This window comes from Ambystoma mexicanum, chromosome 8 (genome assembly GCF_040938575.1).
Source record: "Ambystoma mexicanum isolate Mex_15411 chromosome 8, UKY_AmexF1_1, whole genome shotgun sequence".
Taxonomy (NCBI): Eukaryota; Metazoa; Chordata; class Amphibia; order Caudata; family Ambystomatidae; genus Ambystoma; species Ambystoma mexicanum.
In genome coordinates, this window is record NC_090929.1 from 201,517,917 (window position 1) to 201,590,005 (window position 72,089).

Sequence of the window (72,089 nt, forward strand, 5' to 3'; positions counted from 1 at the left end):
AGCAGCCAATACTGGGACAGCAGATGCCACCAGACATCAGACTCCAGCATTACAACCAGCAGCCAACACTGGACCAGCAGATGCCACCAGACATGCAAACAGTACCAGAACAGCAGCCACCAGCAGAGTAGCTGACCGGCAGCAGCAGTCAAGGTCAGACAGGGGCATACAATCATCAGGGACCAAAGAAAAAGTGGCCCACAATCATACATTACAATTCATTACTATCCAGAACAGACTGTTTGAGTAATATCCAAAAGGATGATTTTGATACAATATGTTGCAAATATTGCATATGAAAACATTTTTTCTTAGTAACATTGTTTAAACTAGTATGGCAATTTATGAAACTGGCCCACTCTGGCCAAAAAGCAGGCCTTGCTTTAAAAACAAACTAGCCTGTCCTAGCATCATACGCAGGCACTTCAGGAAATGTCTTATACTCAACGTAGCAGAGGCCGCCTCCGAGTCAGAAAGCCGATTAGCCATTAGAAATGTCTTATTGCCCTATAGGCCAGTTCCAACCTGCCAGCAGTACAAGCATCCACCATTGGACTAGTAGTCACCGCTATATCTGCAGCTTCTGCCACTGCCAGATAACCCAGTTCTGTTGAACCAGCAGCCACCACTTGTCCAGCAGCCGCCACCACTACCGGATTAACTGCTGCTGAACCTGCAGTTACAGAAACCACCAAACCAGCATCCACTGTAATCCAACAGAGATCACCGGACCAGCAGCATTTAATGCCGGACGAACAGGAGTTGCCACTGCTGTGCCAGCAGCTGTCAACCTACCCTCAGCCACTGTTGGACCAACAGACACTATCTGACCAGTAGTCACCAAGGATGGATGAGCAGCAGCTGCTGCAACCAGCCCAGCGGTCACTGTCAGACCAGCAGCCACCAACAGACCAGCAGCCATCAGGCAATCATGGACCTGAGGCAACTTTAGCCTTTCACATACGGACAAGGACATTACCTAGACTGGGGAGTCACTTCTGTCCTCCTGTGAGTCCTGTTCTTTGGTTTCTTGCTTCTCTGGTCATTCCCCTGGCACAGTTTCCATCTTGGTCACAAAGTTGGTGTGGGACCAGCAGTTGTGCAAGTCGCCATTCACTCAGGAAGCCTTCTCTGACTGAACACAAACATGGCCGCACATATGTTTAGCTCCTCAAGTGAGTCAGAGGCTTTTTTGGTCCTGAGTTTTATGGCCACATTTGACTGGTAAAGTGAGAACCTGGAGGATTGTGTATTCCCGGATGGTGTTTAAAGGCTCCTTATGGATGGCCCATTACTAACCATTGAGGCCTGAGAAATTGTGAAAATTGTATGTGGTCATTCTCAGAAGTGTACCGAAAAAAGTATTGGAACTTCGGTCTCGACAGGGAAGAGAGTAGGGGAAGCCTAGTGCAACATGTGACAAGGTGTTGTGGCAGGGGGCATTGTAATAATTTAAGTAACTAAGGCTCCTTTTACAACTTTACACTTGCACAAGGACATGAATGGACAAATGCTCTATATAGAATGGTGAATATGGTCGTAAAAAGTAGAGGAATGATAAACAGGAAAAATAAAAGTAGTGGAACCGTGCTCCCGAACAGCACTCCCGACTGTTCCCACTCACTTCCATCACTGTATGTGGTACTCCGTTGTTAACCAAAATCAGCGAATCATGCGGTGCGTACATTTAGATTTCACGGAATCGCGATGGCGGGCAAAATGACAAGTACAAGGTTTGGGATTCGGGAAGGCAGAGCGTTCACGTGAAATTATGGTTTTCCTACAATGAGTGCACAAGCATTGCCTGTTCCGTTTCACAGGCAAACATTTCGCCCACCCGTAAACCAAGTTCTTATGATATTAGTTCTCTTAGTAGACACCTCACCTCCCTCCCACTGTAAAACTCGGCTCACGTGTAGAGTTATAGCGCCTTCAACTGCCCATATAGGGTGAACAAGACTCCATTGAATAATGAACAGTACGATTTTAGACAATGTTTACACCAACCTAAACGTAGACGCACATACCACACAGATACAAAACATGGATTGGAATGTTTGATTTCCAACTCTTTTGTCCATGAACAGATCCATGGCCCTTATTCACAGAGTGTTTTCCAGTGGGGTTTTCCCATTATAAAAGGCTTTGTTGAAGTAGGCCCTTTACGTTTTGCTGAATTTCCTCACTTTCCTCCTGCTTCAATAACATCATCAATTCAGATTCTTATCACGCACAACCAGTGCTTAATCAGCACTCTTTTTTCGGCACCAGCATTTTTTTGGGAAAGTTCTGACTGCTCCCAGCAATGCTGCGCTGTGGGGCAGGTCTTCAAAACAGTAAGGCGGCCTGCGGCCAAACAGTGCACCAAGGCCTCTGTGGCAGCTGCCCTGCTATGCACCCCACAGTGTTTAAAAGCAAGTCAGCGGGTGCGGACACTTTATTGTTGCCATTTATTTGGGGGGAAGAACATGTAATGTGAAAATCTTGACTTTATTACAAGTAAAAGGCCAACAACGGTGCGTGTGGTGCCTGTGTGGCGGCAGCTGCCGTGTTGGCATTTTCTTGGGGGAGAAGGAGTGGTTGGAAAAGATTGTTAGGCAGAATCATATGCCGTACCCTTTGGGAACACAACACACAATTAAGACTGCAAGTGTAAGTACAAATTCACCTTTGGTACAAGCCTGTACTGCACAGTAAAGTGGCAGCGATGGCTGAGCAGCCAGACTTATCTCAAGAGTAAAGTGAGCAGTATCAGAAGTTACACAAAGGACAGCAATTACTATGGTTCAAACAAACACTGACTCAAGGTTTCTGAGTAAAAGAATATACATTTATTTACACCATCAGTTATAAAGCAGTTCACTATTATAAAGCAGCAGAAAATCACAATCTTAATACACTACAATAACCCCCCAATCAATTCTGGACAAGTTAAGCTCAAAATGAAGTGTGAGCAAAATGGCACTAAAGCAATTTAAAAGGGAGAAAAAGACAAGGTTATCGACAATCAATCAGCACCAACAAGTGATAGGCAGGGCAATCTAGAAAAGGCTTACTACAACTAGGATTCAAGTCTATAGGCCTAGGCCAATGTTAATGGTTCAGAGTCTTTGAAGATGATCACACAGTTCAGAATAGTTTGCGGTTAAGTCTTTGCCAAGAGTTCAAAACGAAGTTGGTCGGAAGAAACGTTACTCAACGGAGAAGAGCAGGACAAGCCTTCGGAGAGGCGAAAGATTTCAAACACTTTCACTGCGGTTGGATGAAATGAACGACCGAATTTGCACAGTACCTTAAATGAAGAGGAATGCTGTAGCTGGGGTGGTTGTTCCTGGCAGTTCCTGCAGGCTCACGGTTCCTGAAGCGACTGTCGTGGAGACAAGAAGGAGGAAGACTGGAGGGTCCTGCACTGCAGAGGGATGAAGCCAGCAGCAGAGAAAAGTGTCGAATAAAAGGGGTGCTCCTTAAAACAGAAACAGGTCCCGTTCCTCCTGGCTATCTGGTTCACTGCAGCGATGCACAGCAATTTCGACCAGGAGAGGGAGGACGGCATTTGGTGTTTGGCGAGATTGTTGGTCCCACCAACCTCAAGGGAAGAAGATTCCTTGCAGATCTTCTCTGTCGTCGGAGTTGCGGATGATTCGGACCTGCAGCAGGGCTTCACCGGGAGGTCCAGTAGTTGCAGCAGTCGTCTTCCTTCAGCTCTTCCTTGATTCTCTTGTTCTAGTGGTGACTCTGCCTTCCAAGTCCCAGAGACCTGCTTTTAAGCAGTTTTCCCCCATTTACACACCCTGGCTGTCAATCATACAGCAGGGTGGCTGTCCTGGCAGAACAGTCACCTAGCCACTCAAACTAGAGTGCAACTTGGGTCTCCAAGGGGACCCTGTGCAGGGGGCCTGAAACCTTTCCCTCACATCCTGTCCACCCAGACACTCAGGTGCCTAAGGAGGGCTTCTGTGTAGAAGCCTGCCAAAGGACGGCGAACAAAGGAACCAAACCGGGTTTGGCGCGCAGAGTAAAACACGAGAAAGACCTTTACAAAAAGAAATGGCGAATAAAACCAACCGGAACCAAAATAAAATGAACGGGGTCCAGTGGTTGGAGTTTGAGGCTACCACCATACCCTCTAACGTTACAGAGGCTATATTCATAGCTCGCGGTACAGTAAAAATGGAAGATACCACTGCCACCAGCCAACCCTTAGAGAAAGGGGAACAAAATCATGTTCCATGAGAATCAGACAAAAAGGGATAACTATTAAACCTTCCAGTGCTCTATTGGAAGATAGGTTGTAGGGTCTGTAAATTTAAAAGAGTGGTAAAGTCAATGGCAACTTTACATGTTCTGGGAGACAGTAGTCAGTCCCAGAAAATGGAGGTTAAAGTGGGAAGGCTGAAAAAGACAACCCTGTGTCACTGCACTAAAAGTGCTGTGTGACACACAGTAGAAAGATGATGCCTATGGAGTGGGTGAGACTCCATAGTCCATGAGCAAAAAAATGTACAACACACAGCAAAAACACATGTAAGAGTGGGAAAAAAAGGCTCACACTCTTACCAGGTGAAAAAATAAATCCTAGAAATCCAGCAAAGCTGCTGAGGGACTCAACAGGTAAGGGAAATTAGCCATTCTGCAGAATTCTCCCTAACAAAAATCACCTGGCTGGACCACTCCCTTGGCGGCACCGCACGGGCCCAGTGGCAGCCCAGCAATGAAATGCTCATTTCCATCACCTTGAATATGTAGCAAATTGCTTGCCTTTAGGCCAAGGGACCGGGCCCATGGATGCAGCATTGGGTCGGGTTCTGGTCCAGGCCAGTTGACTAACTTGTGACAAGTTAGTCAACTGGCCTGGAGCAGGACCCGACTCGACCCGTTTTCCATAATATATATAAATGTTTACTTTACTTAATTAAGTAATGTTGGTTGCCCTGGGAGACGCAGCAGTGCCGTGTGGGTTAGGGGAGACAGGTCACTGCGTTTCTGAACCTCTGTGCCATGGCCCGTGACTGTCTGGGATGTGCAGACTCCCTGGCTTGTGCGCACGGGGAGACAGTGGCACAGCAGAGGCAGCTGGCCGCAAAACAGCCTTTTTTCGGTTCCTACAACCGTCCCCTTGGCTTGAAGCAGTGTGGTTGGGCATCGGGACCAGTGTAGTCCTATCCTCTGGAGTCAAGTCTCGGTGGGCTCAAAGGTGAGTAAGTTAAATTAATTCAGCCGACCAGGCAACAAGCAACACTTCCATGCACGCACAGTGAGATTGAACGAGTTGCTGTAACTCGTTCAATCTCACTGTGTGTGTGTGGAAGTGGAAAACAGGAACTCATGGTACTGGCTGCCAACAAAGGAGGGAGTGGAGTGGTCAGACAGATGGCTGGGATGGCGGAGAGGGATGTCAGAAGTGTGAGGGGGACGTCTCACCGGGATCACAAACCTTGGCTCAAACAGTTGGATTTCAAGGTGTACAGTAATAATGTGTCATAGTTTACTTACATAAAACACAAATTGCATAATAAATAAGCATGACAATCTGTACATCCTTTACATGGTGAGCCAAAAACATATCATTGTTGCTTTAATTTTCACACCCTGAATGGTAAACTATAAGTCCCAGAATACAAGATAATGCCAACCTGAAATATCTGGTTAACCCCGCCCCTTAAAGTGATTTAAGATATGTAATAAAATAAGTTGTGTAATAAACAATGATAGATATGCAGATTCTTTGTCACAAACTTCCAGCACATTGTTATTCATGATGTTCAAAACATTTGATTAGTGACTTATGATATGATATGGCATTTATAACAGCCTATACACAAGTCTTTCAAGGCGTGATAAGGCAAGGGAACAAAGGGAGGACAAAAACAATGATCTTACTAGGCCTAGTGACAATGAGATCACGCAAGTGCAGGGAAGAGGGGAGGGGAGAAGTGCCTGTGGAGGGGAGATGGGAGGATGGACAAGTGCAGGACAAGGAATCAACATAACAAGAAGTGCAGCCAACAGGTGGCATGTGCAGGTGTTGGAAGTGCAGACAACAAGTGTTTAATAAGTGCAGGAAGGGGACTGTAGGGTTACAGATACAGATCACAAGTGCAGGGGTGCCAGGAGGCAGTGCTGGTATGCAGCTGGATGGGCAGGGACCTGGGCCCAAATTCAGAGGGTAGCTCAGACAGGAGATCAGCAGTGGGGTTGGGGGGGAGAGAAGGCAGAAGCAAAGAGGAAGGTCTTGAGGTGCTCCCGGAACCAGAGATGGTTCTGCTCAAATTTCAGAGATGCAGGGAGTCTGTTCCAGAGGGAGGCACCAGCCAAAGAAAGAGATCTTCACCCATCTTGTTTACTTGGAGAAGCGACTGACCGTCAATGAGTTGGAGGTGGAGGAGCGAAGGGTTCGAGTAGGACGATATTTCCGTAGAGAGAGTTCGAGGTATTGCAGTCCCAGGCCCCAGAAAGCCTTGTGGACAATTCAGAGGGTCTTGCACTTGATCCTTGCTGCCACTGGGAGCCAATAGAGAGATTTCAGAGCTGGAGAGATAGAATCCCTCTGCTTGAGGACAAGGACAACTCTTGCAACTTTCTGGATGATTTGTAGAGTACGGAGAGTAGAGGCAGGTAGATTTAGAAAGAGGATGTTGCAGTAGTCCAGCCCAGAGAGAGCCAGAGCTCTAGAGACAGTAAGCTTCTTTCTGGGGGGAGGTGAGGAAAGGAAGAATACCTCTGAGGAAGTCCAGCTGGTAGTTTGACTTATTAGAGACGTCAGAGATGTGAGAGAATAAGGAGAGTGTGGAGTCGAAGATGACCCTGAGGTTCTTTGCCTCACAGGTGGGAGCAGGAAGAGGGCCCAGAGTGGGAGGCCAGAGAGTGACAGGAAAGGAAGGTAATGGTGAGCCCATGAGGAGGATCTCTGTCTTACTGGCATGAAGGCAGAGATCAAAAGCAACTAAGGAAGAAAGATAGGGTGCGGTAAGCCATGAACACACTTTAAAACACTACAAACAAAATCAAAAAGGGATCTATGAGAAAATATCGAAACCATTGCTGCACAGCCGACAATGCCAATTTGTTTTTTCTTTACTCCATTTCTCTGCATATATATGTGGGGCAGACCCCCCGCAGCCGCCCCACACTTTCCACATTTGTTATTCACTTAACCCATCCCCCCACACATATATGCAGTGGAATGGGGCTGTTAAAATCAGTGCTTTGCAGTGATGGTCTGTGATATTTTATATTAATTCCATGAAAAAGTAGATGGGATTGAGAGGAGAGCCACGAAAGTGAGGTGAGTGAGGAAGGAAGAGAGAAGTGGGGGGAAAGACCCAACCTATACATGGCAGATCTCAGAGACATCACTTCAGAATTTAAGAATTTCCCCATCAAAACTAGGTCGGCCCCACGTTTCGTGACTAGCTTATGCCGACGATGTGGAACTCTTATAAAGAAAAAAGACAGGATGAAAAAAATGTGCAAGATACAATGTCCGATTTTTCAGACCAGAACCCTCTTACTATCAATATCTCAAAATAAAAAATGATCAGTTGTATCTCTGTGAAGGAAACAACAAAATATGTAAATGGCAATTTTATCAAAGTCATTACAGGTGGTGAATGAATATTGCTATCTATGCTATTTTTAGATAACAGACTAAATTGGAAAAGCATTCAGAACACCAAAGCAATTGTACATATGGCAACATTACAGAGATTTGATGATATGTGGGGGGCGGGACTTGTTCTCTCCATCCCATTATTTAAGCCTACACAAAAATGTGTCTGTTTATTTTACATGTTGCAGAGATCTGGTGTGATCAAACAGATTGGCTGAACAAAATAGAGGGCCATTTATGGGAATCTGGTCCAATGCATAAGAACTGGATTGATCTAATGGTGTTGTACGTCTTAGCTAGATCTCAAAGGTGTTTTTATTGTAAAGTAAGGCACCCAACAGATCATTAAATGAGATTTTGCAGGGGAAGAGTACTATCATGAACTAAGTGAAACAATGAGAAGTACTCTGACAAACTACCAACATCAACTAAATTCTGTCTGATCTGTAGAAGGTCACATAATTGAAATAAAAATATAACAAAACAAGGCAATTGGCAAAAACAGTGCATTGATTTAAAGATAACAAAATAGCAACTGAATATTTAAAGGTTCTCCTCAATAATATAGAGCCTCAATGAGTATTATAAGCAATTTCCAAGCAGAGAATTGAGGAGTACATTACACAGTTAAGGTGGAACTTTTTAGATAATGGAGGTAACAGGAGCAACAAAAGGTAACCACCCGAGGAGCAATCACTTGAAAGTAGAATATATTGCCATAAAAGATCAAAGACAATTGTTGTTTGGCAGGTATGAAGTTGCAAACAGCATGGACGATTCTGATGGCTTTTGGTGCAGATGTCTGTTATATCCTGTGATATATCCTTAATAAGACACAAATATATGCCGGACTCCTTGTTATGTCTTCAACCCTTTTTATTTCTCCAACAACAAACTGCTTCCCAGGCCCCAACATTCCTTCAGCACCCATCATTCCATGTTTCACATTCCAATATATTAGAAATAGTAATATATAACACTGTGACACTCAACGTAACCTATTATTATACCCAGAACAACCCCCCCTTACTTATCCTTTCAGTTGAACTTCCACAATTTACCAAGTAAATTTGTACTTAGAGTATAGAAGGTCTATACTACATTTGTTCAATTAGGCGAGCCGGCCTTCGACTCATTCTACAAGACCAACTCCTTGGAACCAGGCCATGTAGATCAGAACTTACACCACTTTCTGACTCCACCAACCCAGAACTCTTGAGAACATCATCCAACCCTATAGAAATGGCATCACAGAAAGTAAAATCCATTTCTTTAGGCATCTCTTCTCCATGTTCATCTTCATCTTCTTGCAAACCATCCTGGAATATTCTTCTAAAAAATGAAGCATTTTGAGTTAATTCACAGTCATCGCCCACAGCAGTCACCATAGGACCTTTAATCTTCTTGATTTTCAATGGCAACGGCCTGTATCTTGAGTCCAATTTCTTACGCTGCCTTGGTTGAACCAGAACAGATTCTCCCACCTTCAATTTCTTTTCACTTGACCTCCTTTTGCCATCAGTCCATTCTGTAATCCTTTTCCTTGTCAATTTATCTCTTTCCCTGATTTCTGCATCCTCCATGGGTGTAAAATCCTCCATCTGTGGAAGCCTGGTTTGGGGTTTATATCGAATCATCAACTCAGACGGTGAATATCCAGTCATCTCATGAGGGGTATTGCAATAGTTTCACAACATCTGAGATATTGCCTGAGGCATTGACATATTATCCGCAATTCATTGTAATCTTAATGCAAATTGTACAATGGACTCATTCAAACCTTGGGTGCATTAATTACATATTTCTCATAATCCTTATTAGGTCGAATTACCAATCTACTACTGATTGCTGTCACCAGAAGTTGATATGTAGTTTTCTCTCCTGGAGGTACTGTTTTGATAATACTGTTTAGCTCTTAACCAACTAATTTCATAAATATATCCAACTTATTTATGGCATTTTGATTCCCAACTCCTCATAAGAACTGCTTAAATTCTTCTAGCCACTCTTGCCATCGTTGACCTTGATCTTCTTGAGGCTCTAGACTGAAAGGTCTCATGGGTAGTGATGTCCCAGACACACTTTGAGATGAAATTGTGCTTGAATCCCCATTCGCATTGTCAAATGACATTGTGTTCAATATTTTTGATTATCCCTCCTTATTTGACTTTGCTGATCAATCAATATTTTGTTTTGTGTTCACTCTACTCGTTGTTATATGCAGTTATATACTCTCATGTGTTTGCTCATTTTGCTTATCAGTTCATTTGTCTTGTCTGTTTATTATTCATGAATCACATCTGTTTGAGAATAACTTCTGCTTAATTCTATTATTCCCGTTTATTTCCGTGTATTTCTAATATTACGGCAACACTTGCTGTTTATTTTGCCTGATAGCCGTTTTTATGATGAGTTTCATTTCTTTTTTCTTGTCTTTATGAACTCCGCTTCACTTTGTTGCACCTTTTTAATTTCACTCTGCTGCCCCGTTCCGTTTCATTTGTTATTATGTTGCTATGGCAGACTTCTTAATTATGTTTGTATTGAAAGATGGTGTCGCGTTTTCCAACGCCCTTAGGTCCTTTCCTCTAATGCATGTGCATCTTCACACACACTCGTCACTCCGCTTCCGTGCTTGGCACTCTCGTGCCGTGACCTCTGAGTAAGTTTGTTAGCCCTTTGTTTATATTCAAAAGATACAGTGTCCTTTGTCCTTATATCAGCCCTTTCATATCCATGTTTATATATACGTTGTTAATAAATCCATTTAAACAAATAATCCATTCAGCAGGCCACCTCAAGCAGGCGTATGTTACCGTGCTTTGTTCCCGTTCCTTTTCCAATACACCAGATTTCAGTGACTGTTCCGTTCAACGTTATTGTTATCTAAGCTGTATTTTTTTTCTTTCTTTTACTTGTTTCGGTCACGTCTCCCTTCGCTTTTGTGGGTTACGTTTTCTCCTCATCGCCAAATGTTATATCCTGTGATATATCCTTAATAAGACACAAATATATGCCGGACTCCTTGTTATGTCTTCAACCCTTTTTATTCTTCCAACAACTATCTGCTTCCCCAGCCCCAACATTCCTTCAGCCCCCATCGTTCCATGTTCGTCATTCCAATGTTTTAGAAATAGTAATACATAACACTGTGACACTCTATGTAACATATTATTATACCCACAACAATGTCTTTAGGGATAAGAGATGTAGCTGTCAGACACCGGATTGCATTTCTGGTTAGGACCCAAAAAAATGGTTGATGGAAGAAAGGGATGAAATTAGTTCAATGCATAAGAGGAAAACATGCGTGATACACCGTGTATGAATACGGAAGACTCTTTTTAGTTTTCTCGTCTCTTTTTTTATTTGATATGTTTTATAGTATTTTATGTGATAGTTATGATGGTTTATTTTAAACCGTGTTGTACTTATACATTAATAAAAAATAAAATACATAGAAAATGTCAAAATCTTTCACGTTGTAAACTGCAAATATCATAGAATATGATGCCAATACCTGAGAAAGGATGTCATTATGTGGCATATATGATGGGCATACCTGGCAAATGGTGCAAGTACCCTGTCACATGAAGAAGTAGCTAGCAAATGTGCATAGGATGCTATTATCGTGTAAATGGTTGAGCATGTGGGCACATGATGGAAATTCTTAACAAATGATGGAAATGGGCATGTAACCATAATCTAATATATAAAGCTGAATGTTTTTATGTATGTGTTTGTATGTTTGTCCGGCTATACAAGTCTACACCACGACCATTACATTTTGCATGGATTCCTCTTTAGTCTGGGGCAAGATCGTAGTCTATGCTTCGATGCAAAAATCTTATATGCAAAAAATGTTTTGGTTGTGTGTGTGTATGTTTGTCCGGCTATAAAAATCCAGCCCGTTGAACCCATTGCTATCAAATTTTGCATGGATTCCTCATTTGTCTGGGGAAACATGGTAGTCTGTTTGAATGCAAAAAATGCACTTGGTAGACACCCTCATTTACTGATGCTCACCCAGATTCACTACAGTACAGTATAATACAGTAGGTACGAGAAGGAGGCAACATTTGGAAAAGTGCCTGAAGCAAAATGTTCAATGTGTTGGTTATTCCTTGAAAGGTATTACTATTGGATACAGTTCAAAACTGTTTATTAAAGCATTTTTATAGGGAATAAAAAAAAAATTTTGAATTTTTTTTATCACACCGCTCCAAATATGGGAAATGGCAAGAGTACAGTTTACTTAAGTTAATTCACGAGAAAAGAGCACAATCAATCTTTCTTGGACACTTTCTCAAATGTGCTAAAGCTATTGAGTGACTGAAACATGCCACACAAAAAACGAACATCACTTGGAAAAGCTCCATCTGATGCAAAGTGAAAATCGATATCCAGAGCTTCTGAAACACAACAACAAACAGCAGCACGACTTGCTGATCAGAGGACAAAAGCAACTTTCTCCAGGGCAAATGAGATGCCAGAGCAAACTGAAGCAATACTTGCTGACATGAGGACAAGAGCAACATCCTCCAGTGCACATGAGACACCAGAGAAAACTGAAGCAAGACTTAACAACAAAGAGGACAAGTGCAACATCCTCCAGGGCACATGAGACACCACTCGATCAGGACACAAGCAACGCTGGGTACCCCAGCTAGTAGATGATAAATGACCGGAGAAACTGGCAGCAGTGGCTGGCATTTTATGTGAGGGTCTGTGCAAAGATTTGACATATCTCGTAAACGGTATGATCAGCTTGGCATCTGATTGCAAAAAAAGATGAAATGGCCAATATAACATCAATATCCTGCAATGAGGTCTATACCTTGTCATGTGATTGATTGTAACACCTGGTTAATTGTAACAATACCTGTCATATGATGTGGGTATAACAAGAAAACATGAAAATACTTGTAACATGATGGCAGTAGAGAAAGAGACAAACAGAAGGCCTCATCACGAGTCTGGCAGTATCCCTGCAGTAATACTGCCAGGATATCACCAGCGCAAATAGCGCTACCGTTACTCGGTCTGGCACTATTAGCACTGGATCAAGAGTAGCAGTTGGGCAGTTATGGACCGAATGGGGTTGGTGAGCGCTATTACCACTGACGGTAATAGCACCGAAGATTGCAGAACACGGGCAGAACGTAGGATTTTTACCTCCAGCAAAAAGCTGGAGGTAACACTCCTAACTTTCTGCTCAACTCATAATAGGGCCAGCCCTTAAATGCGGTGGTAAGGGCTACTGTCCAACTCGTGATGAGACCCAGAAAGAGGGGGAATTCCAGTGGTAAAGTGGGAAAGTGAGCTGCCTCTAGATGTCTGTGGGAGACGGGAGACAGGGTGGATACCCAGTATTTCTGCCTTGTTAGGCATTGTACATGCTTTGCTACCATCTCTAATACTTTATATGTTTCCTGCCATGCCTTGCCTTTCCATGCCTTGGTATTCCATGCTATGATTTGCTTTATATGATTTCCAGACTGTCGGCCCCCCACACCAACCTGCCCATCGACATATCAAATGAGCCCTCCCTGCTCAAATTCTACCTTCCAAAACAAAATATGCATACCACTTGTGCAATGATAAACTCCTTCCAAAAGACAACAATCAACAGAACTCGTCACATCTACAACCAACTTACGTACAACTCAGGTCTACACATCCCAGAGCACAGGAGGCTCTCCTCTGGGCACAAATGCATCATCTATCCTCTCAACACAGGAGACCTACAAACAGACGTCACACAAATCTCAGGCTAGTTCTACTACAACAGCAAATATATCTTGCATTTTTTTTTGTATCTCTCCCCATCAACCTAACCCTCCCCTCTCTTTTTCAGATCAGCCGGAGCTCCCGGCGACTGTGCAAATGGCAGCAGAGTGAGATATAAATGTAATTTACTGTAATGTAAAGTGGTATTAGATAGCACACTTTTGCCAATAATGTTGGCCTCTCTGTTCATGGCTCTGTAAGAAAGGAGGGCACGGTGTGTTAGTCAGATAGCAGGAAGGCAGATGCAGAAACCTTTGGTGTTGATGGATGGAGGCCAGAGAGGCACCCGTTACTTTTGTGTCTGTATGAAAATCTCTATGTTGTTTGTGGTTGGTACCGACTGGGCATCTTAGCCATATGGGCAGCCCCCGGATTGTGGAGTGCAAAAATTGACAGGATAAATAACATAATATAAACAAACATAATATTCAATGGAAAAAATGAATTGCTTTTTAAATATTTGTCAGTTTTAGCTCAAAGAAGAAATGATTGCCACAGAAAGTACATGCGCCCTTGACAATTTTTGCTGGCAGGGGGTATATGTGCACACAGGTACCATGAGCAGTAGGAACACTGTGTTATTTAAATTGTTGTAATATTTAGGTGATTTTAAACCGTTGGTTATGCCTGTAAAAATGAACAATGGTTTAATTTCAGCTTTTAAGAAGCTTCAGATGTAATACACTGTCTTAACCAAGTGTGCTTTCAGGGCCTCATTTTCTCATTTTTCATATGGAGAATCAAACGTCAAGTAGTAACATGTTAGGTTTGTTTTGTAAATAAATGGCAAAGAACAGTCATACTACGGCGTTCGTTTTCTGGTACCATTTGTGGAAAATGTATATATATGAATAGGAGGAACGTGTCTGCCTGTACAAAAGATACAACTGTAAGCTTTGCCAATGCTTTTATTTTTTATTGCTACGTTTTTTTACTTAGAAAGAAGCAAGGTCACATGGGCATCGCAGTTAGGTAAATTCCTGTGGGAATATTTGAGAAATAGAAGAAACAAGAGACGATTCATGACAGTTGCATACAGAAGTTGAACCTGAGAACTCATTATCATCTGTTTTATTGATACATGATAATTGAAGAATATAGACTTAGTAGTGTTATTTTTGGTGAAATCATACTATGGCAGGCTGAGCCTAGGTAGCGAGGGATGTGGGCTGTTAACGGCTATGTCTGTCCCCCGATAAGGGGGTGATAGCCATTAGCACCCCGGGTCTATCCGGGATGCAAATGGTTCATTTATTGTTTTAAAGGAGATGGGCTGCGCATGTAATGCACAAGCCCAATCTCCTTTAAAAATAAATTGCTGCCATAGTAAAAGAGATACAGTCAATTTTGCATTTCTATGGTGGCTGCAGGCGGTAAAAGCACCGGGACCGGAGAACAAATCTTCGGTCCAGCAGGTAAGTGTGGAGGTAGGAGAGGTGGCGAAGGATAGGGTTCTTTTTTGATGGGGGATAGGGGGGGGCAACCGGGAGAGGCTGCTGGTTGACTTCCCACAATCAAGATGGCATCAACCGGGGAAGGGCCTCGGGTGGCTGGATGCAGTGGGCAGCATACAGTGTCTTCTTGCCGGCTGTTCCAGCCACCGGATTGGCTGAGCGCTGTTCCACAGGTGTGAATACTTTTGAATTCTTTCCCTTTTCTCCTTTTTTGTGATGTAATAAGCTAGATTGACAATACAGATATTCTCTCTTCATCCAGGTTAATTCTACATTTATGCAAAACAGCCAAATACATGTATACATAACACTGAAGGGAGCAACACATTGTCCAGTCCCTACAATAGTACTGACATCTAAGGCCAGTTTGATCATTAACACCAGGTCCAATACCTTTGGTTTCCTCATTAGATTTAGTATGCAGATTTATTAGAACTTGACGTGCAGAACGGCCAAGCGAGAGAACATGGTTTTCCTTCATAGGTTGTAAGACAATGTAAGTCATAAGAAAAAGAATAACATTAGTTTTTAATCAAGGTGTTACCTTCATTTAGTCGCTGCCGCAGAACAGCAAAGGTACTGCTGGCCAGGGACCGGTGGAGAGGCAGGTATATAATAACATTTTAGTTTGAAAGTGTAGACACTGGAACTGACAGCAGCTCATTTCACGCAGGCTCTAGAATGGAAGTAGAAAGATCGCAGGATATGTTTGCATTAAACCGACTTTTTTAACACCTGCAGGTCGCGCAGAGAGGCCCAGCATGGCAGACCACAGGGCACTGTATGCAAATAATATTAAGGGAGGCTTATGAGTGGGTGGGTAGGGTCAACAGATGAAGAAAGCAAAGCTTTTATTTTTAATGTATTAAAAAATATCTTTATAGTGTGCCTCAGACTCTAAGGGGTATCTGGCCCTGATATAAAGGCTAGATACGAAAGTGAGAAGGTTACAAATATGAACAAAACCAAGCACGCATAGACACGCTTGGAAGCAAGACAACGCTACGCAAACACAGGTTCGAATCCCGGAAAAAATTGAAAAAAATAGTTAAAAAATAAAGTGCGTTATAAATAACCTGAAATGAAACTAGTGCCTAGATACCTACGGGTTATGTGCGTTGTAAATAATTGCTAATATAAATAAATAAATAAATCAATAAATAAATATGCATATTACAATAGACAAAAAAGACAATGCATACATGAACAGCTGCAATCCCCACTAAACACACAACCCATAACAAAAGGTGCGTCTTACATCTAGATACATGTTCTCATGCTTTCAGTTTCCTACTCAGTAAACAGTCGTCAAATGGCGTTTGTGAGTCAGGTGGGAAACCCCTTTCCCGGAACGGGAGGCATACACCTGTACAGACACATCTATCTACCTCTAGGGTCATGAATGTGCCCTAGTGAGCGCTCTTGAAAGGCCGATACTAGGTCTGGGGGAAGAATGAAAGTGTATGGTAATGGTATGGCAATGTTTATTTATAAAGTGCCTATAGACAGACAAGTGTTTCAAAGAGCTCAAGGAGGGTGGGAACATGGGGAGAAACAAGAGTCGCTCAGAGCCCTTGAGAGGATGATAGTCTGCACAGGAAGAGTATGTGAAAAAGATACATTTTACAGGTGAGATTCAGCAAAGAGGCCTGACAGCGATTCTGCGTTTTTTTACAAGTGCTCATTAGGGGGGAAGACAAGGGAGAACAGACAGACGATCGTAGGCAAGGTGCATTCGGATCGTGCAAGTGCGTAGAACGGTCAAGGGAAGGGATGGGTGATCCAAGTGAACCCAGTCGGTGGAGGCGGGGGTAAGTGCAGAGAGAGCAGCTCTCTTGGGTTAATTCTCAAGTGAAATCAGGGAGTGGGGTGCAGGACAGAGAGGCAACTGCATTGAGGACTGGCGAGGGTGCCTAGTACCTGTGAGACTCTGAGCAACACAAGGCTTCTAGTCAGCAAGCTGTTTGGGGGGGAGGGAGAGAGGAAAAAGCAGAGAGCTATGTCAGCAGCGTAGGGGGGAGAGGGAAGGAGGAGGAGAAGAGGATGGTCTTGAGGAGTTTCCTATTTAAGTTGAAACCTGTGACCTGCAGGTTACAGTCAAGTCTATTCGGCAAGTTGATTTACCTACTCATATATGTTATGCAACGTCTAAAGTGCTGTCTTGGCTAGAGAGCAATGTAAGGAGCCTTGAAGCAGCTCGTACAGTGGTTCATCTTGCACTCTACATCATCATTTAAGCTTTTTGTAGATCATTATAATCCCTAAATCTAACACAATTATCACAATTCTGAATCCCAAAGGACAACCTGAACAATACAACCAGAATCATAAAACATCACTAAAAGTTACTTAGCATTCTATCAATATCGTGTACGGTAACACAAATACATTTGCGACTTGTTTATAATTTAAAAAGCCGCCCCCACTCCCCTGTCCTCCCTCAGAGGCAAATGTCTCTGCTGGGCTTTTTGTAAAAACATGCAAGAGCAAAAGTAACCATATACATTGACAAGGTTAGCAGAAACATGAATGCTGGGCGATGGAGACCTTATCCCAATTTGTTTCAGGGTACATTCATTAAAGAATTCACCCGTATATCATGATACAGTGGGCAGAATAATAGAAAGTGGGAGTAACGTCTCAACACCCCTACACTTGAATATGTAATCTTTTCCACCCTCATTCCTTTTGGACCAAGCCTTTAGTACTGCCCCAAATGGCAGTATGTTGAATCTGGTCTTTGTTAGCAAGGCTGTGTGCAGGGGAACATACACCAAATGGAGCTAATTTGCAGGACCATATGAAGGTGCTGTTTTCATCATTTCTTCTTCCCACAGTGAGGCCAGATATTGCATAGCCCTAATTTATGTTGCCCATCCAGCATTAATATACTCACAATTTGGTATTTTGTCAAGGGGCTGTGTTCACCGTACCATAACAAAGCCCAAGTTAACAAAGGTTTCACATATTTGTGTCTGTGAAATACATGATAGCCATTTCCAAATCTGAGGAATATACTGGTGTAGAAAGGGGAACCATTAACAAGCTTCTTAAGAAGTAGTTTTCTATCTTTTGAAGGCAATCAGCCCTTGCATACTCTCATATCTCACACCAAAGATAATCATTGGAAGCACCTTACCCTTATAAACCTTAGTCAAGTGAACCACCAAAGAATGTTTCAAGATCTTTGATAATCTTTGCTAAAGTCTTTGCCTATCGTTATGCTCATCCTCACACCTAACTTGGAGATGTGATCATCCCACTTCAATCTGTTATTAAATCAGGTGGCTAAATAATCAAAAGAGGTACAACATTCCAATATTTTGCGTTCGAAAAACACCTGCGGGCAATGCTTTGACTTACGAGATACAAACATTGTATAACACTTAGCAATATTGACCTGTGAACCCTGGTCTCTCATATATTTGGTCTACTGTATTATCAAGGCATGCAGAGATCTAGGGGCCTTTGACAAGAGAACAGCAACATCAACGCAGCTGAGCAATGGCCGTCTCCTGACATCACACCAGGGAACGTCAATATTACCATGTGATTCTACACAGGTAGCATGAGAGTTGACATATACATTAAAAAGTAGAGGAACAAGGACACAACCTTGGCAAACCCCTTTCTAAATTGACATGCCTTCAGCCAATTCTCCATCTAAACCATTACACACAGTGTCTTTTCAGTTCTCATCGAATAACTCCAACATCTGTATCTAGGGGGGAGGAGCACCTAGATCAGATAGAGTTTTCCAAATAAGTTTACTATTCATGTGGTCAAATGCCGAGCTGAGGTCCACAAAGGCCATATAGATAGAGGAGTCAAGGAGATGTACATGTTTTGCAAAAAATGAAGTAGAGATTTAAACACTGATGCACCATCCGAGTACTTGGTCGAAAAGCTGATTGTGCATCCGAGAGGATGCTGTTATCCATCAACCAGTCCCCCAAACGTTTCAGAATAATGTCAGAAAACAGCTTGAAGTCCCATCTAATAGGGTGGCCGGCCTGTATGAAGAAGGCAAGGATTTGCTTCCCTGTTTATATATTGGCATGATCATTCCAGTTTTCTATCTGTCAGGGGATATTTTCTGCCTGGATGCTGGCCTTAAACACCTGTAATATAATAATAATAATAATAATAATAATAATAATAATAATAATAATAATAATAATAATAATCAATACATAGAAAGGCAGGACACTGGTTATTTGTCAACAGGTATTAACTCATCAAAAACTACATAAGCTCAGAAAATACGGTCAATTTTAATATTATCTTATAAAAAACAAGAACAATTATGCATGTAAAATACATTATCAGACACTCTAAAATGGTACACATATGTAACAAAACACAAAACATATAACAATTTCTAAAAGATAGAGATATCAATCATATCAATCTATGTTCAAACCTATGCTGTGATTCCTTGTCAAAATAGGGGTTATGATCCTAGTGGATCACTCAAAGTTTCTCACTCAATCTTATATTTAATTTAGATTGGGGCACCCCCTGAGTGGGATATTAGATACTACCGTAAAAATTTAGTATTATTTCTAAATTGGGAACTCGACATGTTTCAGTCCTCCTTATAATTGTAGGGACTTTCTTCAGGAGTAGTCAGGAAAATAGTATTTAGAGTAGAGGCAATTGGTCTGGAATCTTCTTGTTTTGAAAATGTATTCTGTAGAAGAGCATTAGCTGTTGACAAAACCATAAAAAAGAATCGGTAATATCAATTGTATTCTTAGGACACAGTTCGATGTGTCAAGAGGAGTTCAGGATAAATCAAGCTACCTGGACTTCTTTGTGTAGGTACTCTCTTGTTAGTCAGTAGAAAAAATCCACAAATGTTGGACATGTTTTCTTAATGAAAGAGAAAATCTTCCTCTTTAACCTGAAACACATTTGTATATGTTTACAAGAGAGTCTTAATATCAGCCTTTCATCTTGTGGGTGGAGCTAGACAGGTTTGTTAAGTCAGGAGGGAGTACGCTGTAAATGTTCTATATGGATGTTTTTAACGTTCCCTTTTTGACGAATGTAATAATCAGTGCATTTTGTAAACCATTTCTGCACTATTATAGAGTTACACTCACACTAATAAGCAAATTAGTGGCTTACCTCATGTGAAGTCAGAGGTGATTTTTCTATGAAGCCGTGGTCAGGTTAGTGTGTTGAATAGCATCTGTGAGTTGCTTCTTAGCTGCATGATGTTATAACGTTGCATACGGAAGAAGCAGGTAGCCGGAAAATAAGCCGGAAAATAAAGTCCAAACTGCTGTAGGAATAAATAAAGAAGCAGTTTGAATGAGGCTAGTATTATTTACAATGATGAGCTTGTTCTCAATCTTTAGCGGCACTTTGAATAAAGAAATGGAGTTCCTATTCTGCTAGTGACATCTGTGGTTCTCTGCTTGTAGATTTTGAACACTCGTCTATGATTAGCAATTATTCATGTTCCTCCCCGTAGGGAAGCGGTAGTTATTGCACCCGCGTTCAGATATTTACTCTATTTGGCAATAAGTCTACCTGTTGATTCAGCTATACTTTGTGAAGAGTATCCTTCATGTAGGTCCTCATCTGATTTCTTATTCCTGTTTAGTTGATCCGCTCTGGTCTGGGCCTCAAGAGGTGAAAGCACCATTAGCCTTCCGTGAAAACACAGAAAAAACGCCAAAAACGACCGCCATGTTGGGAAGGCCTAATATAGATAACTGCTAGTCCTTTTTCAGTGTTTGTGGTAGTTAAAGCAACATTAGCCTGATATACCGCAGTACAGGTGCTATTCAGGTCTTAAGTGAAAAAAGGGGGTATAACAGAATTGATTTCCTAGAATGAAAGCTAGAATCTATAAATGAGACTTTTAGCCATCCTATGGATTAATTGAGGCACTTTTTATCACTTTGAGTTAGATAAATCAGTCTCTGTTCTTTTTCTAGGAGTATTTTGCTCTTGATATTGTGATACTTACCTTGGATCATTAGTAATATTGTCCAGCGAAAATCTTCGAAGCCATGTTTGGCTTCTGTAAAGTGTTTCACTAGAGGTGCTTTAGGGACTTTGTTTTTTAGGCAGCTTTTGTGTTCTAACATTCTTACTTTCACTTTTCTGTTCGTTTTTCCTATGTAGTGCTTATTAAATGGGCAAGTTATCATGTATACACATAGTCTGAGTTCCAGTTCATCATTTTTTTCTGTTGCCATGGTGTTGGAAGCCCAATGTCAATTTCCTTAGTTTTTTGAGTTAATTTACACACTGCACAGTTACTGCACGGGTAATGTCCGACTACTGGTTTAAGTCCCCATGTTTCTGTTTATTTTTGTTGGTTTTTCTTTGTGTTTGCTACTGCTAACTCTATTACCTATTGTGGTGGACTTTTTATAGGCAAACATAGGTGACGGAATTTCGACATTTCCACTTTCTAAGATTTTCCATTGTTTCTTTACAATTTGGTTAATCTTCAGACTTAGGTTAGAACAAGTATTGACACATACAAACCAATCTGTTGTCGGTTGTTTAATCTTATCCTCAAGGAGTGCATCCCTGTTATTATTGGATGCTCTTTTGGTGGATGTTTTGACTATTTTTTTAGGGTAGCCTCTGTGTTTCAATTTGGCAGTTAGATTTTTTACTTCTGATTCAAATGCTGGTTTTTGGCTACTGTTCCTGTTGAGTCGCAGAAACTGGCCGTACGGAAGATTGTCTCTAAGGTGTTTTACATGGTGGCTATCATAGTTAACAGGGAGTTCTTCTCTGTTTTTTTTTATGGTATGGTTTTACTAGTAGATGACCGTTTTCATGAAAAATGGTTAGGTCAAGAAAGTCTTCTGCTCCAATGGAAATCAAGTACTGCACCAGCCACAACAGACTCTAAAAAGAGATGGTGGAACCAATTTTTGGGCACCTACTATCTGGAACTCTCTCCCCCCTGACCTTAACAATTGTGTGTCTACTAATATCTTTAAAAAACAACTAAAGACATGGTTGTTTGACGGAGGGACAACCTAGCCATCCAACTTTAACACTTCTCTAGAATGCTAGTATCACTCTGCTTTATGTTTTATGTGTCTGTCCCTGTCCATGTGAGCACCCTGAGGACTACAGGCAAACGGCGCTATACAAAATAAAATATAGATAGATAGATAGATAGATAGATAGATAGATAGATAGATAGATAGATAGATAGATAGATAGATAGATAGATAGATAGATTATATCTTTTTTGCAATCAACACAATCAAGTGAGTAGCTCCTACACCTAGTACTGTATTGGTTGGTGACCCTGTGCCTTGCAGCATGGGGCATGTTTTCGGTGCACTATGAAGTGACATTTTAATTCTCCAACACAAATGTGTGTGTGTTCACAGATAATATTTTAATTTGAGAATTTTGGATGGTCTTCCTGTGAACATATGATGAGATATTTACCACAGTCCCACAGAGGTAATTTTATTAAGTTGAACTACAGCTTTGGGGGTCGATGAGGGGTTATATCTTCTCCCTTTCTTTTCCTAAACACGTATAGCACTAGCGGCTATTCATTTGTCTGTTTGGTATCTTGCAGTATGGAAAACTCCAAGTGTTGCAAGCAAATCTAGCTCTGACTATTCTGTAGAGAGTACATAGGGCATCTAATTTAAGATCCCCACAACAAAGAGTGACTTTACTGAGAAGCACCTGAGGAATGTTCACAATTTTTTTGGACTGATGAACGGAAACATGTCGAGCGAGGGCCATTGCTAATAGCAAGGGCACATGTATAAACCTTCAATATTACATTGAGTAATAATAACCCTTTGTTATCTGACATTAAATTACTGACTGTGCTAATTTATTCAGGTTTTGTATTAAACAGCCAGTCCTAACTTTGTTAGCATGTGAGTCAAAATACCAGTTTATGAACATGTTGTTGTTTATTTGTCTTAACTATGAACTACTGATATTTTGAGTCTCTGTGACTGTATTTATTCTTGTGTGTTTTATTACTTTAGCCAATGAATGTATATATATATATATATATATATATATATATATATACATATATATATATATATATATGTATATATATATATATATATATATATATATTAAAGACTTTATGTATGTTCTATTTGCCTGCATTTTCCCATTTATCCTAGTTTTTGTACACCTATCCCCCTGTGGTTTCCCACTCCTGCAGATACCTAGTTCCTTCCTGACCACTGCGTTTTATTTATAGTAACTTTTGATTTTGGAGCAGGGGGTCAGGACCACACGTTTAAAACTACACAGGTACGTCCCTGATTTCCCTATGTTTTCCTTTATATCACTGTGATTACTTTAACCTTCTGTCCAAGTTCCACTATTACCTAAATACATGTTGTTTTTTTCTTTGTACAGCATACCATACTATAAAAGCAGTTTCACCCAGGGAGTTGTGTAATGCAGTCACTTACAAATGACAAAAGTCCAGCTCTTGAATGAATGCATCAGGATCACAGAAGTTCAACAGCCATGGGCAGCAAGGTTAATTTTTTTGGAAATTGTCTGGAATAAAGCACCTGGGATGACCTAGGCAATGGTAAGCATTAACCAGGCTGATATTGGTCCTAGCCCTGCCTGTCCATCTTCCGTCACATGAGGTCTGCTGGGCTCATCATCTCCAGGGAACCATGGTCGAGATCGCAATTAGGTACAATGCAAGACCATGCTATTCAATCATTATGGCGTGCGCCTTGCAGGCTCAGGGACTGGCACAAGGGAAGGCTGAAGATCAAGCTGACCCACACATTCCTCACTCATTCAGTATCGCATAATCCATACCCAAGGCTTCCCCCCTCGCTTTGGACTATAATTTATTCCACTCTGTACCTCGCATTACAAAGTTTGCCATTATGAAATAAAGTGGAATGGTTGTATTCTTTTTGATCTTTTATGGCCAGTGGGTTTATGGTTATTGGCCTGCGGTCACCTATTATCGTGGAATTCAGGGGTCTTGGACTGGGACAAATGTGGGTTTTATAACTCATGGTTGGCTGGGTGGTCGTCGGGGCCTGCTTTGGCCTGGCTGTGATAAATGTACACTGTGTATCGCCTAGTAATGTCTTGTGGCCTTGCAGGGCACATTCCTTCTTGGGAAAATGCCTATTAACAACAGTTATGGAACAAAAGAAAGTTCCTATGGGAGCTGGCAGCGTGAGTCCCTCTATCATCAGCACTCGGGCCTATTCAGGTTTCTTCGTTGGGTCTGTGTTTACCGCACAGCCATGCAGGGCCAAATGTTCCTATCATAGTTACAAAAATGGTGCCTACTTATATGTATACCCTAAGTGTAAGCATCTACATTTTGCATAATATTGTGTCCATGCAGGGTCTATTAGCACACCCTGCCTCCCGCCTGGTACATCGCAAGTTTATTTATGGGATTCAACTTACTCTAAAGAACCTAGGGGGGGTAGCGAAAGCTTCATTTCCTTTCCAACATTCCCCCTTTCGTTACTTCTACAGTAACAAATTCCTCCGCACACTTATGCTCATTTTCTCTTCTCACCGCGGCTTTATAGGGTGGAGTTCTTTTTATTGGCATCCAGGCTCTACATACTGATCGCAAACATTATCCCGCTTGCGTGTATTGTTCAGGTGTGCATGTCATATAAATACATCCCCCCATCTCCAGATAAATCTACCCAAACGTAATTGTAATTTTCAGGGTCAGAGTGTGGGACAATGATGGTGTGGTATAATCGGTCTACTACATCTCCAAAGTGAATAGTGAGACTTTGGGGAATGGCATGGTCAGTTTGTATTTGACTTTCTTTTGCATTGCAAACTTCTATTGAAACACCAATTGATACCATAATCATTGCGCTATTAGGCAATGTTTTGGCACACCACCGGAGTACCATTTGGCATGTGCAGAAGATGACCAGGATGCACATGATTACAGGTGCCAGCATCTTCATGATGGCTCCTAACCAGGATGGGCCCAGTCGAAGGCCAAATCAAAACAGTGCCCCCCTTGTATTCCTCCTTCTTTCTTCATGCAAACTACTAGTTTATGTACAGCTGTGATGATATGAGCTAGTGACCCATTTTCTGTGTCTTCTGGGGGCAAGAATGTGCAGCAAGAATCCCCAATATTGTGGCAAACACCTCCTTCCTTTGACGTCAGCATGTCGAGCACATACTGGTTCTGCATTGTCATCAGTTTTAGTGCCCTGAGCTCGACCTTTATGAGATTGAAGCTGTGTTCAGTGTCATTTACCAGTCTACCAGTATCCAGTATACAATTTGAAGCCACTTGGTGTTGGTTAAAGCTTGTACCCTGGGGAGCAGGAGTGACACAAAGAAAGTCTCTGCTGAACTGAAAATTGGTTATTCATCTGCGATCTAGGCGGGCAGTGCATATGAGTTTTTGGATAGTTTGATCTCCTTCTTCTTTTCAGTTTCTCGTGCTGCCCCTTTCCAGATAGAATGCGGAACGCAGGAGATGAGAGTGGGTTCTGTTCTTCCGATGTTGGGGGGATGGTTGGGGTGGTATCTGTGATCGGCCCCCTTTCGGGTTTTCTTCTTGAACCACCAATAGCACTGAGTGCAACGTGGCCAGCGAACAGTAGCCGTGGAAGCATAGTTCATAACTCTCCTCTCAGTGCACTGTCTCTGGATTTTCCACTGTCACAATCGATTTCAATTTTGTGATGTGCTCTATCCATATTTGTGCAGAGGTTCTTTCCACTAATCCCACAACTTCTTCTTAGTACCACAGGAGGACTTCAGCTAGGCAACTGAGTGTTGTTTCTTACCACTTGCTGTTTACATACTTTAGTCTATCAATTACTAAATATGGTTGAGGTTTTTGTGTTGTTGTTGCATTGCATGGGGTCTGGATCCACAAGGTCTAGTTGCATGGTGTATGCCTGGAATTTGCCTTTTTTTTCTGCATAGTGCAAGGTAAACCAGGCATTGTACCTCTATAATTGGAACTTCCCGTGGTACTAAAAGCTTGGGTGCACCCAATGCGTGTGGTTTTAATGCGCATACATGGCAGCTGCCGTTGGTTGTTTGGCTGCCTATGGCACTCATGTCGGTGTACCAGCTGTTGGAATGCTCAGGATGTCTAATATCTTCAATAGCATCCAGGTCAAGGCTGTGGTATGCATCATATTTGGCACTACACGCTTGCCTTCGAATTCTATCATACCGTTATATATACCTCTTCATTATTTTACTACTGCTAACATTGCTACTGGTATTCATGTTGCAAAAATATGTTTCTAAATATGGTAAGAAATACGTTTTCTAACACTTTGCTCTTGCTCACACTCATTCAGCCAGGTATATTTGCTTGTGTGTTGACACTGTTATTGCTCATATGGGAAATATTATAATTATGTACAGTGGGGTTACTGGTTCTGTTTAGCAGTACATATATGTTCTCCCCTCTTTTAGATGACTTGCCCAGATAAAAGATCTACCCCAGTAAATTCGTAACACAAACATCATTATAGTAAATAAAAGGGTGCTAAGGTGCAATCTGCAGTTGTAGTAATATAACCATCTAGAATTAACATTACATTTAGTGAAATACACAAGGAATCATTTGACATTGAGTGTTCCATTTTTCACACCTGTAGGGAAAACTAAAATGATGGGGTGGGAGAGAGAAAGAGATAGAGCGTGAGAGAGAGGGAGGGAGAGATAAGAGAAAGAGAGCGAGATAGAGCGAAAGAGAAAGAGAGAGAGAGAGAGAGAGGGAGAGAGAGAGAGATTTTTCTTTTTATAAAGTGCTTATGCCTTTAGCAGCAATGCATGTTTATTATCTGGGACATATAGTCACATTATCATTTTGAGGTAGTTGTTCTGAGGTAAAAGGGTAGTCTCTTTTAGGGTAGTTGTGAGTTATTTTGGGGTGCCCTTCGAACATCAGAGAGGTAAATCCAATACCAAAGCCCCTTTACCTTTACTGCAAGAGGGGAGGAAAACGGTACTTCATAGGTGTGATGCTGGAAATGCATCGGAGGGACAGGGCCTCCGTATCCTTGTCCTTTACTGCTTTTTATTGTGAGTTCTGTCGTATTCTCCGCACAGGAGTTCATGTGGGACTCCTGGCGGTGCAGCTCTCTCTTTTGGTTTTGTTTACAGACCCATGGGATACCCTTATGGCACCCATGGGTGGGGGTACAACCCTGTGGCCCTAGTGTATGTTTTTGGGCACCTGTGTGTGGCCCACAGAGCAGGGTATGGGCTGGTGGCAGCTCCATGCTGAATTTGACAGGTGCCTTGAGTATCCTCCATTTTGGGATACCCAGGCCCTGCCTGTATAATCCAATCTTCCTGTGCGTATTCTGCAATGTGCAGTTTGGAGCTATAGGACTGGTGGTGCAGCTGATCGAATGCTGTGTAGGGTGTGTTTTGTTGAGCATGTGATGGAGTAGCTATGCTGTACTCTAATATTATTGTGACAGGTAGATAGGCCGCCATTTTGGCAACAGCCTCCGCCGTGGCGTTTCATAATTATATTTCGGCATTGTTGCCAGTGTGGCAGCGCATGTCACAACCCTCTATTAGAGAGGGTTGTGACAGTGTAGAAATCAGTATATCTAATATTGCAGCGTGTTGTACAGGGCAGCTGTCTGCTCTGCAGAAACATCTTTGCTTTCATTGTGACAACCCGTCATGTACCATTGTAGTGAAGTATGTTGAGTCTGAATAAATGGTCACGTGACATCCTTGTGATGTATTTAGTGCTGCGATGAGCGCCACAAGCTCCACCACTTGTGCTGAGTAGTGCGTGGTTAATCTCTTTTTCATTAGTGTCTTATGTGCTCCTTCCTCAAGGTGCTCAACTGCTGCCCCTATATGTTTTTGTCCTGTGTCCTGTGTCCTGGTCAACTTCCCCTTCTTCTAATGAGCTGTATTTTGCCATGGGGATGTCATCCTCTTCCCCTTCATATGTGACACAGTCGTGTTGATGCAACTGGAAATCCCTTCTTTTAAATCATCACATTTGTGTACCATGTCTGTTGTCCATTCTATTTTGTGATTGCCTTTCTGTGCTTCCTTGAGACCCTGTAGAAGTTGCCTTGTATATGCTGCATAGTCTAGTATCCATGCTCTGTAATAGTTACACAGCCCTAGGAACTTTTGCATGTCTTTCACTGTAACAGGTCCGGGCATGGCGTGCACAGATGCTGCTCTGTCTGGTATTATTCTCTTGCCATTTGCTGATATCAACTGTCCCAAGTAAAGTACTTCCAGTTGTCAATATTGAAGTTTGGCCTTGTCAACCTTGTACCCCTTGCAGACCAAAGGTTGTAGGAGCGTAATGGAGGCTCTTTGCCAGTTTTGTTCTTTGTCATTGCACACAAGTAAATAATCTACGTACTGAATGGTCGGGCTGGGTTACTTAAGTTGTCATATAATATTCAGTTGAATATGCTTGGCCATTACCCCTTTGGAAAATGAGTGTGTTCGTATTGCTTTCTTCCAAGTGTAAAGGCTGTGAGGTATTGTGCGTCAGGGTGCAAGGGTATTGAAAAAAAAAGTGCTCTTTAAATCAACCACTGTGAAGTGGGTTGCTTCTTTAGGGATACTACATACAATGGTGGCAGGGTTTGGAACTACAGGAAATTATATCTGCAGAGGGAATCGGTCCTGGATCATTCTCCAATTGCACCCCTGGCCTTTTTTACAGGGTAGATTGCATTATTGCACAGTGAGGTGGAGGGTACTATTATTCCTCGTTGAAGCAGGGCCTGTATCGTGTCTTTTATTCCCTCTTCTGCCTCCCTTGATAAATGGCAGTATTTTACTTGGGGAAATACTGCTCCAATCTTTAGTGTAATTTGTACTGGGGTAATTTCCTTTAGAAGCCCTGCGTCATGTGGGTTGGTTGTCCACAACTGTGTGGACACATACTCAAAGTCAGCTTTAATGAAGGGAGGTGGCATGACAAAAGCAATTAGGGGGCACTGCACTCTCCCGTACTGTACCATAATCTCACAGGGGATACATATCACTAATATGATTTCTCCATCATTGTCATTGTCTTTGAAAAGTTCTGCATCTGTTATTTTCTTGAGGGGTACGGTGGGATCGATGCATAATACAGTACGCCACTGGCATCCTTGCCTGTCTGATCTGAGGACAACTACTCTCTTTGCAGCTACCAATAACCCTTGTAAATCTAAGGACAATATTGTACCTGCCACCAATTCTGGGGACACCACAGGGCAAAAAATGAAATCGGTTGGTACTCTCCAACAGGCTTTGGCAATTTGTGGCACTGCCTCCACTAGTACTGTTATGCTGTAGATAAACATGTCTAGGTCTACAGGCATTCCTCGGACCACCACCTCACGTGCCCTGGCGTGTATTATGACCATCGCTCTCATTGTGCACATCCCGGGTGTGTCGCAGAAAATGCTGTGATCAGTAAATGAGATTGTCATGTTCAACTTGCTAAGCAGATCCCTGCCGAGCAAGTTGACAGGAGAACTCTCTGAGTATAGTAGAGGAGTGCATACCACCTTCTCCCCAACTTTACATCCAAATCTTTAGTACATGCAACCATAGAAATAGCCCCAGAGAATCCCTGTGTGTCCAAAGTTCTACTAGATAATGGGAAATCCCCTTCAGTGGCGCATGATTTCTCAGCGCCCGAATCAACCATAAAAAGGAATTGCTTGTTTCCCATATCTGCCCCCATGAAGGACTCCACTTCAGGGTTAAGGGTCATCAACAGGACAGGTAAGTGCTCATTGTGGGCTGTCTTAATCAGGGTATGTGTTTTTCCCCAGAAATGAGAAGGGGTTTCCTCTCACCACGGTTTCACCTTGGAACGGGGCAACGGAACCATTGGGTGCTCCATTAAAGGGGTTCATGTTACCTACCTGCTGAAAAAGTTTTGTTCGGTATATATTTTTGCATCGTTTATTGTGGTTGCTGCTGTGGGGGAGGGCCTAGTATCTGCAGGGGCAACTGTGTTTAGGCTTGGTATATTTCGCGGGGTATGCCAGTCATTCTGGGAGTTGGCCCTTGAGGAACCCCTTGAGGTGGGGTGCCATAATTTTGTTGACTGTAACGGTACCCCATCCTCTGTCTGCTACTACACTCTCTTGAGAAATGTCCCCATTTTCCACAGTTCCAACATTGTAATGCCCTCATTCTTCCTCCCCTAGGTTCTATTCCTCCGAATACCCTTCCCCTTGATCCTCAGAACCCACCCCTTCCTCTCTGCTGTCCTCCTTGCCAATGGTGGCCGGGTTACTGTGTGCTCCCACCCCACTATCCTTGAACTCCTTCTGACCACACCGCAGCTGTTATGGCATTCATAAAACTAGAGGTGTTTCCTGCCACCTTTGTCTGCACTGACATTGATGCTGACGCCTCCACAGCAACCATAGCTAATTTATTTTGTATTTGTTTTGCTTTCCTCTGTTTGTCTCCTCTGAGTTGTTTCCTTGTCACACTCCTTTATTCGCATTGGTATACTATTATGCTCTGTATTTCATGCCACCCCTTTGCTTCAACCACACAATTTTGTCTAGTGCCTTCTGCACCTCTTTGGGCAAGCCCTGCAACAATGAAGTTGAAGAAGGATATCAATTGATCCCATGTGTTATCAGTTTCTGCTCTCCCCATCTCCTGAACTTTATGGATGAATTGAGCTGTGTCTTCATCGTCGCCCACAGTACACTGAATGATTGACTGCAGGTCGGGTGTGTCAGGAAATGCTTGCCACAGCACATCCGATATTTTCTCTCTAATCTCATTAAAGGATGCTCTTTCATGTGCGTTGTTTCACAGAGTTACACCGATTTTACCCACACATTGTCAGCCTGATCTCCAATAGTAGCTAACAATAGGCTTTTGATGTCTCGTACTGCTAGGGCAATCCCACTGCCTGTTTTTTAAATGCATAAATCCACTTACCCATGCCTGCCGTATGGGCCGGGAGTGATTTTATTAGGTTGTTTTTGTCCATCTGTGCCCATGGTACATAATGAGACTTTCTGGTTTCCTGGTGTATGAAAGGCATTTGCAGTCATGCTTTGCTCCCCTCGTTCTTCTTCCTACTTCTCTTTTTCCTTGGTACCGTCATCCAGCTGAACCTACTCCTTAACCTCCCATCCCATAAACTTTCCACCCTAGGAGTCCGTTCGGGTACCTGTTCTGCCTGCTCATACTCATCATCCTCAAACTCTTCAAATGTACTCCACCCATCAGCATTGTCATCTCCTAGGCTGTCCGCCCATTGACTTCCGTCTCCTTCCATTTCCACATGCACGTTTTTTATGGGTGGATTATCTATCCTGTATAGGAAATCTCCTGCTTTCCATTCGTCTGGTGCCTGCTCTACCTGTCTGTCAGTTTTCACTTTGTTTTGCACTGTTTGCAGCTTACTCAATTCTGCCCTTGCTGGGCCAATGCCACCTCTAAATCTCTTTTATTTACATTGGCATGTATTGGGGCATCTGGAGGGGACACATATGAGGTGGAGGGCTGTCACTGCTGTGGACACACATGTGGGCTAGTATAGCCCACCACGGGGTGGCCTGTCAGTGGGTATATCCCTCTGTGCTCAGTTGTTTCCCTGCCCTCTTGCTCTGGGCAGTCACCCGTGCTACCATCCTGTCTATCTTCCCCCTTACACTCTTCTGTGTCTTTGTATATCCTCCAAAGGTCCAAGATCTCCTTTCTCTCTTTTGTAACTGTTTTCCCTTTTATTTGGCTGTTAGTAATATGGACATGTACTCTAACATACACTTATTGTGGGAAGGATATCTCCTACCAACAATGGATGTGACAGCTTTATACACATCTATCAATCATGATTTAGCAATAAAAGCAATTGACTACACGTATCGAGAATTCTCAGCGTCCTATCAACTGCATGTTTAGATGCTTAAGATTATTCTTAAATTTATTCTCGACAACAATGTCTTTCTTTTTGCAGACACACTGCCATGTTCAAACTAAGGGTGTAGTCATCGGGGACAAATACGCCCCACCCTTTGCCAATCTTTTCATGGCTCATTATGAACAGACACATGCCTTAAACAACAATGAGTTTTTGAACAATGTCATTGGGGGTCATTACGACCCAGGCGGTAAGTACGCCAACTTTACCACCATGGTGTAAACTGCGTTTACACCATGGTGGATGGCGGATTTACCGCCCCATTCCAAGGTGAGTGGGGCGGTAAATCCCCATTTCCCATTTTACCCTTCCCCATTCCCATTTTTGCCCCATAAAAGCAGCCGTTAAAATCGGAATCAGGCGTTAAGGGTTAACGACAGCGTTAACCCTTAACGCCTAAGTTGTAATGAGGCCCATTATGTGAAAATGCTATATTGATGATATTCTTGTTATATTGCATGGCTATGATATTCTTGTTATATTGCATGGCTCATTTGAATCTTTTGAGGAAATATATACAATACTTGAATGGCAATATGTTTCGTATCACACTAACTGGTCATTGTGACCACACCAACATAGTCTTCCTCGACCTTTGCATTTACATATCAGAAGGTAAAATAGAAACTAAGACATTTTGTAAGACCACAGAGAGCAATTCCACTTTGCATGCAAGCAGCTGCCATTGCAAAACAACTATTAACAACATACTAGCTGGTGAGTTCCACTGAGCACACCGTAATTGTAGAGAATTATCTCATTTTGCCAAAGAATGCAATTTACTGACCAAAAGATTTCAAGAGAGGGGGTACCCTATCAATGTTGTTAATAAATCATGACATAAAATGAAAAAACAGGACAGATCATACATGCTAAAGACTATTCCAAAAGTGGATGAAACCCATAGGAATATTGATATCATAACCACATATTCTAAAGATGCACACATACCCTACAAAATAGTGCAAAGGCATTGGAATATACTACTTATGTACTATGACATATGTCCCTATTTGGACAAAAAACCTACATTTGTTTTCACAAGAACACCTACTATTAGAAATAAGCTCTGCCCATCATTTTTAGACATAGTCAAACAAGTGGAAATAATTGGTTAAGAACTGTGACAGGCTTCCACAAATGTCATACAGACTGTCATGAAGACATTGACAAAGATGGTACAAAGATTAAGATCAGAGATTTCATTAACTGTAGAACGACTTTTGTGGTATATGCAATCATCTGTGTATGTAAAAAATTGTATATGGGAAGTAGCATTAGGCAATTATGGTTCAGAATCAGAGAACACATGGCCAGTTTGAATAGTCAAGACCACAAGTTGCCACTGGCAGCCCATTGGCAGGAATGCCATCAGATGGCAGATAAGAATGAGTTAAGATTCATAGGTCTTCTGAGGGCTAAATGTGCAAAAGAGGAGGGGACTTGAAATTAAAACTGCGACAAATGGAATCAAAATGTATTTGTTATTTGTGGTGTGTTAAACAAGGACTCAATACCGAGCATGAAATGAATGTTTTCTTGTAAATATCATGATTATGGACACAATAATTGTAATCAATGTTATAAAGTTTCTGATCTGTGTGCGGCACCACATTAGCCATTGCAGGTTAAAAGAACGATATGCAAGCTACATATCAGATAACCATAACATAAGTGATAATATTCACAGGTTAGCCCACATATATCCTGATGCACCAATCCATCTTATAAAGAGAAGTGCACCTTGCTCATTATGACGTCCAATGTTAAGGATTACATATATTGCCTTAATTGGTTTCTTACACCACACAATACACAAAACACAAAAAAGGCATTAGACAAAATAACGGGAATATGGCATTAGCAGTGCTCCCAATTATGCATAACAATCAGCCGTGACGCCATGTGCCAATGTGCCCAACATGAAATAGCACAACTCAGGTTGTCAATATGCATCTCCAATCTATGGATACCAAGTGTTTGACCAAACATTATCATTAAACTAGTAATATCCAATGATAATTACAAACTCTTATAACATCCATTTACCAGGATTAACAGAGCAAGTTATGCCAGTGTGACGTCACACGCCCGTGCATGTGACATCACGCGTAGGCCACACAATAAATAAACAACCAAAATGGTGCTGGCGTGTCACTTACTCGTGCAGTGCCTGGGATCAATCCCGATGGACGGTTCTCAATCCTATTAAGGTAAGCCACCCGTAATTTCTATCCCAGAATGATAGCATCATGGTACACTACAGTGCAGTAACCACGCACTGCACAAGCATAGAGAGTAGGCACTAATGAGAATTACTCTTTGCAAAAGATGCAACTTTCTAAGATGCATACGTACGTACCAATATACCTTCAGCTTCACAGGACCACATCTTTGCTAGAATTGGCTACCAACTAGGTATTACTGACCAGTACAGAATGGAATAAGAAGCCAATGGAGGTAAGCATAACAGTTTCCTCCTTGGCCCCCCACTTTAACCAAACATGGAAGACCAATGACACTTAGCCAATTCTATAATATATTTAAGTACAAAAGACAATATTGGATCCTAGAGACTAATTGACATAATTTGAATTGGTATGTGACCCAAAAATGGTACTTATATAATAAATTAAGATACCGTTTCTAAATCTAATTGAGATGATTCTCACTTATCAACAGGATCTTACACCCAAGTAGGGATGTAACGGTATTACGGTATACCGTTAAAGATACCGTGAACCACTTAATTGAACAATAATAACCGTCACATTGTTTATACCGGTATACCGTTCATACCGTTAAGTGTGCTTTTCAATCTGATTTGGAAAGGCTGCAGTAAGCAAGTGCTGCGCAGTCTTGGTCTTGCACTGTTGGATGTGCCATCTGCCAAGTAGTTTCAGTTTGAGCAGTTTTTAATGCCATTCCATAAACCACACATGCCTGACACAAAATCAATATGTTAGCAATAGGAAGAATAAATACAGTGCCAAGAAGGAAAAGGGTTTACTTTTTTTTTTAATGTCATTTTTTTTTTAAAGCGCTCACACCGCCTGCAGTCATCGAGGCACTGTTAAAGAAATTGGTTTTGTTTATTTAGTTGCGTAATTGTTTTTGTCTTAGTTGCGTATTTATAACGCACTTAAACACCGAGAGGTTTCTAAGCGCCGACCCAGGGATCGAACCTGTGTTGCTTCGTGTCGTCTTGCTTCCAAGGCACGCATGTTGCCGCTGAGCTATCCTCCCAGGACTTTGGATTGGCGGCTTTGGGGTTTATATATTTATACTGGATAATGTTGTCTAAACATATGACAATGGGGGATTTCCCTGGTTATATCATTGAATTTACATATAATAAGTCACATTGCGAAATTTTATCATCTCTGTTGGTATTCCTTGCTGCCATACCAAAGGGTAACATGTCCGTGATTACTGAACACCTTTTGGCCCGGAAGTAAACTAAAGGCTGTAACTTAAAGAGAGAGTGTGTGTGTGGTCTCCAATGCTCTACATACTGGCCCTGGAACCTCTAGCAATATATCTGAGGCAGCAATATGACACCAAAGGCATTGAGGTGAAAGGGGAGCGGCATCTCATCTCCCTATATGCAGATGACATGCTGCTGTACTTGCGATTCCCAGAAGAAAATCTCCAGTACATCCTAGAAGTGCTGGAGAGATACGCTGTGCTGTCCGGTATAGCAGTGAACCCCCAGAAATCCAGCTTGTTCCTATTACGGGGGTACATGGGGATTCCAGCGGAGCGGCTACCTGTATTGCAAGTGCTGTGGGCGGTTAGCACATTTCGTTACCTGGGGATAGATATGTACCACACCGTGGAGGAAGAGCATAGGTGCAATACAGAAGTAGCCACTAAAAAAATTGAGAAGTGCATGCAATTTTGGGAAAAGCTGCCTTTATCCGATGATGTGGCGGGAGCAATGCTAAAGATGGTGGTCCTGCCAAAGCTCCTACACTACTTCGGGAACATACCGTACCTGATTCCTAAGAAGTTCTCACCAAATTGAATAGCATGTGTAGGGACTTTTTGTGGCATGGCATGCGAAATAGAGTGGCGTTATGGAAGCTACAGTACTTCCATGACAAAGGAGGGATAAAGCTGCCCAACTATGTGGCAAGCCAGTTACAGTATGTTGCCAAATGGCTCTCTGACAAAGAGACCTCGGAATTTAGGCTATTTGGGCGTGATTGTGCACCTTTTTATTTGAAAGAGATGATGTGGGTACCCAGGGCGGAAATGGTGGGGCGCCCTAAAATTATGCTTCTGGGGTGGAAGGTGTGGTGCAGAGCATGTCAAATGATGGAGAACCCGTCCCCATGCTCACCGCAGATACCACTGGTTGCATTGACGGGGGCAGAGGCGCAGCTACGAATGATACTCAGGAACCACTGGGAACCGGCTGGGGTGGCAAGAATGGGTGATATTTGGCGGGAGGGCTCTAGTATTACTTTTGAGGGGCTGCGGGAAGAAACTGGGTTGCACGAGGGACAATATATTACGTATCATAGAGTGGTACAGAGGATTAAGAGAACATGGCCTGAAACAGTGTTGGAGGAAGAATCAGATGCCACCATAGACGTGATATATGACATAGCTGAGGGGGGTCATGAGATTTCCAGATTCTATGAAATGCTGTTGCCTAAAGTGGGGAAGGCGGTCACGCAGTTGAGACTTGACTGGGAAATGGAGGTTGGAGCCCCGATGTAGGAACGGGTGCAGGGGTATCATAAGAAGGTGTCTAGAAACGCGAGGCTGAAACAGATTCAGCGGTGCATAACGCATAGGGCATATATGACGCCTTGGAGGATATCGAGGTTTGAAAATGCAGGACGGCCAGCATGCCCAAAGTGTGATGAGGAGAACACGGGCATGGTGCATATGTTCTGGTCATGCCCGATCATAGAGCGTTTCTGGAGGGCAGTGAAAGAGAAACTGGAAGAAAAAGGGGTCAAGATGGTAGTGGACACAGTGTGGGCCTGTCTGCTGGGGGGTCCCCAGACCACAGAAGCTCAGGCACGTGATTAAGCTGAGGGATCTGGCTTATGTGATTGCAAAGAGGAGGATTGCCATGCGATGGAAGTCATGCCATGTGCCAAAGGTAGAGGTGTGGTGGAGAGATTTGCAAAAAAGGGGCGGAAGCCGAAACCATGGCATGGCAAGAAGCGAGTAGGACAGGGGGGAGGAGGAGACTGAGTCCCTGATGGCCTGGAAATCACTGATAGCCGAACTGTTTGGGTCATTAGATGACCCGGCCGAGCCTGTAGAAGAGGAGACCAAACCACAGGATGCGGAAACTGAAGGTTTAATTCAATAGACTCGTAGAAGGGGGTGGGTTAAGGGAAGTAGTGGTTAGAAGTAAAGAAAGTGTAATGAAACTGTTGGAACATGCACTGTTTGTTTGGTTTGTATTGTTTGGTTGTTTTTATAATTCAATAAAATGTTTTTTTTTAAAAAGTGTGTGTGCGTGTGTCTATGCGCACACGCGTATACTACCATCAGACTCCATTGATCTGTGGCATGCAGATTATCAAGATGGCAACATGTTCATCTTCACCAGTAGCCAGTGGGGGAGCTAAAAGCCTAAATGACCACTTAAGAAAAGCTATTCAGTTTGCTTTGCCAGTCGCAGGCGGGCCCTCCCCTCCTCTCCACACGTGTGTTTGTGTTCGGTGGAAACAAGGGGTGGCATTTCAGTGGAAAGTATGTTGAAAAGCCCAATTCTGGCCCTGGGTGCCTGGTTTTGTTTGTGATGATAAATCTGACAATGTATGACCTTTTAGAAAATATTTGTTAAGATTAGTTAACTCCACTTGCTATACCGCGATAACCATGATATACCGTCATTTGGCAAGTAGGTTATTGTACCGTCATAAAACTAATACCGTGACACCCCTACACCCAAGACTAATTGGTAAGATCCTTCTTATAAATTATATGTGAGAATCTCACCATGAATGCAGTAAGTGGGTGGAACTTTAAAACCACATGTCACCAAACCTTAGCTTTACCTCAACTCAACACTAATAAGGCTACTATCAAACTCTAAATCACAGTTTCAGAAATCCTGGACCCAATTCCCTTGCATGGGATATAGGGTGAGTCACGCAACCGCCTCAATAGCATTTTTGCATAAAACTCTGAACACAATTTTGAGGATGAAATGATTACTAAGCAATGCGCACTAACTACTGTGTTTAATGATGATGATGTGATGAATATGTGCAATTATGCTAGCTTTTTAATGAGACATACCCATGTCTATTTTCCCTAAAGTGCAAACCACCTGCTCTTTACTAGTATGTAACATTATCCATATTATTTGATTTTACAATTTTATTTACGGATTCTGAAAATATATGTTATAAAAATATTTTTGGGACAATTTTCTGCATGAATACACAGCCTTGAAAACAACCAACTGTCGAAACACGTGTCCACTGTCAATAAGAAAATAAATCAAGAGCACAAACAAATTGACTTTGTAAATGACTGCATTGTATAGGCAAACAAATCTTCTTTAGCAAATCCTGAATCTCCGGCCCACAATATTACCAGTTGAACTTTTACCATGAGAGGTTTAATGGAATACAGCCCAGTGCAGGGGGGCGCATCTAGCCAACCCATGATATTAAATGCCTAAAGCGCACCAACAAATTGTTATACCTTAACTAATTTAAATCCTTATTGTTGGAGCCCTAGGGCATATCCCCTTCTCTTGTCTCTGTCACCCACTGCTTATGGTACTTCTCAAGGCGGTCCCGATACAGCGGTAGGGCCTGACACATATACTCTATTGGGTTTTCTTCTCCCATGGTGCTGATTGTCGCACCCTTGTTGTCCTTATTTTTATACTAACGCATGTGCTGGACACAATGTTACAGTTTGTCAACAAAAAACACAATCACTTTTTGACCACACCTTCTTTCTTTTCATTCTGTCGGTCACACATTCCACACACTTAAGTATACCACAAATAACACAATACACCTCCTGGGCCTCCACCCTACACAACATAAATACCAATAAACCAAGCTAAAATAACAAGCTAAAATAACAACTACTATTCCCGAGCCCTCTCATTATGCGGGGCTCCTATATATTTCCTTCTCCTCTGTTACACATTATGGGTGGCTCCACCTTCTCCCCTCACTCGGGGAGGCTCCCTACCTTTCCCTAATATTCTCTTAAAAAAATTAATAATACCAAAAAACAAAACAATCCACATGCATTCCACACCTACAATTTCAAAATCTGCATCTTCACCCTGTTCACACCCATACATCTATCCCCTACTTGTTATCCCTTGCAAGGCTATACTCACATGCAAGTGGCCACCTGAACTCCTCTGTCACGGGGTTCCAACAACACAAGCCTGCACTTCTCATTAGAGCCGCGCCTGCTCCAAAGAGCAGACAGGAATTCTGCAAAGACGGCTCATTTACGGCCACTGGGAAAAACATGATTTTTGGGACTGGTCACTGTAGGTGGGCGCGGCCCCTTTGGACAGGCTGCCTGGATACCTCCGCAGGTATGGGGGGTGTTGCGATCATGTTGTGGTCACCAAATGAAGGCACACCCACAAACGCTCATGCCAGAAAAAAAGGGAAAAAGGCCAAGAGATTCTTGCAAGGAAAACAAGTTTTAATCACACAAAAAGGGAGTACGCCAGCAAAGAATTCTGCTGCTCAAGAATGTTCTGCTGAAAAATGGTTCAAGCAGAATGTTATAAAGAAAAACATTGTCATCAATGAAGCACACATATAGAGTAAAAACCCACGTGGCTGGTTGGTCGAGATTGCAATTTAGTTACTATGCAAGACAATGCTACTATATCATTATGAGGTGCACCTGGGAGGCTCGGGAACTGGCAGAAGGGGAAGCTTAAGATTGAGCAGACCCACACATTCCTCACTCATTCAGTATCATACTATCCGCACCCAAGGCTTCCCCCCTCGCTTTGGGCTATAATGTATTCCACCCTGTACCTTACATTACAAAGTTTGTCATTATGAAATAAGGTGGAATGGTTGTATTCTTTTAGATCTTTTATGGCCAGTGAGTTTATGGTTGGTGATCTACGGTCACCTATTATCGTGGAATTCAGAGGTCTTGGACTGTGACAGTTGTGGGTGTTATAACTCATGGTTGGCAGGGTGGAGGTTGGGGGCCTGCTTTGGTGTGGTTGCGATAAATGTGCACTGTGAGGCGCCTGGTACTGTCTTGGGCCCTTGCATGGCACATTCCTTCTTGGGATAACACGTATAAGCAACTGTTATGGAAAAAAGGAACAAAGGAAAGTTTCTATGGGAGCTGGCAAGTGGGTCTCTCTATCACCATTGCTTGGGCCTATTTGGGTTTCTTCGTTGGGTCTGTGTCCACAACGCAGCCACACAGGGTCAAATGTTTCTATCATAGCTAAGCATCTGCAATTCACATAATATTGTAGATTGCAAGTGTAGTTATGGGATTCACCTTACTCTAAAGTGCCTAGAAGGATAAGAGAGCTTAATTTCCTTCGCAACACTTGTCATCCTGATATTCTCTCTGCCTACATGTAGGGTGATTGATTGAAATAATGGAGCTTGGTGTGTGTCCTGAAAAGTAGGGTCCATGTTGAAGCTTGCAGGAGTGTGTCCCCAGTTTTAATTGGTCCTGGCCCTAGCAGTGGGCACAGCTCCCTCACCCCAGGTCAGGGATGGGTCCACAGGAACCAGACACCCCCACTGCTCAGGGTAGCTGGATAGAATTGGGCCATGCACCTCAAAAATAAAATTGCTGTTAAATAGGAGATAGGCTAAGTGCTTACTTTACTCCTTCATGAGACACAGACACTGAGGTGGATTTTGTTGGCACCACTGTTTATGTGTGAAAGCACATAAACATTATCACTAAACATTCCGGACACTAATCCCCTTCTAGATTCCCTGGCATTAGTCCTTTCTAAAGGGATCTACCCTGTTAGCCAATCCCTGTAAATTCAATTTAGCAGTGAGCTTACTTAAAGGCTTGACCCGTGGGCCTGCACACTCAGAAGGAGAGGCCAATGGAAGAGTGGGAACGCTCCAGTCAAGTAGCAAATACCCAATCACATTCCCTACTACAGTAAACACACACTCTTGAGCAAAGTGAATCAAGCGTGGTCCTCAGAGGCTGAACACAACACCTACATGAAGCTAAGTGTTATCAGAGGGTTGTGAGCATTTGGGGACATTGGAGGGATGATGCACGAGACTGGAGAAATGAAGTAAGGAGGAGGGACTTGAAGCTTCAGGGAAGAGAAGAAAGCTCTATAGAAGAGGACAGGGAGGTGGAGGTTATGAGGAACGAATTAAGAATAAACTAACAGAGGGAGCAGAGTGAGAGTGAAAAGGAAGAAGGGAGTAAAGAGGAGCTGACCAACCAGAAGGAGGCAAGTAACAAGGTACAAGATAGGCACATGGTGGGAATGAGACAGAGAGGAGTAGGAGACGTTGAGAGAGAGCACACACAAAAAAGGAGGAGTTGTTGAGAGAAATTGCCCAGGTGGGGAATGAGAGAGAGAGGAATAGCAGGCATGGTACAAGCCTGAGAGAAGGGAAATGAGGAGATCTAGAGAAATGAGCAGGTGGTGGAGGGCCAATGAGCTGGTAGTTGAGAGGTGAGTATAGGAGAGATCAAAGAAGATATGTAGTAAGGAGAGATCCTTCTGGGATCCATATTATCAAGCTGGTTGAGGAGACAGTGGTAGGCGTGCAGTTGGAGAACAGGTTCCCCAGACAGAGAGAAGATGTGAGAAACCAAACCCAGCTTGCAGAGTAGGCTAAATTGCGTGAACATGTTTGAAAATGTTGAGGCTTGGCTAGGCAAAACTCTGGCCTCCCTGTTGTTGCTGTAAAGTCCTGAAGTGCAAGAATCAAAGAAGGACAACACCTGAACATTGATTTACATTGTCTGATAACTTCATGAGGGAAGACATTTAGGGGTGATAAGCACCATAGCATGCATTAGCTAACAGTGGGTGGTTGCATTAGCTGTGAGCGTATAGCTCATTGCAACTGTAAGGGGCTATGCAGGAGCACATGGTTAACTGAGAAGATGAGGTAGTGGTGAGAGAAAACAAACAATGTGCAGAGGTATACTTACAAGCAAGTTATATTATGTTATGTTACTTTACTATGCTTGCATTTGTACTTCTCGGAATCAGCACCATACTAGTTTCAAAGCTTCTAGAAGAGGAATAATGATGTATCAAGTACTACCTTTATGAAAAATGGGATGCCAAATCTGTGGTTGCCTGTAGGTGTGACATCCTCAGGGAAAGTGCCTTAACAACATCAGTTGAAGGAAAAGTGTCTCATCCCGACAAATAATATTCGAGTGATGTAAAGTTCCCTATAAGTTTCATTCTGGTCACACAAAACAAAACAAAGCAGGGTTTTATCTGGCCCACTGGTTAGGGTAGTACTCTGGATCCCCCCTAGAAGATCCTTGGGACTATGGGTCTCAGACCATCCCCTTTTTCACTAGTTCAAGATGTTCTCCTCTGTGAGCAAAGAAATCACTCACAGACCCCGAGATGTATAGTTTAACAATCATTTCTACTTTGCTCTGTGTCTTGCTTGCAGCCAATATTGTCAGGTTCACACATTGGTGCTCAGTGACAATCATTCCTATAGCATACCACATCTGGAAATCTTAGGTTTTTGCAAAGAGGGTTGGGCATCAGGCAGTAGGCAGCTGGTTGTAATCTGGGCTACTATCATTGTTGCCCACCTGGTTGGACCAAGAAAACTTGTCCCTCAACCTGGCCTAGGCTAAGGCTCTTTGGCCCCTATTTGGACCCATACTCTGGCCCCTCTGACACTATCTCAGGGACACCCTGAGGCGGTCCTGCACTGAAAGTGCATTGTGACACGGATCCACTGTATCTACACGATATTTCCGACGTTTGTAACCTGATTGCAGGCATCCAGTCGAATTGCTGTTCTACACTACTTTTTCTGCTTTATCTGCATTTCGAATAAGACCCACCATTGAATGCCACGAGGCACTTGCCTTTCCAAGATGGCCGTGAGTGCTATCCACCTTGTTTCTGTGTTTGATTTGGCCTAGAACTTGGCCAAGATCAGCTCCCTCGCCTCATTGGCCACCGTTGCCCTTATCCCACCAATCCCGCGCCGGCAGGCGATAAGCCGGCCCACCCCTAAGGCACACACCATAAGGCTCCTCCTGTCCGGAGCCTGTCAGGAGCTGGAAGAGCCGAGAGCCCAAACTCCTGCACCTCTACCACATTGACTGTAAGTCTCTCCACTCTACGCTTGAATCGCTAGCTATGGCATTAACTGTACTGAAGCCCTGACATGCTGAGTGTTAGTGTGGAAAACACGGCAGCCGATTCATTTATATGTATGCCTTTGCCTGTTGATGCGCTCTCACAACTAACCTGTTTTGTTGCCTGCCACAACACCACATAACTCTTGTGAACTCTTCACCTGCTTGATACCGACAACAGTAAATTGCATCCACCTGAAGAAGTAACCCGAGACCCTATCTGTTTTGATGCACCCTGCCTGACACCAGCTTCACACTGCCACAATAGTATTAGTGCTCTCAGACTGCCTAAACATGTCTGACTCAACGCCACTAGCGAATTGCACACAGATTGTCCAATATTCTCACTTTTCCTGACTATTATTGTGAACTACACGCAGATGTGCCCATAACATGCTCTATTTCGATCGCTCTGGCGAATTACACATAAACCATACCTGTATTACTGCATGTATATGACATGTCAATTCTTGGTGCCTTTGGCACACATGTATTTCAGTGTGTTTTGGATCAGGCAAATCTAGGTGCCCTCTGGCACACATGTATTTTAGTGTGTTTTGGATCAGTCAAATCTAGGTGCCCTTTGGCACACATGTATTTTAGTGTGTTTTGGATCAGGCAAATCTAGGTGCCCTTTGGCACACATGTATTTTAGTGTGTTTTGGGTCAGCCAAATCTAGGTGCCCTTTGGCACACATGTATTTTAGTGTGTTTTGGGTCAGCCAAATCTAGGTGCCCTTTGGCACACATGTATTTTAGTGTGTTTTGGATCAGTCAAATCTAGGTGCCCTTTGGCACACATGTATTCCAGTGTGTTTTGGGTTAGTCAAATCTAGGTGCCCTCTGGCACACATGTATTTTAGTGTGTTTTGGGTTAGTCAAATCTAAGTGTCCTCTGGCAAACATGTATTTTAGTGTGTTTTGGATCAGTCAAATCTAGGTGCCCTTTGGCACACATGTATATCAGTGTGTTTTGGGTCAGTAAAATCTAGGTGCCCTCTGGCACACATGTACTTTAGTGTGTTTTGGATCAGTCAAATCTAGGTGCCCTTTGGCACACATGTATTTCAGTGTGTTTTGGGTCAGTCAATTCTAGGTGCCCTCTGGCACACATGTATTTTAGTGTGTTTTGGGTTAGTCAAATCTAAGTGCCCTCTGGCACACATGTATTTCAGTGTGTTATGGGTCAGTCAAATCTAGATGCCCTCTGGCACACATGTATTTTAGTGTGTTTTGGGTTAGTCAAAACTAAGTGCCCTCTGGCACGCATGTATTTTAGTGTGTTTTGGATCAGTCAAATCTAGGTGCCCTCTGGCACGTATGCAGTGTAGTTACAATAATACCTGTGCCCAGTTCCTAGTTCCCAATACTAGTACCTACGGGCAGACGCGACCATAGCATATCCCACCATGCGCACCTCTAAGATTCACTTTATATTCACGCCACATCCCTATTCTGGGCTACCCTCATAATTACCACAACTATGGCCTACATCAACTCCACACCCTGTAATCTGCCGGAAAGAAACATGCGGCTCAGAGCTAGGCTACCACGACTCTACGATCTCAAAAATAATAGAACTAAACCCTTGACTCTTAAACATAGACTACATAACAAAAAACCTAACTTACCTGCAACAGAGGTGGAAAGACCCCCTTAAATACAGGCACACCTTCCTCATAACCAGAAGAGGTCCATGCACCCTAAGCTAAAACTTATCCATGAAAAAAATACCAACCCCACCGTATCAGGAGCACTTATCAACGCGACGTTCCTCATAGCTCACAGCACAGAGATTGCTGACATACTCAACATGGACAACATAGACTTTCTAGCTGTCTCCGAGACTTGGCTCCATGACGCAGCAGGTCCTGCACTTATGATTGCCATACCACACAATTACAATATACTGAGAGTTGACCGGCCAAACTCAAGAGGCGGCGGACTGGCCATTATTGCCAAAACTAAACTAGCAATAAGACTTACCCCACCTCCAGCCATCACTTCCTTTGAACTACTTTCAGCGAAACTTCCCATCTCCACAATAGCACACTAACCATCCTCTTGGTGTACAGACCGCCAGGCCCTTAAGGCAACTTCGAGGATGACCTCTCCAGCCTCCTCACCAATAACATCAAAAACTCCACCCAATTCCTACTACTTGGTGACTTCAACCTAGGGTTCAATGATATTGAGGATAATCAAGCCCAAACTATCCAATCTATCCTAGTCGAACATGGGCTTACACAAAAAATCCTAGCCCCCACACACATTAAAGGACGAACTCTAGATTGGATAGCCAATTTAAATTGCACCACCACTATAGCCAATATAATACCTCAAACTTGGACAGACCACCATCTTATATGCTTCTCATCCATCATAGTACCCCTTCAAACAGATAATCGTGAAATTGTACCACCTCAGCCTACTAGAAGCAAAAAAGACATCACTGTGGATAAACTACTCCCTCTACTCCTACCTGCCCTTACTGCTAGCGCCAACAACCCTGACCCTAACTTATTAGTCGAGACATTCAACAGTTCTATGGTTAAAGCGCTGGACACCATTGCCCCCATCAAACTACGTAAAAGTAAAAAAGAATCACACCTCAATTCCTGGTTTACCCCCCCACCTCAAAGAATTACAAATCCAAAAACGTAAACTCCAAGCTATCTGGAGATATTCTCCTTCAGAAGAGAACAAAACCCTACTCACCAACTTCGCGAACAAATACAAAAAAGAAATAATCCAAACCAAAAAAAATGCATTCAACGAAAGAATCAGCAAAGCCAATTCTAACTCTAAGGAACTCTTCTCCATACTAAGGGAAATGGAAAACCCTATTGCTCCCACGGACAATGTCCCCAAGGACAAACAGTGGTGCACGAGCATCCAAAATGCACTAGCTAATAAGATAACAATGCTACAATCTAAAATTGATGCGAAGAAAGCTTCCTTGAACTCCGTAGGAACGCATACCACCCCGTTGATAGTAATACCAAGTACAGATGGACTAGGCAGTTGTACACCATTCAGGTTTACCAACATTTCCATACTGGAAACTGAAAAGGTCATCTTATCCCCAAAACCATCTAATTGCCAGGGCGACAACTGCCCGGCTCAAATAACCAAGGATGCCGCGAGAGACTTAGCACCCTTCATCTCTAAGTTAATCAATGCCTCCTTTAGAACTAGCACTGTGCCCACTAACCTTAAAGAATCATGGGTATTGCCTCTCCTCAAAAAGCAACCCCTTGACCCTGCCATCCCGACTAATTATAGGCCTATCACCATGGTTCCGTTCCTCCTTATAATCATTGACAGAGTAGCCTACCTCCAGATCCAAAAATATCTGGAGACGAACCAACTTACTAGGATTACGCCAATCCGGATTCAGACCTCTTCACGGTACTGAAACAGCCTTAATTGACCTTAAGACACTGATCGACGAGTTGAAGGACAAAGGTAAAACGGTTACCAGACATTTGGTCGAACCAATTTGGTCGAAAACCAAATGGTCGAATTTTTTTATTTTTTATTTTAACCCTTTTTTTTATTTTTTGGGGGGTCCCCCCCCAACCCCCTTTTTTTCTCTAAAAACCCCTTTTTTTACAAAACGAAAACCCGAAAAATAAATATATAAATAAAAAAAAAAATTCGACCATTTGGTTTTCGACCAAATTGCGTCGACCAAATGTCATTCGACCAGTTTTCAGTCGACCAAATGACTGGACACCAGGTAAAACAGCTATGCTCCTTCTCCTTGACTTATCGGCAGCCTTCGACCTAGTTGACCATGCAGTATTATGCAAGCATCTAGCGTCTGCCGCCCATTTCTCAAGTGAAGCTATAGCCTGGGTACAGTCCTTCCTAGCCAACCGCACGATAAAAGTCTTCTCCCCTTCAGCCTCAGCGGACCCGATAGAAATCACCTGTGGTGTCCCACAAGGTTCATGTGTCTCTCCTACTATGTACAATATCTTTACTAAGCCACTCTTCGACAAATTTGACAGACTGGGGGTAACATATACCAACTATGCATACAATTCACAGATCCTCATACCACTTTCTGGCAACTTTGTCGCAGACTCAGCCCCAGTAAACAAGATCTACCTCATCATTCAGGCATGGATGGCCTCTCACGGCCTCTGCCTGAATGATGACAAAACAGAGATACTGGTCTTGGGTTCGGACTCTAGCCTCAATAAACTTGCCCGAGTTACTCTGTCTTTAATATAGATGGCAACATAATCAAGGTAGTAACTGAGGTTAAAACACTTGGCTTCTACCTTGATTCTACACTATCCCTCAAAAAACAAGTTAACTCCCTGGCCTCATCGACAGCCTACACCTGCAAATTAATCAGAGCCTGTAGACCTTACCTCTCCAAAACTAATTGCATCACCCTAGCTAACGCCTTAATAATGTCTAAGCTAGATTATTGTAATGCCCTATATGCAGGTGTCAACAAAACTATCATAAATAAAATGCAAATATTGCAGAACAACGCTCTTAGAGCAGCCTTAGACATACCCCGTAGAGAGCATATTTCTAACATTAGAAAAGATCACCATTGGTTAAAAATTAGTGATAGAATCCTCCTCACGACACTATCTATCACCTACAAAGGACTTAACAACCTAGCGCCACCATATATAGCGGCTAGACTGACTAGAAAAACTACTAACCACCACACTAGAGCTTCCAGCCACCGTCTACTCGACACCCCTAGATTCAGACTTACTAAATCGGGTGGCGCAAGCTTCCCCGTTAGAGCTGCCCAGGCTTGGAATGCACTTCCATCTGCACTAAGAGATGATCAACCATACTCTAGATTTAGATGCAAAGTGAAAAGCTGGCTCCAAACTAATGACACCCACTAAACTGATCCCCGGCCTCAACCGTGGACTTAGGCATGTAAATTATTCTGAAACTTGTACTTCTCTGAAACTTGTAATTGTAATGTGATTTGCTGTACATGTGCACTGTTATTACTGTTATAATATGTATGCATTTACTGTATGTAACCAAGCTTAAACATTCTTCTACCACTGCGCCCGGCTACCCCAGGGTTTTGGTGCGCATTATCAAATAATAAACTAAACTAAACTAAACCCTCTTTGCCCAAGTTGTGTAGGACTTCACAGTGTTTAGATTCCTCCATGTATGTGTTTCTTCTCTCTCCACTACAATGTCTTTACCTCCTTCCTCCTGAGTTTGTTTAACCTCCTCCTTTTCTTCTGTGTTCCTCTAGTGTTCATCGTTCATCTGTTTTCCACCCTCTCATTCTTCTCTCCTCCTTTTCTTCTTCTTCTTTTCATTCTCTCTTCTGTTCCACTCTTCAGCCCCAACTCCTTTTCCCCACTCTTTTACTTGTCTCCTCTTCCAACTTCTCTCCAACACCTACTCTTCAATCATTATCTTGCTCCTCTTCATTTCCTCACCTCCTCACCAATTTTAAAGCGCTACTCTGAACCGTCTGCTTATCTATCTTACCAGAACCTTTGCACACCAACTCCTAACTTACACATTTTGACTAGCAGGCAGGGTCCAGCTTCATTCAATGTGATATTTGTTACAGCTATGTGAGGGTTGAGAGTGGACTGGTATTTGAGCAAAGTCTGAGCTGTATATGTGCATCATTTTAGATTTAGTTTCTGAACATCCTCATGTAGGCCGGTTTCCCATGAATGACACCAGGCCTTCCATCTTTTTTCCCTGCACAGTATTAGTTCTGACTTCTACCTGACAACTTTGGGGTGCAGCACTCTGCTGTAAGCGGGCCAAGGCCAGTACCCATGAGCAGTGCTTGCAAAAATATCTCTTTATTGGTACATCATGGCTGGTGTACTCGTTTGGATGTGGATGTGGGTTCACAAGCAGCTCACATCTCAGTATTCCCCTTTCAACACCTCTCATATGATTCTTGGGCTTGTGCTATAGCAGAGCCCTCGATGCAGTGGTTGTGGGATATGGAGAACCCTCTGCATACCTCCTGCGGGACTTGTGTCAGCCAGCATCACCATACTTCCATTCAGTAGTGTGATGCTGGAAATGCATTGGAGGGACAGGGCCTCCGTATCCTTGTCCTTTACTGCTTTTTATTGTGTGTTCTGTTGTGTTTTCCATGCAGGAGTTCATGTGAGACTCCTGGCGGTGCAGCTTTCCCTTTTGGTTTGGTGTACAGACCCATGGGATACCCTTATGGCACCCATAGGTAGTGGTACAACCCTGTGCCCTAGTGTATGTATTTGGGCACCTGTGTGTGGCCCACAGAGCAGGGTATGTGCTGGTGGCAGCTCCATGTTGAATTTGACAGGTTCCCTGAGTATCCTCCATTTTGGGATACCCAGGCCCTGCCATTGGAATCAGTTGATTCTGATAGGAAACAAGATGGCCGCTGTGACCTCTTGTTTTCTATCGCCTGTTACCTTGTTTTCCCAAAGTCCTGGGAAGCCCTGACTCTGTCCCTTCCCCCTGACTGGCTGTTGGGTGGAAGTTCCATATATGGTGTTGTTGTGAAGTCCAGGCCAGACTGGCTGGAGCCTTCCCAGTGACTGTGTGTTGTGGGTACACCCTGTGGGTGGGAACTGGGTGAATGGAGTGTGTGACGAATATGCACTTCTTGTTGTGGATGTCTGGTTTCTGGTGTTTGACAGAATGACTGAGACAGCCCTGCCGGAAACTGGTATGAATGCAGTGTGGAGTGTTGAATTGCTGGGTACTTGTCCCAATACACATAGCTTGTTGTGAGTGTCTGGAGAGAGGTGAATGGCCTGAATGCACTATGCACCTGATTGGCTGACTGCCTGCATGAATGCCCTTCTGACCGATTGGTTGCCTGAGTGTGACCCAGCAGAATGAATGGGAGATCAACTAGTATATCTGGGGGCCTCTCACTGCTAGAATCTGTGTTCAGAAGCTGCAGAGAAACTGGAGTTGAAATTGAAGCTTAATCTTGAAGCCCTGCTGGAAGAGAAGTCTTGCTGCTGCTCTACTTCACCAATCTGAAAGCTGCTGTGTCTCCAAGGACTGACCCAGAGAGGACCTGGTTAGGCACCCTCTTCCCGAGCTAAGAGGGACCATAGTGCACTGCTGATCTTTGCCAGCACTCCCTGGTAGACAGACCTATGACAGGCTGCCGATCAGAGACGGGGAATGCCGCAGAATCACAGGGAGAAGCGCCTGGACACTGTTTTACATCACCGTCGACGACTGCCGTCACTGACCGGAGCCTCCGTGTTCCCTTTGACTATGTAATATTTGATCCAAGGACGCTCTCGCCTGCACCGTCGACAGCTTTGTCCCGCAGGAGAAAGCCGAGGCCGCCGATGCGCCGAGGAGCATCCTCCAGTTGGTTTCCCGCCACCAAAAGACCACAGAGACACTGACAACTTGATGCCCTTGCTGGGCCACAGTTCTTCAAACTCTTTGCGGTCCTGAACTATTGTCACTGAGGTGCCCCGCACGCCTCTTCCTTGCTTGCAGGACGCCAATGCTCTGTTGTCGATGAGCACTGCTAGGAACGAAGCTGCCACCTCACCGTCGTCGCTTAACCCTTTTCCTTGTGGGATCTCGACGATCTGTTGCTCTGGCCTTAAAGGGAGCCACTCAAGAAGGATCCGTCAACGACCCAACGATGACACTGCTATTCCATGTACATTGGGGTGGTAGAACTATTTTAGAAGGAAATAAGACTGTTGTGAACACTATATGGACTGGGCTTGTATGATATCTTTATTTAGAGGTTGCCCAGGTGGGGGGATCTCCACACAGAACTGTGTCTAGGTAACGGGCCAGTATTCTGCCAATTGTTCTAACCAACTGCTTTCCTCCTATGTCTATTGTTGGTTACCTCTATTAATTCATGTGTGTGACATTTAACCAGAGTACAGTTGATGCACTTTAAAGGAATCTAATAATAATTTTGGTACCACTTAGAACTGAATATATTTGCCATCGTAGATTCACTGAGCACAAAGTGAGTTATTGTGATTGTGTACATAACCTTGAACTTAATTATATAAATACTGTGTTTCAACTAATACAGTGTGTGGACATTCCTTTGTGGGGGCTTGGGGACTACACTGTACTTAAGAACCAGCCTGCATCACCTCCTGAGAAGCTAGGCCTTGATTGCTGGTCCATTGCTACCACAATAGAGAATCTTGGCTCGGGTCCTCTGTGCCTCTCCTCTACCATATAGAGAGCAGAAGTACAGGCACCCCCCTCCAGTCTTTACAAGTAGCCTCTTGCATGTTTCCTTCTCGTAGAAGGCAAAGTATCAAAGACTAGAAAGCTAGGGGGGTACTTTCCTCCTGCACTGAAGCTCATGATGAAGCCTGCGGTCAAGGGCACTGTCCTGCGAATTGGTGGCTAGCGTGCTCTAGGACCCTAGTCCCGAGACTTCAAACCAAGGAGCAGTACTTTACCACCTGCTCTGAATCCCAGGTCAAAGCCAGTGTTAGGGGCATTTGGGTGTTGTCTATCCCAAGCTTGGAGTCCTTAATGTCACATGTTAACAATGCATGTTACTATCTGAGGACTTGCATTTAGTAAGTTCAAACCTGAAAATCTACTCATCAATGTGGTGTGTATACCTTTAAGTGCCTCTGAGAGTTAGGTCACAGGATGCTCTGAATAAAAGGCAGATACGCGTGCTGTGTCAGCAGTTAGCAAGGGGGCCGAATTATACTGTGTATCTGTGTCCATGCCTCCTTAATCTGGCGGGTAGGCCCAAACCAACCTGGACGGAACTCTACCACATCACAATCCAGAGTGTTTACCTTCCACGAACAATTGAGATATATTGGACTATATAGGGGTTGACTGGGGGAAAAGGAGAGTCGGACTAGGGCAGCCTCCTAAACTATCATGGTGTTCTCATTCTGACAGCCCCAATACTGTACTAATCGGACCATCCAAAGATCGGCTGGAGGATGTATCTGGTAGGGGCATCTCCTGGAGACTTTTGGACTGGCTGCAGTGGTGCTTTCGCAACCGGCCCATGCCCTGCATGACTGCAAAAGTGATTGGACAGCCTGTGCCTATTATTGGTGGTACCACACTTATGCTTTGTTTTAAATTGAATCAAATTGTAACAGCACATGTTAGAGTGTAGATTCATGGTTTTTTTGTTCTAATTAATATTTAACGTTGTTTTAATGATTTATTAATGCTATTTTACACAAGGTATAATAACTTACTATGCAATTCAACTTTTGTAGAGTATTTTTCCTTACAATATCAAAAAGAAAGGCTACTGCTGGTTTGTCTCACAATAACCTACCGAAAAGATCACATAGTGCCGTGAAACCGACAGAGGAGGCAAACTGAAAGTTTGTTGCACTCCCTGAATGATAATAAGGTGTTGTGTGGCAGAAAGTAGTAGGGTGGCTCCTCATTGTATTGCTCTTGGAGCTTTATATACTGTTGAACTTGAGCAAGGTTGACCTGTATGGATAAGGGCAAGAGGAAACAGAAGACCCGCTAGCAAAAAAAGCCACCTGCCGATCCCTGTAGTAAACCACCTGAAGCCTTCCGTTCTTGCAATTCTGTGGCAACTATATTATGCTGGCTAATTCCACAAGTCTTCCCCACCACTTGTCACTGATGTCATGTTGAAAGATGCAGTTCCGGGGAAAGAGGCAGGAGCGGGGCGGGAAGTGATGAGGAAGGGAGGGGCAGATTAATTTGGGACTAAAAAGAAAAAAAGACGTGCAAGATTGTTACTTTGTCTCTGTGTATTAGACGCGCCTTGGCAAGGGAAGTGAATCGGCTGCGACCCTTTGATGTAGCGGGCTGCCACTCCGACACTGGCAGAAGGGGAAGGACCCGGAGGACCAGTTGATGAGTCAGCCGAGAAGCACGCACATTGAAGCTGCGCACAGATCCGTCCACACAACGGCGCGCAGGGAGGCCCTGAGAGGATGATCGAACGCTTCATGGGCAACCTGAAATGAGCACTCCATGTAGCACACCTCATCGCACAACCTTATGAACAAAAACTTCATCAGTTGCTGTGGGTCTATAGGAACACCCCACATAGCTCCACAGGGAAATGCCCCACAGAATTAAGGTTTGGGAGGAGTGTTTGCACGAGGCTGCCACAATATGAGCCCCCAAACCAGGGGAAACCGCGGGATGAGGAGATGAGAGAAAATTACACGCATGCAAAACAGAAGATGAAGGCCTATGCAGACACAAGGAGAAGAGCCACTAGTGGTGGGAGAATTGGTGGTGGTCAAGCAGCCCCAGAAATTTGGCACACAGGAGAATAAAGACGTGCAAGACCGTTACTCCGAATATTCACGCCTGGTGCAGGGAAGTGAATTGAGCTACTGCCCTTTGAGGTGGTGGGCTGCCACTCCGACAACACCTATGTCCTCAAACCTCAGCTTCCCAGCAGTACTTGCTAGTCCCAACATTTAGAAACATATTTGATGCAGCCAGTGACAGTAGAAAAGTAATTAATAATCTGATTTGCCAAAGACGACGACAGTAAAACAGACAGGCAAATATAAGCAGGCCTACTTCATTACCGGGACGTCCAACGCTATTCCTGTCATTTAACATTAACTACCTTTACCACAGAGGCGACATGGCTGCATCGTTGAAAAGTAGAACACTCATAAAAATCGCTTTATGATTAATGCCTGTCAGCCAGCGAGCCGAGGACAGAGGAGTATCGAGCACAAGAGGACAATGCAGAGCCATGTGAGTTCTGCAGGCACTGATGAGAAGCTTTAGAGATGTCGAGATAAGATTCATTGTGTTAAGGTTTGGGTGCAAAGTGACTAGTAGGATTTCTTCTCCGTCTCAGCTCCTGTGGTGAGGTCATGTCCTTCCCCCCATCCTCATCCCCTAAACACGATAGCTTGGATACAGCCAATTTAGTGCTTTGCACACAATGCGCTTCCAGCGCCTTGGGTGCAGCAGGGGAATGCCTGACGACCTATGAGAGAATTGTCAAGCGGGAGCATCTATGTGTGCACGCGTGCGTGCGTGTGTGTGCGCGTGCGTGCGCACCCACATGAGCCTGCTGGGTCTGGTGAAAATGGCACATTGGTCCAGATTCTCAAAAAGCAGCACAAATGAAAGGAGTGAAGAGGATGCACTCTTTCGTTTTGCTCTGCATTCAGAAATCCTCAGGTCACTTCATTCTCAAAGGTGACCTGAGCATTTCAAGAGGTGCTGACCAGTCCCCTTGCGTACATTAGCCCCGGCTCCCACCAACTAGTGCCCATCACTAGTAAATGCCTGAGCCAAAAAAAAGCCTTTCTAATCCTGTTTGAGGGATGGAAATGCGATTATGACAGCCACATTTAAACACTGAATGTCACACATAAAATAAAATCATTACAGGGTCCGCAATGACCTTGTCATCCTTTTCGCCTCCCACTGCACCTGTTTCAATAGGCACAGGTGGATGGCCCTTATTTCAGGGTATTTTAAAAGCACATCCCGTTTGTGAATTCGGGATGCGCTTCTAAATGCCCGTAAATGCCGCCTTATTTGCGGAAGTGTGCAAAGGAGGGAATGAGCGCGTTGAGTCCAGGCCCTTTGAACGGCATAAACTCCTCATCCAGCTTTGAGATGCCCGTTTGTGAAGAAGAAATATGCTACTTTCAAGTCTGAATGTTGGTACTGCGACCAACTGCACTTCTCCAGAGTTTTGATGGCTTTCCTGACACGGTATTGTCTCTCTTTTACAGTGGATCTGCAACAGTGTTGAGAGGGGAGTTGTAAGCTTGCCCTGCCCCTAGTGAAATCAGTGGCATTGGGATTGCCAGTATAATGCATATTCTATTGTTTTTCCAAAGTAACTGTAAGTTGCCATGTGGGGAACACCAGCTGTCCAGACCAGGGATAAGCCATGTTTTTGTAATGTTTGTCCTTTCAATTGCATTTCTTTGAGACACATACCGTTTTGCATACTGAGAAAGCCCTGTAGGTTTTTTGTATTCCAAGGGAGCATGGTGGAAAAGGATGTGGGCTCCCAGTCCTAGCACTGTTTTAATGACCACAACAGACTGTGGAGGATGTATGTTCTGTGTGACCACAATGTTGTTGGGTTAGACATTTTCGGTTCCAACAAAGAGCTTCTCACTCCGTAAACTGTACTAGGCCATGGTGCGGCTGGCGTAGATGTGATTTTGCAACTAAATATGTGTTCAATATAATTAGAACAATTGAAATGAGTGTTACATTGTGTTTTAGTGGGATACCCTTTAAATTCACAGAAGATAGCAACATGAGTAGCAGAAGCTTGGATACAATGTATTGTGCAATATACAATTTGTAGCTCTGAGAAGTATGTAGTAGTGAGATGTATTCATGTTGCAGAAATGTTTGTTGAAGGAAAACTAACATGTGAGAATCCAACAATGGTTTAGATTGCTGACACATTTAGGGCAGTGGAAAATATGGATTCATTGTCGATACATGGAGACATCCCAGAATGCAGGTTTCACCTATTTGGAGTTTTAGTAGGCCCCATACTCCCTGGATTTGCAGGAATTGTTTTTTGCTGGATGAAGGTCATAGAAGGGGGTAAAACGTGAAGAGCATTTGGGCACTTGTGATAACAGGGCTGAAGGCGAGAATGGAATGAAAAGCCATTTGTTAGATTTTTAAGGTCAGATTGTGTTCTTAGATGAAAAGTGTAATTTCCCTGGGAGCACAAAGGCTTGTTTTTTGATGACCAGAAAGGTCTGGTTACGTGGAGGGTTACATTGAGAGCTGTAGGTTTATGGGCATTCAGGGAAATAAGTAGAATGTATGCCAAGGGCTATATGTCTTGAGATGGCAGTCGCACATAGGATTACATGAAGGAATGCAGGGTAGTTTGGAATGCCAGAGCATCTGGGAGGATAAGGATTTACTGCTGGTTCAAAGGTGTGCTTATTTATTTCTCTTCCTCCCCATGACTTGAAGTGTTTATGGAATGACTTGCACAATCACCATCTGGGTTAATGGGTTTTTGTCAGATGGTCTGAATAATAGAATAAAAATAAAATAAAAGTTATTCATGAATGATAAATGTATTATGTGGAGTATGTCATAACTGACTATGAAGGAAGATCACATGTCAAAGGGGTTGTACTTTGTGAATGTTTGCAATGGGGTTTTAGAGCTAGGGGGATTACATCATTTTGTATTAGAGTTAGCCAATGGGGGCTTGGAAGATGAATGTGTAACAAAATATTTGTGATTATGTAAATTGTTTAACTGTGTATATAAGCTGCACCTTGTTGTCATTCAGAGAGAATCACGTGAGTTTTCAGCTCCAAGAAAATTACTAGCCCCTCCTGATCATTAGCATGCAATAAACTTGCTTTTCTGGGCAAGTGCATTCATTTCCTAGGGGAAGTCGTTCTTTTGAATTGGAATCTTTGAGTCACTTCCTTTCATCTGGTGACCCTGACATTATTTCTAGGATGTTCTGCTGTTGGATGCCCTGTTGCATATACTCGACTGCAGCTCTTATCTGCGGAGTCATCAGTTTCTGTGCACAGCAAAGAAATGTCCTGCAGGCACCAATTTAATTGAAGACCTATCTGCTAAATCGGATGCAGTCATGCAGATTCTTTGAAAGGGCACCACTTCAGAAAGCTTCGGAAGATGTCTATTTTATGTGAGTACATTCTTGTGAGAAAACCATTTAGGGAGAGGGACAATTGTTTGTGGGTTTGTATAAGAGGGGTGTGGAGTCAGAGGGATTGTTGAGTTTTTTTGGACTCAGGAAGTTAATTGAAATTGAATGAAAGTGAGAGATTTTGACTTCTGAGTATGACAGTTGCATCTTTGTCATCTTCAGAGGCACCGCAGAAGACGCTAAGGCATTCCACGACTGGATCAATGGACAGAATATTCACCTTCGGTTTACTATGGAAAAGGACAGAAAACACACCCATTTTTTAGGTTTATCTGTTACAGCTTCAGAAGGAGGACTTATCTCGAAAGTATACCAAAAAGACACTGACAAAAACGCTTTATTGATGTATTCCAGTTACCATTCACAATCCCTGAAGGACAATCTTCCCTTCGGCCAATTTTTGCGCTACAGACGCCTCTGTAGCAGAACGGATGAGTACATCAATCAGGCCAAAATCCTCAAAAACCAACTAACCCAACACGGGTATTCGAAGAAGATCATACACGACACCTACAAAAGGGCCAGACATATACCTCGCTCATGTACACTTGAGCAACATCACAAGCAAACAGAAGACAAAATAATCACAGCAGTATTCAGTTACTCGCCCGCACTCAACCAAATAAAGAAAGGAATCAAATCTATATGGTCAATCCTGAACACAGGCACATCAAACATAGCACCACCGCGCTTTGCACTTAAAAGAAGATGAAATCTGAGAGATACCCTTGTCAACACAGTACGCCCAGAAGCTGATACAGCACGAGTCACGCAGAACACCCTATGGAACCAAGCCCATCCCATGGGCCACAGTCCGTGTGGACAATGTTCCATGTGCACACAAACTGCCCGCAGCACTACTATTGATATTGGCTGGACAACTCCATGGGTCCAAAAAGTTTTCACAAATTGCAACACGAGAGGAGTAGTGTATATGATCACTTGCCCATGCAATCTACGGTACATTGGAATGACGGCCCGTGAAGTCAAAAAACGAATGATTGAACATACGTCATGCATTAGAACAAAGAAAATAACAGCACCAATGGTCTCTCATTTTTTGGCAGAAGGTCACACAGCCGAGTCATTTAAATGGACAATCCTTGAAAAGATCAAATGGCCCAAGCGGGGAGGGAACTACCACGCCATGCTGTTCACACAAGAACAGAAGTGGATTTTCCACCTGAACACATGTAATCGAGGCCTGAACGAAGCGATGCAGTGGCAGGAGCTTGCAGTGCTACAATACTAAGTTATGCATTCATCTGCCGCACACACTACATCATGCTCGGAACGCCTGACGCCTGTCATATGTTAATTGAATCAACAATGTACCGCATGTTGTGTGTTTCTCTCCACATGTGTCTTGTCCATACATGCTGTGTTTTCTTTCCATATAGGTTGTGTGCCTTTAGCCTTTATTACTAACTCATGGGCTTAGGCAACACCCATCCTCTGTGCACAGAGTGATATGCCTGTAATGTTTGATCCCCTTGTTCTGTTGTAGAACCAAACATTCTTCTCTACACGGGATACTTGCCTTACGTCTATAGCATTTACCGATGGATGCACACAATATTCCTTTCTTTATGCGTACAAGAGCACGCCTTGATTGCTCTGCTCTTTTCTTCTTCCGTTTCTTTTTCATTTCTCCCTTTCATCAGATAACAAGCAGTGGTATATATGCCAGCCCACATACCTGTGGGAGTGTGCATCTCCCCTTTCCCACCCCCTCCCTGCCCCTTTTTTCCCCCTGCCCCCCCTGTCCCCCCTCTCTTCCCCAGCCCCTCACCTCCTGAACCGACTCCGGACGTCCCTTTCTTTTGGAGGCCAGTAGTTTAACTTGCGTCGCTTGGGCGCCTTATTGCACTCACACATTACGCCGGCCGGCCTACCACTGATTTGGCACCATCAGCATGGCTTCAACATTATCAGATGCTTCACGCATCACCGGAGCAGTCGGCCTTGCATACAGCACAGGCCACGCCCCCTGGAGGCCCTTCTGCCATCACACACACCCCCGGCCAAATCCACAGACATTGGGCAAGGCCAGGGACCACAAACAAATACACCCCCCAGCCCGGACTTCTCATTGGACTTAGCCGCCTGCTAAGCCACGCCCCCAACAATGCATCACACACGGAAGGAGTTTTCTTCCATTCCAGCTCCTTCCGCGTTCGGATCCCGATGTCCCTGAACACAGCCTCTGCCGGTGCAGCCCGCACACCCGGTAAGAGCTCCGTTTTTCTCCAGAAAACGTCATGAACTACAGAAAACACCCCTTTTGGACTTCCTGGTCCTTGTCTCAACAGGGTTTATACTCCCTTGTACTTCCAACATGGCCGTCCACTGTGAAACACCTTCCTCGCTCTACACCTTAGATGTAGCTTGTTCTATTTATAGACCACGCCTTCCGCGGCTCTGCGCATCTCGATGCTATTGCGAAGTAGCGACCAGATGTGTGCTCTGTAGCTCACGGTATTGTTTCCCTTGCTTCTTCCAGCCTACACCATTCCTAGTCCCTTTCCTTCCTTTCTTGATTCCTGGACTCATGTGCTAGTTGCGCACTCTGTTAATTTCCCGGATTCTTGGAACCTTGCTTCCCGGAACTTTGAACGCACGCTGGAGTCGGAAGAGACTTGTGCAGCCTTATTCAAGACTCAATCAGTCCGCAAGAAGACATCGATCAAGAAATCCAGCAAAGAACGAACTCAGGTGAGAAGGGGGGAACTCCTTGACAGTTTGAGATGCCAACCGACCGAACTCGATATGGACATGGAAGCGGCCGTCAAGGACCTGATGCGTGGCATGCAAGAGCTATCAACCGAGGTGCAAAATCTAAAGGAGGAAAACGCCGCTCTCAAACAATTAGTTCTATCCCGTGATTCTGCCACAAAAGAAAGTGTGTTGCTGGGCGGCATAGTGGACAAATACGATGGCTTGGCAAAAACCCTTCGCGGATTCCTGGATTCATGTTTGGTCCACTTCACTTTTAAGCCCTACTACTTTTCAACTCCCAGGGCTAAGGTGGGGTTCATAATTTCCCACCTTTCAGGAAACGCCTTAACCTGGGCTACACCCCTTCTTAATTCCGGCGATGCTCTTCTAGATGACTATGATGGCTCATACAAGCCCTTAAGACCATTTTTGACCGTCCAGAGCAGGTCTATAGTGCCCAGGAACGCCTGTTAGACTTTCAGCAAGGATCCCAGGATATGCTCACCTATGTTACCCGATTCAAGCAATTAGTCAAGGAAGCTGATTGGTCCCCTGAGGCGAGTTTTACCCTTTTCAGGAGAGGACTGAATGAGGAGATTAAGGATGAGTTGGCCAGAGTGGCTCGCCCAAACTCATTCCAGGCACTAGTGGACCTTGCCATGCAAATAGATTTCCGTATCTAGGAAAGAAAGGCAGAGAAGAAGAAATCCAGGGGTAATCCTCCAAAGCTGTCCTTTGAGAGTACTACCAAGATGGACACAAACCCAGGCTCAGTCTCTGGACCAGAACCCATGCAGATAGGAGCCTTCCATGGACCTATATCTCCACAAGAAAGAATGAGAAGGATTCATACGGGGTTGTGCATGTATTGTGCCTCAGACAAACACTTGGTTAGGGAGTGTCCTCTAGCCCCTCCTCAGCGTTCGGGAAACGCCAGCTACCGATCCGAGATTGAGCAGAGCTTCGGGAGAGAGACGTTTGCTCCACATCAATTCCATCCTTGAACTCTCCTGGACAAAACAATTTGGTGATACTACAGGCCTTCCTGTCGCCCTCCAAGAATAAGACCTATCCCATTCTGGCCTTGGTAGACTGCGGAGCTATGGGAATTTTCATTGATCAAGACTGGGTTGTTAGTCATCATATTCCGTACGAGACACGAAGCATCATGCAGCCGGTGGAAGCAATCGACTGAAGACCCCTCACTTCAGGACCCACAAGCCTGCAGACAAAAGAGATCCAACTTTCCATAAACCATCACCAAGAGCGGATTACATTCGACATCATTAAGTCAGCTCATTACCCCATGGTATTGGGTATGCCCTGGTTACAGAAGCACAATCCGTATATCAATTGGACAGCGGGATCACTATTCCTTGGCTCAGAGTTTTGTATGTCCCACTGTCTATTCTTGGATCCCTCCTCTAAAGAACCACTAAGAGACCAGAAAACACCACTCATGGTTTCCAATATCATACAAGTCCCAGAGGCCTATCAGGGATATGCTGATGTATTTGCAACTGCCATAGTCCAGGCCTTACCCCCTCACAGACCTGAAGACTGTGCCATAGATACAGATCCCTCAGCAGTGATTCCTTTTGGCAGAATGTTCATCCTTTCCGAACCAGAGAAAAAGGCCCTCCGAGAATACCTGGATACCAACCTTGAAAACAGCACCATAAGACCCTCCAAATCTCCAGCGGGTGCTTCGTTGTTCTTTGTTCCCAAGAAGGACACCAAGGAACTCAGACCTTGCCTCGACTATCGTGGCTTAAATCAATGCACCCTCAAAAATCAGGTACCCACTGCTCTAATATCGGATATCCTGGAAGCTGTGAGAGGCGCCGTAATATTCACAAAGTTGGATCTCCGGGGTGCCTATCATTTGATCCGTGTCCGGGAAGGAGACGAATGGAAAATAGCCTTTAGAACACCCTTTGGTCACTATGAATATCTAGTCATGCCCTTTGGACTAGCTAATGCCCCCGCAGTTTTTCAACGTTTTATGGATAGGGTGTTTTCTGACATGTTATTCCTCTTCATCATTGTCTATCTGGATGACATATTAATCTTTTCCAAGGGTCCTCTAAAGCATGAAGAACATGTAAAGGCAGTATTACAACGACTCCGTGAACACAAACCTTTAGCCAAACCCAAAAAATGCTTGTTTCACGTTACTTCTGCTCACTAGCTAGGATTCATCCTCAGTCCAAAAGGAATTGGTATGGGCCCTTCAAAGGTAAAGGCCATACTGGCATGGCCCGCTCCCATGTCGTGAAACAAGTTCAATCCTTCCTGGGGCTTGCCAACTTCTACCGGACGTTAATTTCTACCTTTTCCGAAATCGTTCAGCCGATCGTTGCCCTCTTGAAGAAAGACACCCCCTTTATCTAGTCTACAATGCAAGATAAGGCATTCCAACGTTTAAAGACAGAGTTCACGCAAGCCCCCATCTTGGCCCAACCCGACATAAATCGGCCATTCCTAGTGGAAACGGATGCCTCTAACTATGCCATAGGAGCGGTCTTGAAGCAGGAACTTGAGGATAAACTGGAACACCCCATTCCTTACCTCTCACGAACCCTGACTCCCAGTGAGACACACTATTCCGTCCTGGAAAAGGAACTGTTAGCCATCCGCCAAGCCTTCACTGAATGGCAACATCTACTTCTGGGTGCTAGATATCCAGTTCAGGTCCACACGGACCATCAGAATCTTCAAATTCTACAGTCGTTGGAGTGCAGGAACAGTCGTCAGGAGCATTGGGCCTACTTCTTTACCCAATACCAATGCCAAATCACTCATGTTCCTGGATCACAAAACATGATTGCTGACGCCTTATCTCGATGTCCTGACTATGTAACCACTGAAGACAAGGCCTATCCTAAAATGTTTACCCACACGATCTTTGTAGCTCAAGCAGTCAACCTCCTGGAAGAAATTTGCGTGCAAACCCAATCCTCTCGCTGGAAGAATATTTCAAGGAAGAATCCATGGAACCTAAGACTTAAGGAAGGATATTTATTCAAGGACAATGCACTGGTCATTCCTACACAGAAATTACAACAAAGAATAATAAACCTCTGTCATGATACCCTTCACTCCGAACATCGTGGCATAACCAACACCCTCCGTCTTATACAAAGACAGTTTTGGTGGCCTGGAATGAAGACCAATGTACAGCAGTACATCAAAGCTTGTACTGTCTGCAGTCAAAATAAACATGATAACAAGAGACCGGCGGGTCTTCTACTGCAACCTATACTGCCAACAAGGTCATGGGAATTAATTGCTACAGACTTCATTGTAGAATTACCACCTTCTCGAGGGTACACGACCATCATGGTTACCATTGACTTTTTCACTCATATGGCTCATTTTACTCCCCTGTGTAAGCTGCCATCCTTGACCGGGCTTGCTGGAATCTTCCTGGAACACATATTCCGTTCTGGAAACATCTCTGTCGCATTTTGGAATCCAATGTGCCCTCTCTTCTGGTTATCATCCCCAAACCAATGGGGCTACACAACGTGTTAATCAGACCCTGGAGCAGTATCTTCGATGTTTCGCCACCAAGGTTCAGGATGACTGGTTGCTCCTGATACCCATGGCTGAATTCGCCTACAACAATTCGGATCATTCAGCACTTAAGACCAGTCCCTTTTATTGTAGCCAAGGTTTCCATCCATCGGTTCTACCCTCTGTTCTCCCTCATCCTACACCAGTACCTACTGTCGACTCCTGGATAGAAACCCTCATCAACGTGCACCAAAAGGCCAATGAAAGCTTAGAGAGGGCCAGAACACAGACTAAGAGGTACGCGGATTTCAAAAGAAGACCAGGTCCTTCTTATGCAATCGCTATTTAAGTCTGGTTGTCCTCAAAATTACTACCCCGACATCTACGGCCAAACAAGTTGGCCCCTCGGTACTATGGTCCATTTCCCATCAAGGAAATTATCAATCCAGTTTCATACCGGATCAGACTACCAGACTCCTGGAAGAAAATTCACCCAGTATTTCACACATCCTTATTAAAACCCTACACCCAATCCTCCCAGAAATCCTGCCGACCTCCTCCTCTACTGGTCGACAACCAATTGGAATATGAAGTATCCCGAATATGTGACTCCAGGTATAAACGGGGTCAGCTTCAATACCTGGTTGATTGGAAAGGATATCCTCCTAGTGAAAGAACCTGGGAATCACTTTCTAATCTCAAGGCCCCTCGACTACTCAGAAGATTTCACCTTATACACCCTGGCAAACCCAGAGGAACGTGTCTTCAGAGGAGGCATGCTGTCATGAACTACAGAACACACCCCTTTTGGACTTCCTGGTCCTTGTCTCAACGGGGCTTACACTCCAACATGGCCGTCCACTGTGAAACACCTTCCTCGCTCTACACCTTAGACATAGCGTGTTCTATTTATAGACCACGCCTCCTGCGGCTTCGCACGTCTCAATGCTATTGCGAAGTAGCGACCAGACGTGTGCTCTGTAGCTCGCGGTATTGTTTCCCTGGCTTCTTCCAGCCTACCCCATTCCTAGTCCCTTTCCTTCCTTTCTTAATTCCTGGACTTGTGTGCTAGTTGCGCACTCTGTTAAATTCCTGGATTCCTGGATCCTTGCATCCCGGAACTTTGAACGCACGCTGGAGTCAGAAGAGACTTGTGCAGCCTTATTCAAGACTCGATCTGTCTGCAAGAAGACATCGATCAAGAAGTCCAGCAAAGATCGAACTCAGGTGAGAAGGGGGGAACTCCTTGACAGAAAAGCTCAGCATTTCCGCTTTGCATTTTTTTCGCCACCCGCTACAACAAGCGTCCTTTTATTTACATATTGAAGCAGCGCCGCGGCATGAACATCCATGATTCAAACCTTGTGGAGATCATGCTCCTCTGACCACACTAAGGTAGGATGTCTCCCCACCCCCGGCACTTGTTTCAGAGCCCCCACTTTTCCAATGACCAACATGGCACCATCCACCCCGTGGAGGCTTTTCCACTCCCAGAGCCTTTCCACATGACTCTCCTTCACCAGCCCTCCCTTCCCCTGCACTCCCTCCACCTCGGCGTTCCGGGCTAAGGGTTCTACAGGCTTTTGTTCAAGCCACTACTATGTGGCTATGCTCCAAATCAAAAAAGAGCACATGCACCTTTTATATAGCAAAACAGCCACTGAGACATGATTGTGAATGCTCTGGAATATTCTGTTATGAAACATTGCAACTAGAGGTTATTCATGTCCTCTTTTGCAATGTTTCATTATGTTTCCAAATACAGGATTCTGTGTAGCCTGTTTACGCTGTGTATGCTGTCCTACCTAGGAGTACAGCAAGTGATTTGGTCATCATATGAAGAAATCCTATGTCCTGAAGAAGATGGTTCTCAACCGCTTATAACCATCAAAACCGGTCGACCTGATCTGTTGTGGCCCCTCCACAACACTTTATGATATCTCCAAGACAAGGAGGGGATACCAAGACACTAAAGACCACAACCCAATGTCAAATGGGTTTCTAGCACCTCAAGTACGAAAGAGAAAAAATTGACATTGATTTAAAACTTTTTCTTTGTTCGAATCTATATATTTTTTTTTTTTTTCTACCTAGACAACCACCCGCATGAAAATGATTTTGAGACATTTGGGTTAATAAAGCACCTACTTGGAAATCCCAATGCCCTTACACCATTCATGTTAGCCATTAGGTACTTGAGTCATGACTCTGAGATATATTTTCCCTCTCTAAGCAACTTAGAACCTGTTGGGTGGTTGCCGTCTGTTTCTGCTTTTCCCAACAGGCTATTGGTGTTATCATTACAAGTGGGAGATATCCACCACCTCACACAAAGAACACCCTTCAATGATCCCCTGCCTCTGATACAAACCTAAGGGGTAAGGGTACATGATCAGCAGGCCAGAACATCTCCCGATCTAGCGTACATCTTGGACTTCCCAAACTCCACTATCCATTCATGGCAGCTGTATACTGCTAAGCCAAGTATCCTTACCCCGTTCAACCGTCTTGTGTGTACAATTATACCCCTACGGTTAGGGATGATCATTTTTCCTCTGGCCTAAGCAAGCCACAATTTGCCCTGTTGTTATTTCCTGTAAGTCCTTTTTGGACATCTTTTTTCTTGATTATTTTTGGTAGTTAAAGTAGTGAGAAGAGACCTCCCTGTGGCCAGGAAAAGACATTGTTGTAGTGAAAAATGCTCTACTAGTGAGAGAGAAAAGTCGTGTTGTAGTGGAAAACACCACACTCTTTCTGTGCTCGAGCACAGGAGATTCATTGTTAAAGGAATGGTTCGCCCAAAATGTTTTATTGCCCAAAAAGATGGGTAATAATAAAACAAATGTACTCACACTTTCTTTTTGTTAAGTTCCTATGTAAAATTTTGGGCAATTCAAGCTCAAAAATTGGAAAAGCAAGCACATGGATGCATCCATTTTGTGAAATGGATGCCCGCCTGTGCTGGCTTTTGCCGCACTAATGAAGGAAAAGCCAGCCAGCTGTAGTAAACAAAAGCTACCACTGGGTGGCTTTTCCTTCATTGGTGCCGGGACTCGGAGGACGCGGACCGGAGACTACAGGCAGAAAAGCTGCAGCTGAATCTCGGTAAGTGCTATTTATTTATTTTTAAAATAAGCACTAGCTGCGTTTTTTTTTCTAAGTTTTCCAGGCTGGAGGAGCCCGTAAAACTTAGAAATAAAACCGCAGCTTTAAAAACGTTGTATTTATGTTTGCGGTAGCTCTTGAAGCTACGGCAAACATAAATACAACGTTATTGTGTTTCAAAATGCTGCAGCTTTTCTCTCTGTAGTCTCCGGTCCGCGTCCCTCGAGTTCCGGCACCAATGAAGGAAAAGCCACCCAGTGGTAGCTTTTGTTTACTACAGCTGGCAGGCTTTTCCTTCATTAGTGCCGCAAAAGCAAAAGCCAGCACAGGTGGGCATCCATTTCACAAAATGGATGCGCCCATGTGCCTGCTTTTTCAATTTTTGAGCTTGAATTGCTCAAAATTTTACATAGGAACCTAAAAAAAAAAAGTGCGAGTATATTTGTTTTATTATTGCCCATCTTTTTGGGTAATACAAATTTTTGGCCGAACCATTCCTTTAAGGAATCAAGATATTGGGCATTACGAGTTTGGAGGTAGCCATGGTGCTGTGAATGAGGAATTACTGCGTCATTCTAACCTTGGAGGACCCGATAATTCCTCATTCACAAAATCCTTCCCCATTCCCATTCGAGCACCCATAGGGCTCAATGGGAATGGGGACAGAGCTAATAACGGGCCCGTTAATAAAAAGGCCTGTTATTAGCTCCCTGACCAGATGTTCTGTGCGAGTCCCGCAAGGGAACTTTGTGATAGGGCGGAATGGGTTTACCGGCACCGGCACTATTACCGGCGCCAGTAAACCCATTCCGCCAACCTCGTAATGAGGCCTGTGGTGTTTTATTATTGATAATATGCTGTCTTCTGTGTAAGAATGCTTACTGCGGATTAGTGAGAAGTTTGTTGTGGTGTGAGTGAGGAAGAGGTGAGGGATTTTAAAGGGATTTTAAGAATTCTCGGTGAAAAGTTGGCTTTTAGTAGGGAATTTCTTTACTATGCTGCAGGTTCGGCTTTGTGTTTCGATTTTTGGTTTTTTATTACATAAAGGATGTAAGGGAGTATGGAAACTCTGCTTGATCATGTGTGCCAGTCGCTTTGAAGATACAAGGAAAAGATTTTTAAATATCATAGACAATCGATAAAGGAAACCAAGGGTAGAATGTTTAGACCTTGGTCCGAAAAAGGTACACGTGATCCAGGGATGTTGTAGAATATGTCTAAAGAAGTAAGAATTATAAAAAAAGACAGAGCATTTTTTAATTGTGGAGGATGTTCGAGGAGACAAGTAAAGTCCAGGAAGGTAAGGCTGGGTAAGTAGGGCAGATGCCGGGGGCCTCAGAGACACCTAATGCCCCTTCACCATGTTTGCTTTCCCATACCATCTGCTAGGGGATACACTGATTACCAGTATTGCCTCCATCGTCTCAATCCTCCACCCCAGCAGATGCAATGAGAAAATGAACAATGCCTCCAGTGGCTAGGATAGAAGAACGATTAAGAATGGAGATGGAGCACCAAGAGTGCAGAAGCTTAGAGGTAGCATTGCAGCAGCCAGAGGGAGAGTTAGGACAAATAAGGAGTAAAAGGAACAGAGGAGCAGGGAGAATATGACAGGTGGGCAGACGGAATAGGAGTGGATCAGAGGAGGTCAGGTCAGTTCCTTTTTAAAGTAGATAGTGCAGTCATAACAGACCTTAAAGTGCAATTGTCCAGGGAGACATGTCCTTAGAAGAGAAACTTGAGACATTAGTACCAGAAACAGTGTGCTGTGGTAGCGTGGGCAACGATTTGGTGTGGTCAGAAGGATTAAGGAATGTAGTGGAAGAAGATGAAGAGGAATGGGAATCATATGGAGAACAGGGATAGCAGGGTGTCTCAAGGCCTGAGGTAGCTGTTAGGGAGATTACATCATGGGGTACTAGGAAGCACCCTGGTAGGTGTGTGGTAGGGATGAAGGGGTGAAGTGCAACCCCAACAAAGGTATGAGGAAGATAGTTTTTGTTACTAGAAAAAGGCTTGGGTAGAGCACAATATGTACCTTGGCCACATGTGGACCAGACTACTCTCATGAAGTCACTACCCTTGCTCACTGCAGTGGGGGGGTGGATATATGCATTGGAAAAACAGACAGGAGTTATGGTGGCCGTGGGAGATATGAAAAATGTGCTTGTCACCCTTATAAAAGAGCAAGCAGATGAAATATGGAGGAAAGCAGGATAGCCCGTGGTACAGCTAGACTCAAATAGGCATGATGGTGCACCCTTTGATAATTGCTGGGCAAATGTTTGGTCAACTTTGAGAGCTATGTATCCTGATACACCAGACATTAATTCAATCATGGCTAGGACCATTAAGGCTGATGATGATCCCGCTGCACATACACAACAGATTGAAGAGATGTGGCGAGCAGAGGCATGGGAAGCATGGGATTCAAATGTGGCTATTTTTTATCATATGTTAAGGAGAGGACTCCCCAAGAAGGTACACCAAGATTTTGATGAAGTTGTAGATATAGAAGCAAAGTGTTGGCCCGAAATTAAAGCACATATCATACACCATTGTAAAAGGAGGCAGGAGAACGAAAAGGAAATAGCAGAACAGGTGCAGAACACTGAAGCTAAGCTAATTCAAAAGAACCTGCCCAAGATAAGCTTAGAACGAGCCATGATCACAAGCTCCACCAAAGAACAACAGGGTTTATTTGAATCAAGTATGGCACAAGGGTGAATGGATGGATATTTTCCTGATCTCAGATACATTGTAGGTTTGTCAAGGGGCAGAGGAATTTTCCAGAGTGGATTAGGGGGTGCATTTGGTGGATTTAGAGGAGTGAGATCTAGGTTCAGTGGACAAATGGAAGGCCAGTTTGGAAGACCATATGGAGCCCACTGTTGGTTCTGCGGGAGAATGGAACAATCAAAATGCTGATGGGCTCTCCAGGAAGTATGAACAACTGGAACAAAAGATACATCCAGTAGTTGATTAAATCCCCGGTCCCTTAGTCTGGGGAGGACGAGTGTTAGGGAGAACTTTCAGTTTCTGTGCCAATGCACTTTGAACTTGGAGACCCCCAGCCATTTGCTGGAATCAGGGACCTTTTTGATTTTAACCTCCTGAGTGATTGGGCCTTTTCGCCACTCAGTCATGCCTTTTACCTCTAACTAAGATTGTGTGTTCCTTATGTTTTAATGGAGTCTGGTAAACTCCATAGGAATCTGCTTTTTATATAGTGACACACAGCACCCTTTGTGCAGTGTCACTGAGAGTCCCTTGGACTCCTCTAAATGTTTAAATACATTTTCTTGTGTGAACTACAGGTCCCAAGAATAGTAGGACAACTTTTGTCTTACTTACCTTTTTCCTTTGTGGGTCCAGCGCACACCACAATATGTGGATGCTGTAGGGCTCCATAGTAAATTCTTATTCCACTTAACATGTAACCTTTTGTTATACTTACTAACTTGAACGGCTGGTGGTAGTATTTTTTTTTTATACTACATTTTGTGCAATGTATCTGTAGCATGATTTCTCAGGTGCAGTACAACACCCATGGGTGACCTGACCATATTACCAAAATGGCCCATGTCTTCATTTTTTGCCTTTTCTCATTTGATAGTTCCTTCTGGGTTTTTACTCTGTTGTTTAGGTCAGGTTTGTGTCCATTGTGTATTTTGCCTTTGGCAGGCTTCAGCCCTGAAGCCCGCCCAGGCTCCAGTGTGTCTGGGAAAGCAGGAAGCGGGGGAGTATCCCAAAATCTCACTGGCCTTTGTTTATAGGCATGCGTGGGCAAAACCAGTTTCAACTGGGCGAGTGGCTGTCATACAGGATGACCCCTCCCGCGTGATTGACAGCTTGAATGAATGGAATTTCGCATATAAGGCTAGAGTTTTGGGACTACAGGCAGAGTCAACCACTGGAACATCAAATCCGAAGAAGAAGACACAGAGAGATGCCAGCAGCACCTTCCAGGTCCTTGAAAGCACCAGTGAAGCCTTACAGCTGTGATGACCCTGTATTCCCATAGACAGTGAAGCGCCGCCAAGGACGACTTCCTCCCGTAGGATGGTGGACCAACTAGCCTTAAGGTGTGCTTTGGTCTGAGCCAACCCCTGAGTCGCTGTGACTTTCCTGTCTGGAATTTCTCAATACCCGGGCTACCTGGACCACCGACGGGTGGAACGAATCTGCCCATAACTTCATAGGCATCTTTAAGGATCTCCAGAAGCAGGAATTCTTTATTGAGAGTCCCCTCGCCAGTACCGAGGGACCAATGAAACGCCAACCAGAGCAGTTCATTCTTCTTTGGTGCTGCGGAAAAAGGGGGCCAAAACCACAAAGAGCCACTGAAATGAGTGGAAGCCATTGCTGCAGAGCCCCTCTTGAGAGTTCTGCCACAGAATCCTTCCAGATATCTATCCTTTCGTTACCACGACCAAGGTGCAGGAACAAGGGTTTGAATCGCTGCATCAAGAAGGAAGCCAGCCGGAACATCTACATCAATTCTAAGGTACTGTAGGGCTTTGAGTTTAACTACGTTTAGTCAAATCTAGTGCTTCCTAGCTTGGGTAGTGCTCGTTTCTATCTTTTTGAATTACTGCAATTCACTTGTGCGGACCTAACAGCTTGTGCAACTCAGGTAGGCTCACTTGAGCTCCAGGATATTTCTCCAATGAACTACCGACTGTTCAACGAACATTTTCTAAGAAGATTGCATCAGAACTCAAACATTCCTATTGACTTTGGCTGTCCTGGCTCCCTAAAGGCATCCCTTCAGAACCCTACTGGCTTTGGCAGTGCTTGTTGCCTACCAGTTTTTAATTACTTGATACTATTATTGCTCGTATAAAAGACTGCTTATATCCCTCTAGGAGAAAAGACTATTGTTACATCACAACAGTGCTCTATTCTACTCTAACACTTTTTCCCTCCAAACTCAATATTGTATGGTAAACCATAAGTTCTACTACTGCCCTTAACTGATGTCACACTGTGCGCTAGAAATGTTTTAGTTTAAAAAGAATGTCCTTACCGTACCTTCTGAGATACGCCTGGCTGCTCTGCCACTCTCCAACTTGTGTAGTAAAGGCCTATGTTAAATTTTGGGTGACTAATACCAAGCAGATACATCTTGTAATGTCCCACACCAGATGGACTCTACAAAATCTTACCTAACAACCAGCAGGTAGTTGACAGCGTGATAAGGTGGTGTACCTGTACATTAAAATGTGTTTCTCTTCGGAGCAATGGCATTGCCGGGGTGGATTCCTGGGATTCAAGATATAGCCTTGAGGATACCAGCAGAGATTTTGTTTTGACATGCTGTTTCACCAGAGAAAGCACCATACTTTTAGAGGCAGTAAATGTTAATAACAAAGTGGTTCTCTCTGGCACTGATGAGGAAGGAGAGGAATGGCATGCAGTTTTCTGCATTGATTGAACATTATCATTGAGGGAGTTGTCTCACGAACAATTGTTTGAGGATGCAGAGGACACAGGAGAAATGTTTTTTGAGGATGGCATCCCTTGCCAGATAACAATAGTGTATACAGAGATACCGCAGACTGTCTATTGTTAGGGTTGCATCGCCATATTTGAAGGAAGACTTGGAGAAGGTGCCTAGTCACTTGTGGACTAGTGATCTTCATGATGTGGCATTGCCGAAGAGCATAGGAGTGGTGAGGATAAAATTGAAGTCTGGTCCAATATTACAAGTAATAAGACAGTACCCCATCTCTAGCGAGGCGGATGAAGGTATTTATGATACCATTGTAGAAGCAAGCTATCCAGCCTTGTGTGTCCCCATTTAACATGTCTATCTATCCTGTGAAAACGATGAAAGGGTCCTGTTGCAGGATGGTACAGGATTGTCACCCTTTGATAATAATGTTGAAGTTTCCAGTGGTTACAAATCTTGCTACCATTCTCTGTAACATCCGTACTGGATCCACTCACTTTACTGTCATTGATCTGAAGAAAGCATTTTTCCTTGGT